Source organism: Glycine max, chromosome 10, assembly GCF_000004515.6.
Source record: "Glycine max cultivar Williams 82 chromosome 10, Glycine_max_v4.0, whole genome shotgun sequence".
Lineage (NCBI taxonomy): Eukaryota > Viridiplantae > Streptophyta > Magnoliopsida > Fabales > Fabaceae > Glycine > Glycine max.
Window position 1 is genome coordinate 25,003,647 of NC_038246.2, and position 72,089 is coordinate 25,075,735.

At 35.6% G+C, this 72,089-nt stretch overlaps 2 protein-coding genes, 2 long non-coding RNA genes and 1 other non-coding gene across 9 annotated transcripts in view; 1 reads left to right on the forward strand and 4 right to left on the reverse strand.

Annotated features, from left to right (window-relative positions):
- The first annotated feature begins 27,303 nt into the window (after positions 1-27,303).
- Positions 27,304-28,144, forward strand: LOC102667771 (14-3-3-like protein). Its single transcript, XM_041006130.1, has one exon. The coding sequence runs from the start codon at positions 27,321-27,323 to the stop codon at positions 27,717-27,719; it is 399 nt and encodes a 132-aa protein (XP_040862064.1). The 5' UTR covers positions 27,304-27,320; the 3' UTR covers positions 27,720-28,144.
- A 15,544-nt stretch (positions 28,145-43,688) lies between these two features.
- LOC121172979 (uncharacterized) lies at positions 43,689-44,161 on the reverse strand. The gene is made up of 3 exons (XR_005886881.1): positions 44,103-44,161; positions 43,908-44,003; positions 43,689-43,825 (listed from the first exon to the last, which is right to left on the reverse strand). It is a non-coding gene; the product is annotated as an uncharacterized lncRNA (long non-coding RNA).
- Positions 44,162-46,452: 2,291 nt separating this feature from the next.
- LOC106794978 (uncharacterized) lies at positions 46,453-66,353 on the reverse strand. Its single transcript, XR_005886834.1, has 5 exons — positions 65,948-66,353; positions 62,492-62,602; positions 47,511-47,574; positions 46,823-46,884; positions 46,453-46,722 (listed from the first exon to the last, which is right to left on the reverse strand). It is a non-coding gene; the product is annotated as an uncharacterized lncRNA (long non-coding RNA).
- On the reverse strand, positions 50,235-50,341 carry LOC112998233 (small nucleolar RNA R71). Its single transcript, XR_003263272.1, has one exon. It is a non-coding gene; the product is annotated as a small nucleolar RNA R71 (small nucleolar RNA).
- Positions 66,354-67,217: 864 nt separating the features above from the next.
- CRK15 (cysteine-rich receptor-like protein kinase) overlaps positions 67,218-72,089 on the reverse strand; it is a 5,326-nt gene continuing 454 nt past the window's right edge. Inside the window, exons 1-7 of one of the 5 annotated variants that reach the window (XM_006588889.4) lie at positions 71,582-72,089; positions 68,755-68,898; positions 68,545-68,666; positions 68,413-68,473; positions 67,895-68,129; positions 67,663-67,816; positions 67,218-67,541 (exon numbers count right to left, since the gene is read on the reverse strand). The exon at positions 71,582-72,089 is cut by the window's right edge and continues 454 nt beyond it. In XM_006588889.4, coding sequence (XP_006588952.1) covers positions 67,242-67,541; positions 67,663-67,816; positions 67,895-68,129; positions 68,413-68,473; positions 68,545-68,666; positions 68,755-68,898; positions 71,582-72,089 — 1,524 coding nt within the window. In that variant the 3' untranslated portion in view covers positions 67,218-67,241. Of the gene's footprint in view, positions 67,542-67,662; positions 67,817-67,894; positions 68,130-68,262; positions 68,474-68,544; positions 68,667-68,754; positions 68,899-71,581 lie in introns of all 5 variants that reach the window. The other 4 variants (XM_006588887.4, XM_014763108.3, XM_006588888.4 and 1 more) reach the window with 4 other exon arrangements.

Consider the following 72,089-nt stretch of genomic DNA (forward strand, 5'->3'; position numbering starts at 1 on the left):
GCCTTATCAAAGCACATCTTGCTTTCCTAATATGACATCTAGGTTATTTTTGCCAATAGAAAATTTAGCAAGTGAGTTTTTCAAATCTTTAATTTCTTCTATATACTTGCTACAACATTTACATGAATTAAATACTATTTTATCATCAGGAATAGTAGAAACATGAACTTTATCATTTGAAATTGAAACTTCAGTTTTAAGATTATATAATTCTTTATTTAATTTTGAAATTTCTTTTTCTAAATCTGAAATTTTTTTCTTAGAAGATGAAACTAATTTTGCAAGTTTGATTGATTCTCTATGCAAATCAGCAAATGCATCTTGTAATTCATCAAAATAAATGGATGAGTTATTATTTGAAGATGTTACCTCTTCATCGCTTTCATAGCTTTTGGGCATTAGACTCATATTTATTACTTCATTTTCTAAATCTTCAGATGATTCCAAATCATTGTCATCCCATGTGATGTAGGCTCTCTTTGCCTTCTTTTCACTAACATTTTTCTTTTCTGACTTCTCCATTTTTTTCTTGAAGATTGGGCAATCAATCCTCAGATGTCCAAGTTGATTGCATTCATAGCATTTTGGAGTAGAGGATGAATCTTCTGCCCTTCTTTTAGGTATAAAATTTGGTCTCCTTTGATTTCCTCTGATTCTCAGGAACTTGTTGAACCTTTTTACAAAAAGGCTAAGATCATCATCTTCATCCAAATCAATTAAATCTTCCTTATCACTTTCTTCTTGGATTGAAGATGAAGCTTTAAGAGCAATTCCCTTCTTCTTCTTATCATTTTGTTCGTGTTGATTTAATCACAACAGTTCCATTTCATGTTCCTGTAACTTTCCAAATAATGTAGCAAGAGACATGTTAGTTAAATCTCATGACTCAGTAATGGTTGTTACCTTGGGTTGCCATTCCCTGTTTAAGCATCTCAAAACTTTATTTATGAGATCTTCATTTGGAAATTTTTTTCCTAAAGATGCAAGATGATTAATTATATGTGTAAACCTCTTCTGCATGTCTTGTATACTTTCATTTGAATTCATTCTAAATAATTCATATTCGTGAGTTAATATATTTATCCTAGATCTTTTTACATCTGTTGTGCCCTCATGTGTTACTTGTAGGGTATCCCACATATCTTTTGCACTTTTACAATTTGATACCCTAAAGTACTCATCCATTCCTAAGGCCGATGTAGTTATATTTTTGGCTTTTAAGTTGTATTGCACTAATCTCTTTTCTTCTTCACTTCATTCTTCCCTAGGCTTTTCTATGGTTGTATTTCCTGCCACCATAGTGGGAATGTAAGGCCCTATTTCAATGACTTCCTAGATATTTAAATCTATAGCCTCTATAAAAATTTGCATGCGGGTTTTCCAATAATGGTAACACACTCCATTAAAAATAGGAGGCCTATTTATTGAATTCCCTTCGGGAAATAAAAAATTTGATGAGGCCATTATTCTTAAAGCTTCTAAACTTTATACAAGAATGAAGCTCTAATACCACTTGTTAGACAAGTGGCCTCAAATATCTTAAGAAGGGGGGTTGAATTAAGATATCACAAACTATTTCCCCAATTTAAAATTTTAACTTTCTTTAATGAAAATTTCAATGCACCCTTATTATGAATTACTATAAGACAATTCAAACTAAACTTCCTTAATGCAAAAGATAAATAATAATAAATAAAGAAGTTCAAGGGAAGAGAAAGTGCAAACTCAGTTTATACTGGTTCAGCCATGCCCTGTGCCTACGTCCAGTCCCCAAGCAACCCACTTGAGATTTCCACTATCTTGTAAAATCCTTTTACAATCTCTAAACCACACAAGGACAACCCTTCCTTTGTGTTCAGATCACTTTACAACAAGAGACCCTTAGTCCCTTAATCACTTTGCTTGAGTAAAAAGAAAGAGAAGAACAATTCTCCCTAGTAAGAGAAAGATAGTATAATGAAGCACTCAAATAATTCCTTATTGAATTGCAAGTGTTTTGGCCAAGGAATTTTTAGAAGATAAGACAATTTGATTTTTTTTGAGAGGATAAGACTTTTTGATCAGTAAAAACTCTGAAGAAATTTGTGTCCCATGTCACCAATTTATAGGCCTTTGATGGTCATTCAAAAGTTAAATGAAAAGATGTGACTGTTGGGATATATTTTCGAAAATTCCTCACTGGTAATTGATTACCATGATGGTGTAATCGATTACATAGTTATTTCTGAAGAGTTATGACTCTTCTCATTTGAAATTTGAATTTTTAAACATTGGTAATCGATTAGCAACTCACTGTAATCGATTACATAATTTGAAATTTAAATTCAAATTTCTTAAGGCTATTTTAAAACATTCAAAACCTCTAGTAATCGATTACAAGCCTTGTGTAATCGATTACATGCTTTCAAAAATATTTAAAACCATTTAAAACCTTTTCAGAAAGCATATTGCCCACTGGTAATCGATTACAGCCTCTGGTAATCGATTTCTAGAGAGTAAATCTCAATTTAAAATGATTTAGATAAAATTCTTTGGCCAAACCTTTTGCTTTTTAAATTTTGAAACTTCTTCCGAAGAATCTAGAGATCAACTTGATCATTTATCTTGAATTTTCTTGAAGTCTTGTCATGAATTAAACTTGAGAAGCACCTTTCTTTGGCATCATCAAAACATCATGATATCTTGCTTCAACAGGCCGACCACTATGAGTTGGAGGCTCGTGTGAGGCGACGAACATTTCGCCCACATGATCAACAAGCACACCCAAGGTGAATTGCATCACCGTTAGACCAACAATACCCTGGACGACCATAACATATCGCCATGAAGGACGAACAACTCGATGACACCCCTTCATTGATCGCATCATGGAGGTCAACCTGCCTTTAGGGTGGAAACCTCTCAACCTGGAGTGCTATGACAGAACTACTAATCCAAAGGAGGACCTAGATGTTTTCCTTACCTAGGCTAATCTCTACACCAATAACGATGCGATCATGTGTTGAGTCTTTCCAATGTCCCTCAAAGGGGCAACATTGACATGGTATGAAAGACTCACTCTCTGGTCCCTTGGCAGCTTTGACACTCTTGTCGAATGCTTTAGTTCCCAGTATGTGATGAGCAGGTTGCATGGCCTAACATCCACAACCTTGGCTAGTTTACGCCAAACAAATGATGAGTCACTCCACAAATTTATGGACAAGTTCAATTGATCACTGTCCAAATCAGGAATCTCAATTCTAAGGTGGCTTTACACTCAATGTTGTTGGACTTGTGACCTGGCATGTTTGCTGATAGTCCATGCAAGAAACCTCCTAGGAGCATAAACAAGCTACGCGAATGAGCCAAAAGGTATACTCATATGGAAGAAATATCGAGGTTCCAATACAAAGTTCAACAGGCTAGACACAAGAGAGAGAAAGGAAAAAGTAGCGCAAGGATCGACTCACACAAATAAGACAAGTGGCACAAACACAACAGACGTCAGCCTTTTTTAAAGCAAATTGAGCCATCATTCTTGAAAAAGCCTTCAACACCGAGATACCTATACAACTACCCTCATACCTCCTCCCAGACCTAGGTTGGACAGAACCAGGCACTATAGGTACCATCACAATCATAGGCACAACACTGAAGATTGTTAGGCCCTCAAAGACAAAATAAAGGAACTCATACAAGTTGAGTACCTAGCCTAGTTCGTGAAAAAGCCTGATGATAATCGAACTGGAGGCAAGTCCGGGGGCACCAGGAAGACCATCAAAAAGTCGAGACATTGATAGAAGGAGGGACCGAACAGAGGATAGATGGTGAACGTCAAGCTCAACAAGAGCAAGATGATGAACCCGCCCAGCAAATTAGAGGTGTAATCAACACCATTAGGGGTGGATTTTCTCATGGAGGGTTGTCTAGCCAATCCCAAAAGCGTTATCTCCATGCCATCAAAGATATTGACGTCAACTGCGTCGACATGCAGTCACCAAGAAGCCTCCCTCCCATAACATTCACCTACAAAGACTTCAAAGGCATCAACACCATTAACCAAGATAACCCCATAGTCGTCTCCATTGTCATCGCCAATTTCATGGGGTCTAGGGTCCTTATTGACTAAGGCAGTTCTAGATATATACTTTATTGGAAGACATTTCAAAGGCTCGAAGTCTCACCTCACATGGTTCAACCCCACTATGGACCACTCCTCGGTTTTGCTAGAGAAAAAGTATAAATTAGAGGTTATGTTGACTTAATGACCACCTTTGGTTAGGGCAAGCTTTCACGGAGTTTCACAGTAAGGTAGTTAATTGTTGATGCAGATACTTCGTATTTCCCTTTGATTGGCAGGAAAACGTTAAATGAGCTTGAAACCGTTGTCCCTACACAACACCTCAAGATGAATTCCCAATCTTGACGGGAGAAATCATAACTATCAAGTCTCCTTATCCTCCCATTAGAGAGTCAAGCAAGGCTCATCCCACCTTTGGTCGTAATGACTGTTAAGTCATGAGCATGGATGAAGAATCCCTAATAAAGACCCTGACTGTCTATGAAGCAATTAAGGGAGATCGAGATGACATGTTCGATGTAGACCCACATGATGACACTATCGACAAAGACTTGAAACCAATCGAAGAATTTGTCAAGCTACAACATGGACCTAAACCCAAACCTGGGCAGTGCATTTAGCTCAGTAGAGACCTCACCAACCATAAATACAAACACAATTAACTAATAATTAGAGTGGTCAATTCCAATATATAAGTGAAAGCAATAGAAATATATAATCAATTAACTAGTAATTAGAGTGACCAATTCCAATGTGGAAGTGAAAGCAATAAAAGATACAATCAATTGAATAACCTCGAAGAACTTTATTAAAAAAAGAAATTATAGTACATTGGTACAACTATATCACAATCTGAGTTCTAAGGGGTGTCATACCCTAATTTCATCCGGGGACCATTGTTTGATGGCATGCAACCTTTGTTTGACCGCTTCGAGGTACTTGGCACCCTTTGTTGCACAATACGTGAAGTTCCGTGACATACCGGAGATCAAAAGGAAGCATTGTTACACAATCCGTGAGATTCCGTAACATGCCGGAAATCAAAAGGAAGCATTGTTACGCAATCCATAAGGTTTCGTAACATTCTGAAAGCCAAAAGAGGAGTAATTACGTGACCCATAAGGTTCTGTAACCTTACGGAAAGAAAACAAGTATCGTTACGAAATTCGTAAAGTTTCGTAACGTTACGAAAAAAGAATCACCAAAAAAAGTAGGGGGTGTACTTAGTAAAAAAGGGGGTGCAAATAACAACCAGGCCTACTTGGGCCTTCCAGGATGTTCCTCCAGAAGGCGGTTGCTTCTGGAGTAAGCAACCTAGCTCGCCTGGGCAAGCTGAGCTCGCCTGGGCAAGCTGAGCTCGCCTGGGTGAGCTGGGTGGCAAGCTCCTCCCCTATTTTCCTATAAATAGGGAGAGGAGTGAAGGAGAAAGGGGTTCAGCCCTTGTGGTATTTCGAGATCACTTAAAATTAGTGAAAAAAATTGTTTCTGTGAAGAAAATCTAAGCTGAGGTGCTTCCGTAACGTTTCTGTGGGTGATTTGGCGAAGATTTTCAACCTTTCTTCATCGTTCGTCGTTCGTTCTTCGTCGTTCTTCGGTCTTCAACCGGTAAGCCCCCGAAATCGAACTTTTCAATTCATTCTATGTACCCTTGGTGGTCCCCATTTGTTTCGTGTACTTTTATTTTTGGTTTCATTTACTTTCTGTACCCCTTTTCTATGGTCGAATTTCATTTTAGTCATTTACTTAAGTCATTTTCTCGCCTAATAAAAAAATAAAATAAATTTCCACCGATCATTTGATTTGTAATATCTATTAATTTCTGTTAAAATGAAATCCGACTGTTCGGTCATGCCGTAACCACGTTGGAAACCAAAAAGAGGTAAAATAATAATATAATAATAAAAAATATCTTTTAGTAAAATAAACCAAAAAAAATCAATCGGACGTTTCTCTTTGGGATTTCTCTTTCTTAATTGAATTGACTAATAACTAAAGTGAAACTAAGGCCAAAATCAACACGCAAAGTCAAGCTCGTCCTCAAAAAATCACTAAAAAGGATTTTAAGGTTCGATACCTCAGTTTTTCCTCACCAAGTAAAAATGGATCATTTTAAGGTCCAACGCCTTAAAAAGACCACCTTCCAAGTAAAAAGAACCGCTTGATTCGCCCTTTAGAAAGAACTACGTAGGTCTGATTTCCTCTTCGATGGAGGGTACGTAGGAGCAAGAGCCCCGCTTTTGTCGACCTCAAAAAATAAAAAAGAAATAAAAGTTTAGATACACAATTTCACACAATTCTAATCTAAGGCTGTTGTCCTTTGGGACAAGTGTGAGAGGTGCTAATACCTTCCTCAAACGTAAATACAACTCCCGAATCTGGAATATTCTTCATGACCGGTTTCCTTCGGTTTTTCCGACGTTTTCCACAAATAAACGTTGGTGGCGACTCCGCGCATTTTCCTCCTTTGGAAGATGCACCCGTGAGCCTCGCCTCGCTCGCCCGCAAAACGGTAGGTTGCGACAAGGGGTTTATCCAACCATGGTCACAAAATAGCTAAACAAAACACAATATTCCATTAGAAATAAAAGGAATCATAAACCTTACAGATTCAAATCCCAATTGTACCCGGTGCGGTTCTTCTCTCAAAAGCTCTTGTTGTTCATAAATAAAATAAAGTATAACCTAAAAGACCTTTTACACTTATAATGTCTAAAATATGTTACAGCGTAAAGGCCAACATGGGTAGTGTTGGGTGAGCATGACCTTCTATAAGGATTTGGGGTGTTGATTCAACATGGGCCATGCTGGATCAGCATGGATGTTGCTTAGTAAAAGACTGCTTAAAACTCCCTTTTTCTTATCTCCTTTAGTGCTTTTGCCTCTTTATTAGCATTTGTGCTCAATTTTTCATAGTTAACACATACCCATGAACTCTACAAAGAAAATAAATTAAAAACAAGACAAATGAGAAAAAAAATTGGGGTCCAAATACAGTCAAGTAATGGTTTATCAATGTTAGTCGATGGATATGACTAACTTTTGTGTAAGAAATTTGTGAAAACTGTATCTAACTCATCCCATTTATGGTTATTTTGTAGTGTTGTAATTACTTTTTGTTAAATATAGGTAATAAGTACGTAGTACTCCCATTTTTTGTATTTAATAATCATTTCCCTTCAATTTCAGGTTAATTAGGCAAGTTTGTGAAGTGCTGATTTTGATCTGCTCGCTAAGCCAATTTGTCGACTTAGCGAGCCATCCATTGAGCGCACAGCTTGCATCCATCCGCTAAGCGAGAAGACGCGCGCTAAGCTGAAATTCACTTATGTGCGCTCAGCGAGCCAGAGTCGTGCTAAGCACGAGAGCACCAACGAGACCACCTATTTAAGCCTGAAATCAAAAATGGAGGGAGAGTTTGGGCATTTCTCGAAGCTTCTGCATGTTTAGAGATTTCTAGAGAGAGAAAGGTCCAAGTTCCAGAGAGTTTTGTTGTGCGAAGACTGACAGAGAACTGAGCTTGAAGAGGAAGCCATCCTGAGAGCATGAGATGAGTTTGTGAGTGATTGTGAGGTTCTAGATGTGGAGGAGACATCCCCACTACTTGTATTTCTTCAATTCTTCATTTTTCTCTTCCCTTTGTTGTAAAGGAAGCTTCCCAGATATGGAGAGCTAAATTCTCTGTTGGTTCTTCCTTGTAGGTACTTGATGTAAATACCTTTATATCTATTTAATGATGTTTTATGTGTTCTATGTGCTATCAGTATGTCATTTTAGTATGCTTTTGCCTTGATCGCGTAGATGCATGCTTTGTTAGGATCATTCAACAATGGGAACTGGTATGATTCTTAGAACTTGATAGGACATGGCTAGTTTATCGTATTATCACGAGGGATCAGGGTACGGTAACCTAGTTGTTTGTATGTTTGTCTTAATGTGGTTATGGTCAAGTTTAGTCCAACAAGAGGGATTTGAGGATGATGCTTGATCATGATTAGGTTAGACTATCACGAGGGATCGGGGTTTAGCATTTCAGGACACACCATATAACACATGAGCATTGTTAAGTAAAGAATATCCTTATAACATCAGGCAACTAATAGGAAGACCAACACGTTGTCTACTTGTCTTTACACATCATTACTCACGTGATTTTCCTTTTTAATAATTAGTTTACATACCTGTTCATAGTCCACACATATATTTTCATACAAGACACCTACTCACGGAATATAGCTTTACCAAGTAGCACAAGTTCCCCAAGAGTTCGATACTCGGTTCTTACCGTTTTATACTACTTGCACGATCCGGTGCACTTGTCAGGTTTGATCAAGTTTTTGGTGCCATTGCCAGGGAACTTCTTTCTATTTGGAAAGTTAGTTCAGTCCTAGATGTCTATTCTTTGTTCTTTGATTAACTGTGAATATTTTCTTTCGATTCATATTTTGTTTTCTTCTTAAACTGGATAACTGTTGTTTCTGTTAGTGTTTTATATACATAGATCTCCCACAGGTGATTTAGTTCCTCTAAACTTGGAGATTAAAGCTACGTTAAGAAGAAATAGAGCCGAGAGGAGAAGAAAATTACTGCAAGACAGGACAATAGCTTCCATTCTAGAGGAATAAGCTCATTTTTGTGATTCTACATCATCTGACTCACCATCATCAAGGGAATCCGCGACATATTTACCAAAAGCCATTATCATGGTTGATGAATGCCAGCAAAGGGTTACCCTTGAGGACTACTCAAGCAGTTCAGTACCACAATTCTTTACCAGTGTCGCACGTCCAAAAGTCCAAGCTCACAACATAAACTACCCTCATTCTTTAATTCATTTAATACAGGGGAACTTATTCCAAGGATTACCAAATGATGACCCCTATGCACATTTGGCAACACTCATTGAAATTTGTAACACTGTGAAGATTGCAGGTGTGCCAGATGAAGCCATTAGACTCAGTCTATTTTCATTTTTCTTGGCAGGAGAAGCCAAGAGGTGGCTCCATTCATTTAAGGGTAAGAGTCTGAAGACCTGGGAAGAAGTTGTTGAGAAATTTCTAAAGAAATACTTCCCCAAGTCAAAGACTGCGGAAGGGAAAGCTGCAAATTCATCATTTTAGCAGTTCCCTAATGAATCCCTAAGTGAAGCATTGGAGAGGTTTAGAGGTTTGTAAAGAAATACTTCCCCAAGTCAAAGACTGCAGAAGGGAAAGCTGCAATTTCATCATTTCAGCAGTTCCCTTATGAATCCCTAAGTGAAGCATTGGAGAGGTTTAGAGGTTTGTTAAGAAAGACCCTCACCCATGGACTCTCTGAGCCAACCCAGCTTAACATATTCATAGATGGGCTGAGGCCACAATCTAAGCAGTTGTTAGATGCTTCTACAGGGGGAAAAATAAAACTGAAAACCCCTGAAGAAGCAATGGAGTTGATTGAAAACATGTCTGCCAGTGATCACGCCATTCTACATGATAGAGTACATCAACCCACTAAGAAGAGTTTACTGGAGTTATCATCACAATACGTTGTGTTGGTACAAAATAAGTTGCTCTCTAGGAAACTAGAGATCCTGATAGAAACCCTGAGTAAGTTGCTAACTAACTTTTCTAATGGTCAACCTTTACAGCCTTCAGTTTTGTAGGTTACAGGTTGTACCATATGTAGTGGTACTCATGAATATGGCCTTTGCACTCCTTTTGAAGAGCGAACGCAAGAGGTTAGCTACATGGGGAATCAACAAAGGCAGGGATACAATCAAGGTGGATTCTCAGGTTTCCAGCAAGGTCCTTAAAACCAACAAGGACAGTGGAGATCACACCCTGGTAATCAATTCAACAAAGACCAGGGTGGACCTTCCAATAGGCTGCCTCAACAAGGGTCTAACATTTTTCAAAGGACAACCAAGCTGAAGGAGACTCTGACTCAATTCATGCAGGTGACCATGTCAAATCACAAAAGCACTGAGTCATCATTGAAGAACCTTGAGATCCAGGTGGGCCAACTAGCCAAACAATTAGCTGAAAAGTCATCCAATAGCTTTGGGGAAAACACAGGAAAGAATCCCAAAGAGGAATGTAATGTTGTGATGACAAGAAAAAAGAAGCGTTTGGTAGTTGAGAATGAGGATAAGGTGGCTTTGGAGAAACAAATTGTTGAAAGGATGGTACTGAGAAAAAGAAAGAGGAGGTAATAGATGTGACAAGTCAGGAGAGTGAAAAACCAATAATGGTCGAGGAGAAAGAAATAAACGACCAAGAAAAAGAAATAGAGGTAGAAAAAGAAAAAGAAAATGAAGAAAAAGTTGAAAAAAATAAAGGGGAAAGAAAAGAGTAGAAGTGAGAAAGCAAGAGAGAAGAAGAAAGAAAAAGCTTCAACTTCAAATGAGGATACGAAAGTACCATATCCTGTGGTACCTTCCAAGAAGGACAAGGACCACCATCTGGCGAGATTCCTTGATATTTTCAGGAAACTAGAAATAACTATGCCTTTTGGGGAAGCTTTGCAACAAATGCCATTCTACTCGAAATTTTTGAAAGATATGTTGAAGAGGAAAAATAGATACATCCACCAGAAGAATATTGTTGTGGAAGGCAACTGCAGTGTTGTAATACAGAGAATTCTTCCACCAAAACATAAGGCCTGGAAGTGTTACTATTCCTTGTTCAATCGGTGAAGTCAATGTGGGAAAGGCTCTCATTGATTTGGAAGCCAGTATCAACCTAATACCGCTCTCCATGTGTAGAAGGTTGGGATAGTTGGAAATCATGCCCATGAGAATGACTTTACAGCTTGCTGACTGATCCATCACAAGACCTTACGGGGTAATTGAGGATGTTCTGATAAGAGTGAAACATATGGTATTTCCAGCTGATTTTGTGGTCATGGATGTGGAGGAAGGCCATGAGGTTCTAGTCATTTTGGGACGTCCCTTTATGTCAACTGCAAGCTGCATAATTGATATGGGAAGAAAGACACTGGAGATGGGTTTTGAATATCAGAAGATCAATTTTGATCTTTTTGAAGAAAACAAGTCGGTGCCAGAGCATAATGTTTTCTTGTAGGTGATGGAGGTTGAAGAAAAAGTCCAGAAGATGAGGACCAATATTTGGTCGCCCATTGAGGTAAAAGGGTCAAGCTAATGACGTTAAAGAAGTGCTTCCTGGGAGGCAACCCAGTTCTAATTTCTGCTATTATGTTTTTTTATGCATTGTATAATGCGGAACATGCTTCATAATCATTACATTAGGGTATATCAGCTTGTTTTTGAATGATAGATATAAGGGCTTTTGTGATGTTTGAAACCCTTATACAATGGCTCGCGCTAAGTGCATCTTTTGTCATGCGCTAAGCGGAGAGTCTCTAGCGCTTAGCGCTCAACCCTTTCATCTCAGGCTGATTTAGTCCGCTAAGCTGGCCAAGGCTGAGCTAAGCCCATTTCAATTCGATCTGAATTGGGCTAAGTGATGGCCTGCTCGCTAAGCGCATCATATTCACTAGCTAAGTGCGAGACGTCGCTGCTAAGCCAATTTCGATGCGGTCTAAATTAGGGTTCATTGAGCTAAGTGCTACTCATGCTAGCTAAGCCCAATTCCTTGCGGCCATAGCAGCGCTAAGTGATCCATCATCAGCTAAGCGCATGCCCCTCTGTATTCAAGATGCATTATATTAGCTAAGTCGACCCAAAGCCAGGCTTAGCGAGAGTTGCAAGTATTATGATCTGCAGAATTTGCTGAGCACCTTTCTGTGTTCTAAGCCCAGTTTTTTTTTTAAAAAAAATAGATTTTGAATTTCAAACTTGGGCTAAGCGCGCAGTTCTGCTAAGCGAACCTCTTTGAGAAACCAAACGTCTCTCTGGCTCGCTTAGCGTTGCGTTTTGCTAAGCGAGAGGATCAAAAATTGCTTAAGTGCGTGTAACATCAGTCACACTCGCCTTTGCCTGAAATTTTTAGAACACTGCCTGCATCCTCTCTCTCACTAAATTCGTGCATTCTTGCATTTATTCTTTCCGCATCTTCTACGCATCTTCAGCAAACAACAATCCAAGTAAGTTCCTCATTCCCTTTGGTGAACCTTAGGGTAGAAAACCATAGAATTTAGCTTTTAATTTTTAGGGTTTTAATGATATTGGATTAGTTAAAAATTAGGACATTATGAATGATTGTACTATGTAGATAGTTTTGACTAGTTTGCATGTTTGATATGCCTTTTAGAGGCTCAAAAATAGAGGAGAAAATGAACTTCGTTTTCTGTGTTTTTCTAAAAAATGCGATGAATTCGCTAAGCGCGCATGCTGCCCTAAGCAAGTTCATCAATATTGCTTGAATATATGCGTTTTCAGACGAACTTGCTAAGCACGCCTGCTGCACTAAGCGAGTTCATCTTTTGTGGATGAACATTCATCTTCCTGATGAGATACCTGTGGCTAAGCGGGGCTGACTCGCTAAGCCCAGGTAACTTAGTCAATTTTTTTTGTTGAAAGCCACGCGCTAAGCCCAGCCTATATGGGCTAAGCTCATTTCATTGCGGCAGCCATTGGGCTAAGCGAGCCTAGCTCGCTAAGCCCACATACTTAGTGAAATTTCTGAAATTCATGGTGCCGCTAAGCGCAACCCTGCTAAGCTTAGCGCATAATCTTTTGCGGCCTTGATTCGGCTAAAGCGCACCCTGTTGTGCTATGCCGAAGTGTTATATTTCTGAGGGCGCGCTAAGCAAGTTGTATCCCGCTAAGCGCCCATCGTCAATTTCAGCAACTTGAATAAATGTAGTCTAAGGTGAATTTTGAGTTTTTTTTCATTACAAATGGCATTGAGAAAAAGGAAAACCAGGGCCAGAGCAGATGACATCCCTTCATCATCTACTCCAACACCTCCATCTACATCAGCAGGACCAGATGCCCAGAGCTCCCAAATCACAACCACTATACTGCAAAGCTTATTCCAGGGATAAGTTATTATTATGCAAAGCCTACAGATGGTAGCTCCTCCAGGGTCCATTATGTCAGTAAAGCAGTTCCTTGAGCAGGTGGCTTGGCCTAGAGCTCAACCCTCGATTATGAGAACTGGTGGAAGCTTTGCATCTCAGGCACCTCAACAGGAGAGATCCGACAAGGCTGCCGCTCCTCCTGAGCCTACACCTACACAGGTTGAACCAGTGGCAGCTGATCCACATTCTCCAGTGGCAGATCCATCATCTCCTGAACTGGAAGCAGCTCCCCCATCTTCACCTATTATTATCATCTCTGAAGACCCTACAGAGTCAACATCTGGAGAAGTTGTTGCTCTCTCTGATTCCCCTGTTTTCCATCTGATAGATGAAGAGGAGACACAAGATCAGTCACAGGATTCTTAAATTCCTGTCCTTCCGTTTATGTTGACAATTATCATAGCTATTATGTTTTAAGTACCTTTCCTTAGATAATTCTGGTTTAAACTTATGTTATAGACTTTTTGTGGAAAGTTCGTATGCATGTTTTGAAGCATACGGAATAGTTTAACTTGATCTTGATGATTATGCAGTGAAACACTTTTATCTTTTTGTGAAATTGGTGTTATAAACTGATTTTGGATTGAATGCATGATTGTGATGAAGATTGTGTTTATTTTCATAAGTTTGACCAAGTGTGTATGTTAGACAAAGAAAGAACAGGAATATGAACTTGCAATTAGAATTGTTAGTCAGTAGACAGGTTGATTGAGAAAGAAAAGCTTGAACCATAACCGGTGAGAGTGTGATCTTAAACTGTGAGTGAACGACTAGCTTTGAGTATTAGTCTTTGCATCAATTTCTGAATTTTAGAATGAAATGTATGAATGTGGACATGATGAAGGCCATGGTTGTATATACAAGCAAATTGACCAAAAAGCTTACCTTGAATTATAATTGTATCCTTTGCACCCTTTGTGAGACAAATTAAAGTTGCAAAATTGAACCCTGAACTTGAATGAATAACTCTAGATGCCTTGTTTAGATTCTAGGAGAGCATATGGTTCAAGGAAATCTACCCCAAAATTTGGGGGAGTTAACTGGGATGTAAAGTAAAAGGTAAAGCACATCAGCACACGTAACAAATAAGTTGTGTTAAAAAAAAGAAAAAAAAAAAGAAGAAAGAAAGAAACCAATCAAAGAAAGTATGTGCTTTTGTAATAAGGTCAAATGCAAATTAAAGTGAAAGGCTAGTGAGTAAGCTAATTGTATTGAAAAGACTACTTGGATAAGTCTAGGATTTGTGCTCTCTTAGAATCTAAGCCTTTGAATCCTAGAAAAACCAATTATTTTTGTAGCCAAGCCTCACTACAAGCCTGTGAAAGTCCTTCTGATTCTATTTATGCATTTCTGACTTTATGGCATGAGATGAAGTGTAAAGACTGGACCTCTTGCTAGTTGTTATTGATGAAAAGCTTAAACACTTGTGCTTGAGTGAAACAATAGCCGTGAGACTGTGGTTTAAGCTACTTTCCTTGATATCTGTCTTATGCCTAACTCCAATTAATTGTACAGGATACATTATATTCTTCTCTTTGAATAATTGCATGCTTTGTGAAAGACAAGAGATGAGGGTATTTTACTTCATTCTATTATCATTCAATCAATAGTTTTTGTTGCATACACCTTTGTACATAGTCACTGCATATTCTTGTCACGTGGGGACCAGTGAGTTGTTCTTTATTTGCTTGAGGACAAGCAAAACTGTAAATTTGGGGAAGTTGTTAGTAGATGAATACGACTAACTTTTGTGTAAGAAATCTATGAAAATTGTATCTAACTCCTCCCATTTATGGTTATTTTGTAGTATTGTAATTACTTTTTGTTAAATATAGGTAATAAGTACTTAGTACTCCCATTTTGTGTATTTAATAATCATTACCTTTCAATTTCAGGTTAATTAGGCAAGTTTATGAAGTGTTGATTTTGATTTGCTCGCTAAGCCAATCTGCCCGCTTAGCGAGCCATCAGCTGAGTACACCACTTGATGCAATCCTACCCCCCAAGGGCATTGGATAGAAGACTCCAAGAAGATTGGGCCAAAAATGCAAGAGAATGCCTTAGGGTTCTCATGAGCCTTAGGGTAGATTTCTGAGCCCATGGGCCAAGGTTGGGTCCAATTATCTTTGTACAAATGATGCAATCCTACCCCCCCAAGGGCATTGGATAGAAGACTCCAAGAAGACTGGGCCAAAAATGCAAGAGAAGGCCTTAGGGTTCTCATGAGCCTTAGGGTAGATTTCGGGCCCATGGGCTAAGTATGAGCCCACTTATCTTGGTACATATTAGATTAAGGTTTCATTAATTTTGGGCCTTGTATTTAGGGCTCCATAATGTAGGTAGGGTACCCTAGAAATATAGGATTTTTCAGCCCTTGTATTTTAGGGCACCTAGATTAGTTTTTTGTATTAGGGGTAGTTTTGTAATTTCACATGCACTAAGTGGATATTTGATGTGTTTGGTTGGAAATAAATTTAATTGAATTGGTAGAAGCCCGATCCAATTAAATTTCAGAGGGGGAGGTGAGCATTTGCTTACTACACCCCATTGCCACATCATATAGTCACACTTTGTGCATGTCCTTCATACTTTTCATGCCTCATGACACCTAAGCACACTTAGTGGAGAATCTTGGAATTGATCTTGGATTAGTGGGCTGAACCATAACTAAAATTCACTAATCATAATTAGTGAAATTTTGGCTCCAAAGTTTGGCTCCACAAATTCAATTTCAAATTCAAGTGAAATTTGAATTTCCCTCGAATTTTGTGTGACACTTAGGCTATAAATAGAGGTCATGCGTGTGCATTTTTTTCAACTTTGATCCTTTGAATATTAAACTTCAGATTTCAAAGCTCATTTAGAGCACAAAATTTCGTGCTCTTCTCTCCCTCTCCCCTCATTCATCTCCTTCTTCCTCCAAGCTCTTATCCATGGCCTCCTATAGTGGTGAGCTTCTTCTAGACTCATCTTCTCCTTGAAGTGGCGTCTCCTCTCTCTCTTCCTTTCTCCATTCCGCTGTCATTCATCTTCCAAGAAACAAAGGAATCCATTGATGAAGAAGATCCTAGGCCTACAAGCTCCAATGAAGCTTGCATCATGTGGTATCAAGAGCATCTTCATCTAGGTGATGTTCTTTTGCTTCCTCTATCTTTTTGTTCGGTGAATTCTCTTTAATTCCTTGTTCTTCATCTTATTCTCCATGTATATCCTCCATTGTCTTGTGGTTTGGTGCTGTTTAGAGTAGATTCAAAAAAAATAAACCGATTAAATCTTAGATCTACACTTGTTCTTGCATTTCTATGGTTCAAATTTTGTAGATCTACTCTTGAATCTTCGTTTTGTGTTGATTTTAGGTTCTATCATTTTTCATTCATAATATTCTTCTGCTGAACCTTAGATCTAAATGTTCTTCCAAAATATTGATTAAAAAAACACAAAAATCTAAGTGTAAATCACTTAATCCATGTTGTCTTAGAGTCATGTTTAGTCATAGTAATTGTCACATTATGCTCTAAGTTTGTGTTGAATTTTTATTTTGTTTATTGAATTCTAGATACATTTGTTCATGTATTCTTGTCATTCTTAGCCTATCTTTTGAATTTTGAGTATAATTCATGCATGTTATTTAGTTCATAACATGTTCTAAATCAATTCCTAGAAGTAGTCTTGTTGTTGAACTCTTTTTTGTTTTCTAAGATTCCTACATGATGCCTATGATGAAGTTGAGTTGTGGTGCTGAGTTGTGGCTGGATTTGTGAATCAAATAAGTCTTAAGCTCTCTTGAATTGTGTTATTCAAGATAATTGAGCATAAGCAAACACAAATTGTAACTATCCAAGCCTTAAGCAACATAAACACTACTCTTGATTTCTAGGTTGAAATCGCTGGTGCTGGCAGCTTGAACATACAAAATTGTATAAATTACTGGGAATTGGTCACTACGAGTTTTGAGCTGAAATTTTTACTGAATTTTCTAGACATCAGGACCAAAATTATAAAAAAAGAACCAAGCGATTTGGATTAAAGGAAAAAATAAGAAAAATCGCACAAGTTGGCAGAAAAATCAGTGTCCAGGAAAAAAAAAGTGAAAGGAAAGTGTGCTTGTTGTTTTGGCTCAAAATTTGTTCTATAATTGGTGCCTATTTTATACCAATCCTAGTTGTGAAATTTCAATTGAAAATTATTGTGAAAACAAGTTCCAAAACTAGAGGTTTCTTCAGTCTTTTTTTTTTATAGTTTTTCTACTCTACTCTAGAGCCATTCTAGGTTTCTCTTTGAGTCCTAGCTTGATTTTTTGTGCTTTTCATTGCTTTAATTGTTGAATAATCCTTGGAAATTTATCTTGTTAAAACTCTATTTTGGTTTAGCTTTCATTTCAATTTTTTTGGTCTTTGGTTATTGCTTGTGAGTTGCAATATAGGGAATTGGAAACGAGGATTGGTGCCATATCTTGAAGAATTTGAGTCAAGAAGCAAGGGGCCAACCACCTTAAGAGCTATTGGACTAAGAAGCACTCCAAATTGAGTGAAACACTAAAGAGAGAATAGCCACCACAATTGAGGACTTTTTTCTTTGTAATTTTGTAATTGGCAATTTTCTTTGCTTTCAAATTTTGTAACAAAAAGGCCTTTCATTGGAAGTAAGTTGGGAGCCTCCACTAGGTCACCCTACTTCCATTTGTGTGTAATAATTTTAGGCAATTTTCCCTTAGGATAGTGAGTGTTTTGTTGGGAACCTTAAATGAGGTCATCCAAACACTCTTAGGATCCGCCTAGTTTTCATTTCTTGCTTACTTTCATAGCTTATTTCCTTTACCCTCCATTGTCAAACCGTCTAGATAGATTTCCTTTTACCAATTAGTTTTTACCTTATATTTCACACCTCTTTTAGTGTTTATTTTGGCTAGTTTCAACCATAGTTTCTTTTACCTTTGTTTTCAAACCCCCAACAAGAAAGAACCATAACTTAGGAACCAACATGAGTCTTCATTCTTCATCTAGTGTTAATGGTGAGGGTTCTACTCCTAAGGACCCCTTGTATAAGATATTAGATGAGTTGAGATCCCTTAAGTTGTGGAAAGAAAAACAAGAGAGAAAAGAAAAAGGTAAAAAAAGAGTGGAAGAAATAAGTCAAGATGAAAAAGAGAAAATAAGAGAGAAAGAAAGAAGAAAAATAATGAAAGAAATGAAAAGAGAAAAACATGCCTCCTTTAGTAGTCATAACTCTTGCAAGAGTTTAAGTGAAGAACTTAGCGACTATTACAGAGGGCGTCATAGCTCACATACTAAACATCACTCCCAAAGAAGAGAAAAGGATAGAAGGCCTCAAGAGGTTAACATTAGCCTCCCATATTTCCATGGAAAAGATAATGTTGAAGCCTACTTAGATTGGGAAATGAAGGTTGAACAACTCTTTGCTTGCCATCATATTAGTGAAGAGAGAAAAGTTCCATTGGCTACCCTTAGCTTTCAAGGGTATGCCCTCTATTGGTGGACTTCCCTTGTTAGGGAACGAAGGATTCATGGGGATCCTCCAGTAGAGTGTTGGAATGATCTTAAGAGTGCCTTTAGGAAGAGACACATTCCCTCCTACTATGAGAGGGAGCTTATGTACAAGCTCCAAAGGCTTAGACAAGGGTGTATGAGTGTTGAAGAATATAGACAACAAATGGAATTACTCCTTTTAAGAGCTGGACTTAGGGAGGAGGAAAGAACAAGCATAGCTAGGTTCCTTAGTGGGCTTAATATGGAAGTGAGGGACAAGGTTGAACTCCTTCCATATAGGGACCTAGATGAGCTAGTCCAACTTTGTATAAGAGTGGAGCAACAACTTAAAAGAAAGCCTTCTTCAAAATCTTATGGCTCTCACTCTTATCCAAGGAAGGACCAAGCCCATGGAATTTTAGGGGCTGCACCTTCAAAACCCAAGGAAGATAAGGGTAAGACCATAGAGAAATACACCCCTAAGACTAGTTCCCAAGAAAGGACTAGCAAGATTAAATGCTTCAAATGTCTTGGGAGAGGTCACATTGCCTCTCAATGCCCCACAAAGAAAACCATGATCATGAGGGGTCAAGACATTTATAGTAGTCAAGAGGAGACTACTTCTTGCCCTTCCTCTAGTGGAAGTGAAGATGAAGTAAGGGGTGAAGAGTCTAGTGAGGAAGTCTACCCCCATAAAGAAGGTGACCTCTTAATGGTTAGAAGGCTCCTTGGAGGTCAATCTTGTGATCTATCTCAATCCCAAAGAGAGAACATCTTTCATACAAGATGCAAAATTTTAGATCAAACTTGTTCTCTCATTGTGGATAGTGGATCTTGTTGCAATTGTTGTAGCACAAGATTAGTTTCCAAGTTGAACCTCACTATCATTCCCCACCCAAAACCTTATAAACTTCAATGGCTCAATGAGCAAGGGGAAATGATAGTTAACCAACAAGTGAAGGTACCTTTCTCCATTAGGACATATAAGGATGAAGTTAATTGTGATATAGTTCCCATGGAGGCAGGACATATTCTTTTAGGAAGGCCATGGCAATTTGATAGGAAGATAATTTACAATGGCCTAACTAATGAAATTACCCTCACCCATCTTGGCACTAAATTTGTGTTGCATCCTCAAACACCTTCACAGGTGGCCAAAGATCAACTAACTATGAAAGATAAGAAGGATGAGGAAGAAAAACTAGAAAAACAAAAGAAAAAGAAGGATAGTAAGGCCTTGTGTTCAAAGGCCAAGGGGAAGGAAAAAGAGGAAAAGGATTCCTCCAAGAAGATTGTTAACAAGGAAAATCATTTTGCAACAAAATGTGATATTAAAATAGCACTCCTTCTTAAACAATCTTTCTACCTTCTCCAATCAAGGGAAACATTCCTTAGCACCGCCATACCTCTTGAGCTTGAGGTCATTCCTCAAGTAAAGGAGTTGTTGGATGAGGGTTTGGTTCGCAAGAGCTTAAATCCTCGTGCTTTGTTGGTGCCTAAAATAGGTATTATTAGGCACCAAATCCCTATGATAGGTGGTATAATGAATGTGTTGAGTGGTGCAACACTCTTTTGTAAAATCACTCATGCACCCAACATCTTCATGATTTGTGTACATAGGGACTCATTAGGTAGGTTTGTTCTTATTTTTTGTTTCAATGCAAACCTAGGTGCTCATATGGGACACCTTAGGTTTGTCGTAATTTTTTTTAGAAATAATCAACATGAAAATAAAGAAAAAGGTATGTATTATTCCATTACTTTCCTTAACTTTTTAAATAGTGATCAAGGGCTTCCCATGGACCCTAAGAGAATAAAGGTCATTCCTGAGTGGCCTACTCCACCAAGTATAAGGGAAATTTGGGGCTTCAATATCTTAACAAACTTTTACAAAAAGTTTGTCCCATATTTTTCTATACTTGTAGCACCACTCATTGAGTTGGTGAGGAACTATATTCTCTCATGGGAAGATGACCAGGAAAGGGGTTTTTAGTCTTTACCATACTCTAACATACCCAACATCACTGATACATATGGTTTCATTCTTTTTACAGGTGATGAGGAAAGAATCCATGAGTTTCAAGAACCTCTGGATTTGAGGTCAAATACTTTTCAAGGGGGAGGGAATGATGCAATCCTACCCCCCAAGGGCATTGTATAGAAGACTCCAAGAAGATTGGGCCAAAAATGCAAGAGAAGGCCTTAGGGTTCTCATGAGCCTTAGGGTAGATTTCAGGCCCATGGGCTAAGTATGAGCCCACTTATCTTGGTACATATTAGATTAAGGTTTCATTAATTTTGGGCCTTGTATTTAGGGCTCCATAATGTAGGTAGGGTACCCTAGAAATATAGGATTTTTCAGCCCTTGTATTTTAGGGCACCTAGATTAGTTTTTTGTATTAGGGGTAGTTTTGTAATTTCACATGCACTAAGTGGATATTTGATGTGTGTGGTTGGAAATAAATTTAATTGAATTGGTAGAAGCCCAATCCAATTAAATTTCAGAGGGGGAGGTAAGCATTTGCTTACTACACCCTATTGCCACATCATATAGTCACACTTTGTGCATGTCCTTCATACTTTTCATGCCTCATGACACCTAAGCACACTTAGTGGAGAATCTTGGAATTGATCTTGGATTAGTAGGCTGAACCATAACTAAAATTCACTAATCATAATTAGTGAAGTTTTGGCTCCAATGTTTGGCTCCACAAATTCAATTACAAATTCAAGTGAAATTTGAATTTCCCTCCAATTTTGTGTGACACTTGGGCTATAAATAGAGGTCATGCGTGTGCATTTTTTTCAACTTTGATCCTTTGAATATTAAACTTCAGATTTCAAAGCTCATTTAGAGCACAAAATTTCGTGCTCTTCTCTCCCTCTCCCCTCATTCATCTCCTTCTTCCTCCAAGCTCTTATCCATGGCCTCCTATGGTGGTGAGCTTTTTCTAGACTCATCTTCTCCTTGAAGTGGCGTCTCCTCTCTTTCTTCCTTTCTCCATTCCGCTTCCATTCATCTTCCAAGAAGCAAAGGAATCCATTGATGAAGAAGATCCTAGGCCTACAAGCTTCAATGGAGCTTGCATCACCACTCTTGCGGCTGAGCGCGAGGAAGAATCTAGAAGAAGGATGAGTTGTACATGCGCGCTAAGCGAGAGCTCATCCCGCTAATCGCACCACTTGCATCCATCCGCTAAGCGAGAAGACGTGCGCTAAGCCAAAATTCACTTATGTGCGCTCAGCGAGCCAGAGTCGTGCTAAGTGCGAGAGCACCAATGAGACCACCTATTTAAGCCTGAAATCAGAAATGGAGGGAGAGTTTGGGCATTTCTCGAAGCTTTTGCATGTTTAGAGATTTCTAGAGAGAGAAAGGTCCAAGTTCCAGAGAGTTTTGAGAGCTTTTGTTGTGCGAAGACTGGCAGAGAACTGAGCTTGAAGAGGAAGCCATCCTGAGAGCATGAGATGAGTTTGTGAGTGATTGTGAGGTTCTAGATGTGGAGGAGACATCCCCACTACTTGTATTTCTTCAATTCTTCATTTTTCTCTTCTCTTTGTTGTAAAGGAAGCTTCCCAGATATGGAGAGCTAAATCCTCTGTTGGTTCTTCCTTGTAGGTACTTGATGTAAATACCTTTATATCTATTTAATGATGTTTTATGTGTTCTCTGTGGTATCAGTACGTCATTTTATTATGCTTTTGCCTTGATCACATAGATGCATGCTTTGTTAGGATCATTCAATAGTGAGAATTGGTCTGATTCTTAGAACTTGATAGGACAGGGCTAGTTTATCGTATTATCACGAGGGATCAGGGTATGGTAACCTAGTTGTTTGTATGTTTGTCTTAATGCGGTTCTGGTCAAGTTTAGTCCAACAAGAGGGATCTGAGGACGATGCTTGATCAGGATTAGGCTAGACTATCATGAAGGATCAGGGTTTAGCATTTCAGGATACACCATAGAACACATAAGCATCGTTAAGTAAAGAATATCCTTATAACATCAGGCACCTAATAGGAAGAACAACATGTTGTCTCCTTATAACATCACGTGATTTTCCTTTTTAATAATTAGTTTACATACCTGTTCATAGTCCACACATATATTTTCATACAAGACACCTATTCACGGAATATAGCTTTACCAAGTAACACAAGTTCCCCAAGAGTTCGATACTCGGTTCTTACCGTTTTATACTACTTGCACGATCCGGTGCACTTGTCAGGTTCGATCAATCAACTACCCCACACTTGAGCATTTTTTAGCCTTAAGAAATTATTCTAAATTAGAAACTAACACAACTTTTATGAAATCATGAAACCGTTTATAGAGTGTTAATTCAAGAGAAATTTATGTGTTTGATATGCTATCAAATGGTGATCTGTATCTATGCATTTGTATTTTCAAATAATGCATCCATAAGACGATCTGTCATAGCATTTCAAGTAGTGAATTTAAGACTTTCATTTAATACTATATGTCTGGGATTCTTTTATGCATAAAATATTTTCCTAGGATCTGTCATAGCCCTACAAAGAATAAATGGAATCTACAGTCTGGAAGATGTTAATCCTCATTAAATGGCACATTTTGTTGTTGCAGACCTACTATGGTGAAAGAAGTGACTTCCCTGCTAAAGTACAAGACATATTATCCTATAAGCATGAACTTTGCATGAAGAAAGGATGTGCATTTAATGAAAGAATTAAATGCTCCAACAGACTCAAGACTTCAAACGAAGAGCAGAGTAAAGAATCCAACCATTGTGAGACAACAGGTACTTGATAATGAAGGCTATATATAAAAGAAGCTTTGAAGGAACAAGACATGAATAATCTTCGTAAACATATTCTTTCATTCTTTTGTGTAAAGATTTTTGTAAATCTTTGTATAGATACTAAGCTCTTAAAACACTTTATATACCTTGGGAGAAAAGACTAAAAGTGTTGAGTGATTTATTTGTCTATAAAATGATCACAAATTTAGTCAGTGCGCAAAACCTCTAACAAATCTTGTTGATTTATTTAAAGCTAGTAGTGGCTTGTTAGGACAAAGAATACTGGGTTTAAAACAAGCTTGGGGAAGAGCTTGCATGTGTGAGAGCAAGAAGTGATAATGAAAAATACTCGTAACTTTGATAAGTTAGTGGAAACTTGGTGGGTTGCCAATGACTAGACGTAGGCTTGGGTTTGAGATGAACCAATATAATTCTTTGTGTTCTTTTTTCTATTACTTTAATTGACAAAGAGTTTGAATTTGTTTTTAGATCTGATATCTTGTTTTTTTTACAAAGAAAATTTTATTTCTCATCATCTGATAAAGTCTTAACCAAACTTCTCTAAGTGTTTTTAGGTTTACCCGCATCAGACAATAAATTTGTTTTTATTCTTAGAGATTTTTTTAAATTTCTAAAAACCCAAAAGACAAAATTCAACCCCCTTCTTGTGTTATATACTTCTACATAGAGAATCCCTTAAATTATTATAGACAGAAAGATGTAGAGTTGATAGGAAGAAACAACCACATTCACAAGATAAATCTCATAGAATTCCATTAGGCTTTCAATGTCAACCAACATGTTCAGTTCCATAAAGACCAACTAATCACTCATCTTACCACTCCTAGTGTTTTAGGAAAAGAGATAAAGTACTCATATCACAACCCAAGAAGTATGCATTCAGTTTATTTATCAATCAACTCAACCTAAGAAAAATTATAGTATGCATGAAAGTGATGCATCACAAGGTGTAATGGGACTAAGCTACAGTGAAAGGTGGTTAGTGAAAAGAAAATGATAAAGAAAGACTTAAGAAACAACCTGTACTCAGTGACAAACTACCCAAGGGGGACAATTGTTATTTTTTGCACTTACACATCCAAAATTGTAGGGACCAAGCTTCTTCTTATGCTTATGAAACAAAACTTTTCAATACATTTGTTTGAAGGCCTTTTTGATTGCCTTATTTTTCCTTTATGGATTTTTTATTATTATTACTAAAGGAGAAGCATCATAGGAGAAATCTTTGGTCCACCCAAACCAATATTCGGTGATGTCCCCCTATTTTTCAAGTCATCAAGTAGCAAGCACTAAACTTTTAACACAATTGGGTAACAAAGAAAATATCAATTTAGCTCAAAGGGAACAACTAGGGAATACAATCACTACTGGAAAAAGCATATTCAACGACGATTTTTTGACACATTCAACGAAAATTTTGAACCGTCTTTGAAGCTAACGTCGTGGAAAGTCAAGACTTTTCACGATGGTTCCTAAAAATTGTCTTAGAAAAACTATCATTCTAAGATGATTTTGACTTGAAAAAAGTCTTAGAAATGTCTTAGAATGTATTTAAAAAAATTTTAAAAATTGGGTTAGAATGTTTTCTTTTTTAAAAATAAAAAATGAAGTTTCTAAAATGATTTTTCTGAAAAATTGTAATAGACTTTTTAAGACAATTCTCAGAATAACTGTCTTAGAATTTTTTTTAAAATAAAAAATAAAAAAATATAGAGGATTCTAAAATGATTTTTGGATAATCGTCTTAAAAAATAAACTAAGACGATTCTCTAAATAATCGCCTTAAAATATCTTTTTTTAAAAAAAATTATAAAAAATTAGAAGACCATTTTACTAATACAAAATAGATTTCTTTTACTTATAAAATGATTGTAATTAAATCCATAAACATTCAAAATTCTATGCCAGTAACATCTTCTAAACTCTGCAATTAAATTATGACAACACATATCAACCCTGCTTACATTACAAAAATTAAACACTAATAAATTAACAACTGAATTCATAAACACTAATAGATTAAACACTAATAACGAGGGAAGCCAATTGTGAATACAAAGGCACAATTATATCACTATCTCACGTATAAGGAGATGCATTAAAAGGAAGTAACAAAACACAAATTTATTGGTAACTCCAAATAAAAGATTTCTGAATATGTAAGCACCTTCGTAATTTAAAGAGAAATAAAATAAAAAATATAAGGAGAGAGATGGAGAAATGAGTAAAAATATATGAGAAATACTATAATAGATCTCATTATTGTTAAAATTATTTTATCTTATTTCTCCTTCATCAAACACTCAATTATTTTGATCCAGCATAACTCAAAATGATTTTACCTTATTTTTAATCGTAAAAATAATTATATATATAAATTTGTGAAACAATATTATATCATAGATTATGCATATATTCAATATTAAAGAAAGGTAGAAAGCCTTGGACAACTGCAAAACTATCAATCAGTAAGCATAGAATAGTTTTATTGCATTTTAGTATCACATGCATTTACTTGCATACATCCATGCTTTACATATATGTGAAATCTTATTTGCCAATAATAATAATAAACTTCTAAGATCACCTTTGTTGATAAATGCTTTATGATCTTGATTCTCCATTGTTGATTACTTGGTCTTGATTTCTCTTACACCGAAATCTTCCTTTCGATCACAGACCCATATCAAATTGAAATCTTTTAACTCTTAAGCTAGAAATAATTTTAAAATGAACACTTATATCGATACTAGTGCCTCCTTCAAAACTTTATATTATTAAGGACCATGAAGATTTTGAATCACTTATCTTTTCTTTGCCTCGGGATTTCTTAGATAAGTCATCCTGTTCATGATTATATATGTTTCTCATTATCTGCTCTTCTATGTCACCTTTTATCATTCCTGTAAAAATGTATATAGATTAAATACAAAAGGAAAAAATAAACGTCTTTAAAGCCTACATGCTATTTCAGAATTCAAACAATTGTTAATTCAAAGTCAAAAAATAAAAAGTTTATTTGTTTATTAAAGTGAAAGTCCGTCCAGAGATTTTAATTTAAGAAAACAAAGGATGACATGTTAGTTCAAGTAAATGTGAAATTACAGGTTTTGTTTCTATATCATTTCCCTGCAATTGTTTATGCTATTGAGTCTTTAATAAACACAATTCAAATGTAATATGGGAATTATATGCTTGTCAAGTGTGAAAATGTCAATTTGATCAAGAACTGTGAAAACTGCTCAAACTGTGCATGTGAGCACAGGGATTCTTGAATGCACTTAGTATGTATGTATCTGAATAATCTGAATTTAGATAAATGAACAATTCTTTCACTATCATTTATATATATTTTTTATTGGAACAATAGAGAAGCTTGAAAAACACTGGATAAAGAATAATTTCTTAGCTATGCAGATTTGTATCAATAACTTCATTTCATACCAATCATGATAGACTCCAATAAGGCCTCTGTCAAAGATAACATCAAGAGTGGGTGGCTTTTGTGCAAGAACTACATTCATCACCCACACAGGATCGGATTTTAAGGCTGCCACGAAACCTCCAAATACATAAGGAATCCCTGCAGCTTTAACTTCAAGAGCAGTTGCAGCACTGATACTTTGTGCTAGATTAGGATCCGTGTTTATCAAAGATAATTAGAACCGAACAAATGGTGGATAAATGCAACTATGGTACACTACTAGAAAAAGTTGATTTTACGACGTTGATTTTAAATTGATAGATAACCGTCTTAGAAAGAAATGCGGTGACATTTTTGTAAATAAATACAATCATTCTAAGACGGTTTTATAAAAACCGCCTTAGAAACTACCATTCTAAAAAGGTTTTGAAAAACCGTCTTAAAATAAGTGTATTTTTCTTTTATAAATAAATAAATATAATAAAATTAGGGTTTGAAAGTGTTGGAGTAAGAAGAGATCATCGCGCAGCCACGCTACTTCTGGACCTTGTCCTCCATACTCTCCCTTGTGAATGCTTGCAAGAGCGCGGCCCATTGGATCCCCTGGACGATGCCGAAGTAGCGGCAACAAGGACCAAGTCACCGTCATCCGTGACTACCGCTCAAAAATCGAGGCCGAGCTCTCCAACATCTACAACGGAATCCTCAAGCTCCTCGACACTCGCCTCATCCCCTCTGCCACCTCCAATGACTCCAAGGTCTTCTACCTCAAGATGAAGGGAGACTACCACAGGTACCTAGCCGAGTTCAAGACCGGTGCCGACCACAAGGAAGCCGCTGAGAGCTCCGCCTACAAAGCCGCTCAGGTTTGCTTTTGTTTCCTTTCGGTTTTTTCGATTTTATTTTTTATTTTCGAAGTGCATTATTTGTTTAGGATGAGAAGTAGCCTTGAAGGTGCAGGCCATTATTGAACTTGGGAGATATTCACTTAGGAAAATGTTGAAAGTTACCAAATGGTTTTCATGAACTCTGGTTTCAAAATGCCGCTAGTTACCCTCCTTCGCATTAGTCTTCTTCTCTTTCTCACACATTTCTACAAAGCATTTGTTTTTTTTCTTTTCTTTTTCATTTATCGTTTTGTGAAACTTGGTTCATATCTTCATTTTCCCCTTTCATTTCTGTTTCTTCGTTGCACACATTCTCTTTTACTGTTTCTACTGAAATTGCACATTTCTTTTGCTTCAGCTTTTGTGAGAAGGCTGTTAGTGGTAAGAAAGGATTTGTTCTTGGAAGATGTTGGCGATTCTCCAAAGTCCGAAAACGTGGAATGCGCGAGTAATGTGGATGATGAAGAATCTATTGTTCCGTTAGGGATTGGATTTTCGGACACAGCTTTTGAGAATTGTGGTATGGCTTATTAATCTTACTTTGTAGAACGCCATTTACAATCTTCATGCAACTCTTGTTCTCATTGAAAGTACACTAAAACGGCATTGCAATAAACTTGTTGGCTTATTAAGTTATATTTGTATATTCTTTTTTTGTTGAATTCTCAATTTTTTTATATTATTTACAGCTTAGGTGATCCGATTGAGCTGTAATTAGTTGTTATATTGTTATTAGCTTAAACATTGGGGAAAATCTTTCAGAAGCTCCCTCACCAAACTATATACTCTGCCTCTTATCTGCTCTGCTAACTTCAATTGGAAAACAGGCGGGAATTTCTTCAGAAGCTGCTACTGCGGCTGCTTTGAAGGTTGGAAAGAGGCCTGAGAATGCAGGAAAGCTTATTGGGGTAAGATCAAAATGTGCATAATGCCTACGAAAAAGATCAAAATCAATACATAATAATTGTACAAAAAATTTAATCCATTTTGGTTCTGGAATGAGATGGATCTTTGTTAAATTTATGAAAACATCATACAAATGGAGTTCTCATTTTACCAATATGATCATATTTTAATTTTTTTCTAAGCAACCTGACCTTCAAAGCAAGGTCTAGGTTTTGGCTCTTAAGGGAAAGTGTGCAAATTATGTCATATCCACTAGTTTATGATGTCATTTAAGTATCCGGTTGCTTGCATAGTAGCACACTGTTAATTTTCATCCATTTAGTTTATGGAAAATGATAATTAGTACGGAAGATGTATGTACGAATCCATATGAATTTTAAATAAGGTAAGTTTATTGAATTCAGCTAATACTCTCTCTCTCTCTCTCTCGCTTGAATTGTTATCCATCACTTTGATTTGTTAATATTAAATTTGATAAAATTTGCACCGCTACATTTCTTACTAAATAACACCTCTCTTAGTTTATACATGGTTATCTTGTCCTACTTGTTCATCTTTTTTGATTGGTGGGTTTATGTGTTAAGGACCTGGAAGGATGGGAATGAAAACTTAGCTAGATTTGTCTATAGTGCTTAGTGTGCATCCACCTAGTATTCAGGCTGGAAATGCTTTGTATTGTGTATTATGTGCTTTTACCCTGCTATTATTATGGGCTAAGTTTCTTCTCTTTTTCCTTTCTTTTCTAGTTGGCACAACTAGCTTGAATTATATAATTTAAAGTAAATTTTTATTCTTCTTTTGCGGAAGGAGGGGTTTTTGGAATATATTCAGAAAAGGATCACTTCACATCCTGCAAATTTTCTTTTTCTATCTGCATAAATGTTATCATTGTTTCTGCCAATTTTACTTTTTTTGTACTTAAAAGCTTCATATAATTGTGAAATTTTAGTATTAAATTATTCTCTTACGTTTTAATTATATATAATTCCTAGAACCTATACTATAAAGTAAAAAAATACTGACTTAGTTTATATACCATAGTAAAAAATACATGCAAATATGCAATAAAAGAGTGGAAGTAGAAAAAACATTATGCATTTTCATACTTTGAGGACAAGTGGATATTATGAAATCGGATGTTGGGCCCCAAAGGTGTTTTGATTATTAGTATTATTACAAAGTTTTGTTTTGATTATAAGTATTATTATAAGTGGATATTATGAAATCGGATGTTCGGCCCCAAACATTATGCATTTTCATATTTTTTTCATTTATTTTTGTTCTTAGAATAAAAACAAAAAAACATATTTTAATTTTAAATTAAATTTAAAAAGAAATATTTAAGATATATGTTGTGAATTAGAAGTATATTTCTTATAAAGTTTTCAATTACCAGCTATTCATTTATTATTTGATTTATTATTTTCACATTATATATATACTTCACGAAATTGATCATGATAAATCTGATAGAAAAACTCTTACTATTTTGTTTGTAGTCAAGAAAGCGTGTTTCCTTTTTTGCAGTTACTTGCCTTCATGACATGCATGAGTTTGTACAATCCCAACTCATACTTGCAGTAAGTATTTAGTTTCTATCCTTTTCTTGTTGTTTGTACTTTTTTTTTAATCTTTTTTCTCAAACAACATATGAATGATAAAGATTAAAATTTAATTAAGAATCACATAATAAGTTTTAAAGTTATGTATATATATTTTTTTAATTTTCATCTTTCACTATATTTAATATTAGGTGCTAGGGGTGGCTGTTTCAATCTAACCATGAAGGGCTATATTTAATATTGGGTGAAATAATTTTTTGCCTTTTTTTTATTTTCACGGTTAGCGATAATACTAGTATACAATTAAATTCATTTCAGTAGAGTTCTGTTATATAGAGTGGTTGTATAATTAAAAACATTACACTGCTTCTCTTCTTTATGATAATATGCTGCCTTACAATCCAAATGATTACCCGCCACTTCCAGAACTTCATTCTAATGATGATGACACCGAGATAATTATATTAAGGCAAGTTATATAGCTATCTTTCTTCAAACATGCTTAAATTTTAGTTAGTTAACATATTATTTGTGAGATGGAATCTTGGTTCCAATCATAACATAATCAACTAAAACATGAATATAATATACTAAGGTCGACTTAATTGGCCATGGAAGTTTAAATTATTTGTACCAAAATTATCTTAAATTAAAATTTCGTTGTTGTCACTAAACGTATAAAAAAAACATAAATAATAATATCAAAGTACACCTCAATTTTTAATTTCAAATCATTATATATATTATTTTTAATAAGCAATAAGTGATTATATTGGTTTCATATTTCTAGGAATTAAATTTTGAAAGTATATAAAATTTTCATCCGATGAAATATTTCAATTTAATTCTACCTCTTGAATTCAATTGGGTATGTCTAATTTTTAGGTGGCTATTGAATTTTAGGCAAGATGGGCTCATGGAGCTCTTTGGCATGCTTCGTTGTGGCACATGCATGAGGTATGCTTCCCGAAGTGTGGTTGATAGGTAGCACTAAGACGCTTTTAGTAACTTCTCTCCATCTTTTACACGGAATAGTTGCATGAAAACTTTTTTCACTCCTCCAACATGAAGAATTCTAGCTCCTAGGCTTAATTTTCCTTTCATTGTATCAGTTATTTTTTGCCCAAGTTTTACTGCATGCAACTTTATTTTGTGACTAATTATGATTTAAAAGATTAAATTAATTTATCTCTAAATGTGATTAGAAGTGTGTTTATATACCATGTTCATTGAGTCCAGTTGCAAAGATGTTAGTCTTTCTTCCAAGCTTGTTCATCTTGATAAGAACTGAATTTACTCTACTTGAAAAACTTATGCTTATTCTGTGGTTGAAGAAAATTTTGCTGCTTGCTTTTATTAGAAAAAAATATAAGCATAATTTTTAAAAATATATTATTAAATATATATATATATATATATATATATATATATATATATATATATATATATATTAAAAAAAATACATTCTAAGATTCTTTGGAAAACCATCTTAAAATGTCTATATTCTAAGACGATTTTCTAAAAACCGTCTTTGAATCATAATTTTAATTTATTTTATTTTTTTTAAAAAAAAAGAAATACAGTCTACAATCTAACATTCTAAGACGGTTCTTTAAAAACCATCTTAGAATCATAATTTCTTTTTTATTTTATTTTTAAAAAAAATTATATTCTAAGACGGTTCTTGAGAAACCGTCTTAAAAAAGCTATATATTATAAAATGATTATTTTTCCTGAAAACCGTCTTAGAATATATAGTTTTTCTAAGACAGTTTCTAAAAAACCGTCGTAGAAAATTCTAAGACATCGGCTACAAAGACGGTTCAAAACCGTCACGAAAAGTGCCTAAGAACCGATGTAGAATCACCTTTTTGTAGTAGTGGTACCAATACAACACCATTAAAATTAAGATCAACTAAACTACAAACTTGGCAGTATATTTCATTCAATTACTTCCTTCTCACCAAGTATATAGCCGGTGAAATGGTTTAGGTGACAAGAACTTTGAGATATGTAAATTATCAGGTTGCACATGAAAATTCTAGTATCAAAATGTTGTCCTTGTCCCTATACAAACAAGAAAAAAAATTATAATAAATCTTAAACTTGCATGGTACATCCAAGCCCAACTTTCTTGGCTTCAATTTGTGTTTCTGTTTCTCTCCTACTCCGTTGCTCATATGTCTTCCTCTTTGTTCATGTTTGACTATGCTACTAATATAAATCTCCCTCTTTCATACTAAAGAGTTCATACTTACATGTTAGGAGGCTCAACTTGTTACGTTTTACCTCAAAGGATGCTTCGTAGGTAATGGCTAAGATGTCTCATATTTGTTTAGCACTTCTGAAGCTATTTACTTAGGAATGTTCATCTTGTGATAGAGAGCATAATAAAGCATTCCTTGCACGTGAATTGATAAGAAATCTGGAGTTATGATCATCCATCCATTTTTTCCTAGGGATCTCATTCTTTTGAGAATCTAAAGTGTAGAAGCAAAGCCTTTGTCTTTGATGTTTTGATGATGATCGTGATGATTTGATGAAAATGCGCTTCTCAAGTTTAATTCAAGACAATGATTCAAGAATACAAGATACAACATCAAGAAGATCTCTAGTATTTTAGGAAGGGAATTCCTAATTGAAATAGCAAAAGGTTTGTCCAAGAAATTTAAGTTAAAAAGTTTTTTTCAAGAGATTTACTCTCTGGTAATCGATTACCAGTGGCCAAAAATGGTTTACAACAGCTATTAAAATTTGAATTCAAATTTTAGACTGTGTAATCGATTACACAATATTGGTAATCGATTACCAGCAGTTAATAAACGTTTTAATTCAAATTTTAAAACATGTAATCGATTACACAAATCCTGTAATCGATTACCAGAGGAGATTTTCAGAAAATTATTTCTAAGAGTCACATCTTTTCAAATGGTTTTTACATGGCCACAAAAGGTCTATTTATATGTGACTTGGAACACGAATTTGCTCAGAGTTTTTCATAACAAAATGTCTTATTCTCTCAAAGAGCAAAAACATTTTATCCTCTTAAGAATTTCTTGGCCAATACACTTGCAATTCGATAAGGAATTAATTGAGTGCTCAGATTGTACAATCTATCTCTTTCAAGAGAGATTTATTCTTCTCTTCTATCTAAATTCTCAAAGGGGATTGAGAGACCGAAGGTCTCTTGTTGTAAAGAAATCTGAACACAAAGAAAGGATTGTCCTTGTGTGTTCAGAACTTGTAAAGTGATTTTACAAGATAGTGAAACTCTCAAGCGGGTTGCTTGGGGACTGGACGTAGGCAAAAGGGTGTAGCCGAACCAGTATAAATCTGAGTTTGCACTTTCTCTTTCCTTAAACTCGTTTATTTATTATTGCTTTACATTTATATTCAGATTGTTCTATTTGAATCATTATTTAAGAGTTCATTTTTTTGGGAACTTGTAACTTGCATTGAAATTGTAATAGAATTTTAATTGGGAAAATAATTTGCAATATCTTAATTCAACCCCCCTTCTTAAGATATCTGAGGCCACTTGTCTAACATAAAGGAATGTGATTACCCTTTTCTTCAACATCCCACATATCAATGTGAGAAGATTCAAAGAAGGCAATCATTATTTCCTTCCCGTATTCATAGTTGGCTCCCTTGAACATGGGAGACTTGTTCACAGCAAATCCTTCTTCCATCATTTTCAAGAATTTTGTTTCCTCTACATTGTCAAGAGCTCAACCTAAAGGCTAAGCTTTGATACCAATTGAATTACCTGAAACACACTAGAAGGGGGGGGGGGGGTTGAATAGTGTGATGGATAAAACTTAGTCTTTCGAAAATTTTGAAAGTTTTTCTCAAACAGATATCAATGGATGATGAGGTTCGTCCAAGGGGTTCAAAATCACTTTGTGTTTAAAAACCAGTTCACAAAGCTTGGACATAGTAGTGTAGACGTAACTTATACAAAGAAAATAGTTATATAGAAGCAGTAAAGAAAACTTGAAGGGTTTCACTGTTAATGGATTGACAAGTGTACCAATGCATCCCAAGTAGTAAAGTTAAAATGAAAGCTCGAGTATCGTATCCATAGGGACGTTGTTTGTACTTAGGTAGATGAATATTTGATTAATAAAAAGACTTGAAAAGGTTGTAACAAACAGTAAATTAAATTGCTGAAAATTAAATCAAATAAGAAAAAGAATTAAACATGAATTTAAATTAATTAATTAATTAAAGACAAAAAAATATGAGAAAATCCAATAATATTGTAGAAGGAAATTCAGAAGATGAGAATGTAGGGAACTTAGCCTACCAGAGCTACTCTTTGATGTAATGTTAATTAGTTTTCTCTATTTATAATTATTTCAATTTACACCTGCCTCTACTAGTATATTCTAACTTTGGTCCTCCACACGAAAGAGTCTAATTTATCTATTTCTCTCCTAAATCCCTTTGCAGAGCTAAAATAGTAAATTACATTAAGAATAGAGATGTATAACAGGCTAAACAAATATCAACTTATCCCTAGTGATAATTTTATTTAGATACTATTTCTCAATTCTATTAGAAAATAACATTTCCCAACGCTACCCCTAAAACTTACCATGCAAATGGGTGATCAAGCCAAAAGTAATAATATTAAGCACAAGAAAGGATAATGCAAATGTAATATTATAAATAGATAGGAAGAGAAATTACATCAAGAGTAGTTGGTTGCCAAGTTCCCAATAAAGGGGGTTTAGCATCTCATTTTCATGGAGGCTTTACAATTGCAAGAGGAAAATATTTAGTAAAGGGGATAAGATAAGAAAGGGAATGGAGGGAATGAATGACTTTCATTGTTTACTTCTCCTTCTTCTAGCTTTTTCCTTCTATAAGGAATTGTATTCTATTGGAATTTTTGTGTGTCTTTTCCTTCTTCTTTTATAGGTGTAGTTAGTTGGTTTCTTACACTAAGTCTGCCTTTACTTTCCTCAATTAATCATGCTTTCCTTAATTATTATGTTTTCAATAATTAGTCTTATTTCCTTAATTAGCCCTGCTTTCCTCAATTAGTCTTTCTTTCCTCAATTAGCTCTGATTTCCTTAATTATTCCTGCTTTTATGGGCTTTATTTTATTCACTAAGCTTCATAAATACATCACTTTTAATATTCTCTATACAAAAACTTAAATGATGTTAATTTAACAATTATTTGCTCAAAAAGGAAAAATTATAAGAGAAAAATTACAAATTCCTCTATAATTTAACCCCTAAAATATACTCATAATTAGCAGTTATCATCCACTAATCAAATCTTTGATTACAACCAAGTATTCTCTATGCCATTTCTGGCTACAACGACTACTCTCTAGGCCACTCTTGGCACTACCCTTAATCTCCCCCTGAGATTAAGACCCAAGAATTCTTTGTCACTAAGCCACTCTTGGCTTTAACAAACAATGGATGTTTGATAGAAAATGTATTCTAATCACTCAAAGACTGTTCACTTAAATTTATTTAACCTAATAAAACTGACAGCATTACAACACTTTGTCCGTTTAACTTAGATTATTCTTTTGTGATTCAACAATTTTAACACGAACAACTTCAATCTTTATATTGACTTCAGAGCTTTGATCCATTGAGAGATCCCAGCTTGTCATTGTCTAATAGATTGGGCGCTTTACACGAGATCATTACTATGCAGAGATAGTGTGAGGGTCACAAACACTTTCTGCAACATATCTTTAGAGAAGTACAACTTGTCAATATCGCGTTGTGCTCAGAGCTGACTTTCAACATACAAATCAAATATAATGTTAACAACATAAGACAAAGGGAATTAAGAATTGCAGCAAAAGACAATTCAAATCTTCCCTTTTGTTTGCTATACATGAATTGCTTACTAGACCTATGGACATTACTTTTTGATGATTACTTTCAGTACTTGAGGATTGAGTAACTACTCCATTACCTTTTTATTGTGAGCCAAGTGCTGAAGCACTTGTCTTCTTAGGACTGGACACTAAGGTAGTATCATAAAATAACTGACAGTTTAGCTACATTTAGAGCCTTTTTACTCATGTTTTTTTTATTGTATCCCATAGAGATAGATAAACTTGTAGCTTAAGCATGAAAGGTTAACATATAAAATTTATACTTTGTTAACATCAAAACCTTAGGAATTTAATTATTTGGTATAGTCCAATATGACTTAGAGGCAACCAGACTTAACAATATGAAATAATCAATTAACTAGAATTCAATGGTAATAAAACTTAAATTAGTATGGATTTAATATACAACATTTTTGTGTCTAAAGATTGAATCCAAGTATGTATATATTGTAATCCATTTTTCCTTTCTATCTAGCATATTTAGCATATGTCTTAGACAGATTTAGATTTTATGTCTAAAATGAACTCTACCTTAATCAGACATCATAAAATTCCAACATATCAATAGTGATGCAATCCTACTCCCCAAGGGCATTGGATAGAAGACTCCAAGAATATTGGGCTAGAGATGCAAGAGAAAGCCCTAAGGTTCTCATAAGCCTTAGGGTAGATTTTGGGCCCATGGGCTAAGTATGAGCCTACTTATCGTTGTACATATTAGATTAGGATTTCATTATTTTTGGGCCTTGTATTTAGGGCTCCATAATGTAGGTAGGGTACCCTAGAAATGTAGGATTTTTCAGCCCTTGTATTTTAGGGCACCTAGACTAGTTTTTGTATTAGGGATAGTTTTGTAATTTCATATGATTAAGTGAATATTTGATGTGTGTGTTGAGAAATAAATTTAATTGAATTGGGAGAAGCCCAATCCAATTAAATTTTAGAGGGGAAGGTGAGCATTTGCTTGCTACACCTCATTGCCATATCATATAGTCACACTTTGTGCATGTCCTTCATGCTTTACATGCCTCATGACACCTAAGCACACTTAGTGGAGAATCTTGGACTTGATCTTGGATTAGTGGACTGAACCATAGCTAAAATTCACTAATCATAATTAGTGAAATTTTGGCTCCAAAATTTGGCTCCACAAATTCAATTTCAAATTCAAGTGAAATTTGAATAGAAATTCAAATTTCCCTCTAATTTTGTGTGACACTTAGGCTATAAATAGAGGTTATGTGTGTGCATTTTTTCAACTTTGATCATTTGAAAATTAAACTTCATATTTCAGAGCTCTTTTAGAGCACAAAATTTCGTGCTCTTCTCTTCCTCTCCCTTCATTCATCTCCTTCTTCCTCCAAGCTCTTATCCATGGCCTCCTATGGTGGTGAGTTTCTTCTAGACTCATCTTCTCCTTGAAGTGGCGTCTTCTCTCTCTCTTCCTTCTCCATTCTGCTGCCATTCATCTTCCAAGAAGCAAATGAATCCATTGATGAAGAAGATCCTAGGCCTACAAGCTCCAATGGAGCTTACATCAAATAGTCACAAAAGGAAAGTTTAAAGTAATGATATATTAATAATCATAAGCCCAAATCAATGGTTCCCTCTTAACAACTACATTATTGACATCACCACTTCTTCTTGGGCACTTAAAAATAATCCAATTTTACTAATATTGAGTATCGAGTATAACTTGATTGATCAACTTGAGCATTAATCTTAATACTTGATACTCCATTAATGTAGAGGTATAGAAATCCAGGCTTGACAAGCAAATGATGTATTTTACTACTAGTTATATTCAAACGAAATCATGCAAACTCGTATGATGGTTAGTTTTTGCTTTTGATAAGTATATCACTATATAACTTTCAACAACTTATTTAAAAATAAAGAATCCTAGAATTACTCTTTTTTCTATGTCCTCATACCGATACTCTATATGCGATACTCTTTATGTTAAGTCCTAACATAGTGCATTTTTTTACTAATTATATGTTTACCTTTAACTAAGCACTTCAAATATGCTCCAACAACAATGGAAGCCTCAGACGGCCATTGTGAAAGAGGGGCCACGCGAAGCAAACAACACCGGCAACACGGTGGTGGACAGCAAGCGATGAAGCAATGGAAAGTGGGCAGTGAAGTCGCAACGACACAGGGAATCGAGGCACAGGCACATGGATTCGAGAGACGGTTTTGAGAGAGTGAAGGTTAACAGAACTTCAAGTGGGCTCAAGAGACAGAGATAGGGGGGTTTTAAAAATCAAAATCTCAACATCAGTTTCTAATAAAAGTGATGTTGACTGAGCACTCACAACATTGATTTTTAAAAAACTGATGTTGAAATGAGAATCTTAACATCGATTTTTAAAAAACCAATGTTAAATGAGTATTCACAACATTGTTTTATAAAAATTGATGTTAAATACACCCTATTAAAATCGGTTTTTCTAAAACTGATGTTAACGATGACATTTTATTTACAAAAATGTCACTGTGCATTTTGTAACATCAGTTTTCATTAAAATCGATGTTAACAGGGAGATGCTAAAAACCTATTTTTGCAGTAGTAATACAATATTGCATTAGAAATAAAAGATATCGAAAATCCTTATAGATTCAAACCCCAATTGTTTCTAGTGCAGTTCTCCTCTCAAAAGCTCTTATTGTTCTTAAATAAATAAAGCATAACCTAAAAGACCTTTTACACTTCTATTTATAATGTTTAAAACATGTTGTAGTATAAAGGTCAACATCAGCTATGTTGGGTCAGCATGAGTCGTGCTAGGTGAGCATTACCTTCTACGAGGATATAGGGCACTGATTCAATAGGGGCCACGCTAGATCAACATGGTCGCAAGTTCAATATTGGGCGTGCTGGATTTGCATGGATCATGCTCAATAAAAAATGCTCAAAATTTCCATTTTCTTATCTCTTTTTGTGATCTTGTCTCTTTGTTGACTTTCGTGCTTAATTTTTCACACTTAGCACATACCCATATGAGCTCTACAAACAAAATAAAATAAAAACAAGACAAAATGGAACCTACCCACTTCAGTGCCAGCAGCAACAACAGAAACTGCAATTGTCGCTCACGGTGGATCTCCACCAACTTCACTCGATACCATCGCCACCTCTGCAAGCCTTATGGTTCTCCTCCCATTTCCAATATCGTTTATCCAATGATTTCCAAACTACCCATGCACCCTTCGATCCTCCTTTATCATTTTCCCTTGGATCTCCACCATCCATTCAAATCCAAAGCACTATTTTCCTACAACACAATATGGATACCTGAGCCCAACAATTCCCTGTTAGCCTCGTACCATCTTGATTAATCCATTCCCACTTCTCCATACTACCCTTTGTCTCTCTAATAGTGTCTTGTCACCTGCTGCCATCTAACCACTTTCCTCAGAGCAATCTCCATCCTCCATTTAAAAAGAATATCACACTTTTTTCTCAAGGGTCCATTTATAGAGGAAAAGAAAATGAATTGAAATAAAAAATTTGAATTAAAGTAAAGTGTAAATGTGTGGGTCCCATATTAATTTAATGCTTTTTTTTCTTTTCACCTCTTTCTTTTCAAATGAATGGGATCCAAGGTTACATGTTCCTACTAGCCCCACCAACCCATCCTTCATTCCTTACATTTCCTCTGTTACCAAAATATCTCAACCGTCCAATTGTTTTCATCACGAAGCACTCATTATACACGAACCACATGCTTCTTCAAGCACCACGCCTTTTGCAACACAACCTTCTTTCTTTTCACCTACACCTAGGATTTTCTTTGCCAACCAATCACAACCATCCAAACTTCAAACCATCAATATTCCTTTTCTTTTTCAAGTGCAAAACCATTCCAGCCACTTAGGGATGACCCAAGGATAAAGGGTGTTTCTAAGTGCACCCAGCAACATTGCTGGTGCACCCGACACTTTTAGAAAATGCAAATTTTGCCCCTTCATTTTTTCTCTTTAAATTGGCAGCGCTTTGGGTTTTCTTTTATGTTTCAAGCTTTGTTTCTTTCATTGTGGTCCGGTTTCTATCGTTAGTGGTGGTTTTTGCAAGTGTTGCAAGAGGTAGCGGTTCGATGAAGGTGAAACTCTTACCGGTGGTGTTTTTATTTTGGCGGAGGTACACATTTTATGGCTTTTCTGGGTATATGGTATTCTAGTAGATCTGTTAAATTCGTAAATTGTTACATATGGAATAAGTTCTTCTGTAAGCTGCTTACGAAAGAACTTCTTTCGTATTTGGTATTTTACATTTATGGAAGAAGTTCTTCCATAAAAATTTTATGGAAGAACTTCTTCCGTAAGCTTTTTACGGAAGAACTTATTTCGTATTTAGTAATTTACATTTACGGAAGAACTTCTTCCGTATTTAATAATTTACATTTACGGAAGAAGTTCTTTCGTAAATAGTTTACGGAAGAAGTTCTTCCGTAAGGTTCGTACGGAAGAACTTCTTCCATAAGAAGCTTAGACACTAAACACTTCAGCCCTACATTATAAACCCTAATTCCATTACCCTAAACACTACCACCTACGCACTACATAAACTAAACACAAGATACTAAACCCTAAGCACTACATATCTATAGTTTCCAAACCAACCAATATCAAACACACATATATATTAAACCCTAACATCTAAACTATCCCCTAACCTAAACCCTAATCAGTAAACTAACCCTAAGCTCAACCCTGACAACTAAAAAAATCCAACCCAACTAAACTGACCCCAAGCCTCAACCCTAACCAATACATATGTACCATTTTTAAAACTCAATAGCATACCACCGTATATATATATATATATATATATATATATATATATATAATATATATATATATATATATATATATTAGAACCTAACAAGTAAACTAAACCATAACCTATATCCTAACAAATACAATACACCCTAACCACTAACCCTACCTATACATATCTACCATTTCTAAAACTCTCAATAATATACCAACATATATATTAAACCCTAACGACTAAACTAAACTATTAGCCTAACCATAACCACTAAAACAAACCCTAAACCCTAAACCAAACCCCAGCCTCAACCCATGGGCACTAGAATAAACCCTAACCACTAACCATACCCCTTTACATATCTACAATTTCTAAAACTACCTACCAACAACATAACACAACATATATTAAACCCTAAACCCACACCAAACCCTAATGTCACCCCTAAGCCCTAAACTAAACTCTAACCACCAACCCTAACTACATATGATCGTAAATATTAAATCCTAAAAACTAAACTAAATCCAAAGCTCAACCCTAGGCACTAGCATCAACCGTAACCTCTACCCCCTAAGCCCTATGCCTTAACCACATACAGTTAGCCCTTGGCCCTTAACTAAACCCTAGCCACTAAACCTAATAACTATTTTGATGAAAATATATTAAAACATCAACAACAAAAATGTGACCTAATATATACTATTAAACTTTAAAAAAATTTCATAGCACCATGCAATCATACATTTTTTTTGTTTAAAAAACACAACATTAATATAAAACCAACAAATACAACTCAATTTTAAAAAAATAACATGACTCTAACAGAAGAACTTCATCCGTAAGAAGAAGTTCTTTCTTACGGAAGAACTTCTTCCGTAAGAACTTTACACATTCAGTAACGCATACGGAAGAAGTTGTTTCATATGCACAAAAAACCATTCCTATTCCATTTTTCCCTACTACGCAAGAGCTAAATCGTCTTACCTACAACCATCTTCGTCTAACCTACAACATCAAAGGCCATTAAAGGGGAGGGGAGATATGTCGTACTAACCTCGATGACAGAAAGGTAGCAATGGAGCTCGAAAACGACACAAAAATGGCACCACTGAAGAAGAAGATGCGCGGAGAAGAAGGAGACCAGAAATCGAAAACGATAGAAGAAGACAAAAGGCTGGGTGGGTGCACATTTTTTATTTTAAATTTAAGACAAGGGCAATTTTGCCCATTCAGTTAATTGTTGGGTACACCAGCAATAGTGTTGGGTGAACCTAGCAACACCCAAGGATAAAATAACTAAAGGTTAAGCTTTAGGCCTATCAATATTTGTTATTAGTTTTTTAAAGTATAAAAGACCACAAATATTAATTAAAAGGTCTCACATATTACTTTATTCTTTGAAATATATATTTTTCAATTTTTACTTTAGACATCACTTTTTGTTCGACAGGTCCTGCAACCACTCGCTAACAAACCAATTTTATTTTCCAAAACTACTACACCTCCACGTTATTCATTTTCTACTTCCATCCAACAAAGAAATTTTATTATCCACACCATTATGAACATATCCCGTGTGAATCTTCAATTATTTTCCAATCTTGAGAACAAAGTTAAATGTGGACCCATGGGTAATGATAAGATGAGTCCAAAGAGGCTCAAAAGAATATGATTAAGTGACTCAAAGAATATATAGGATGAAGTTAGATATTTATAAATTATAGTTTTATTTTATTTATCTTTAGAATAGCATAATGTTGAAACTTAGATAAATATTATTTATGGATTAATATTATCTAGGACTATATAAATGTATTTCCTTTTATCTATTATGATCCATCAATGAAGAATATCAATTTTATATTTATCTTTTTTAACTCTTTTAGTGGTAGAATGTTATGAGTAAAATAGAGTAGCCTTTGCTTCCCAACAGTAGCAAAGTGACGGCGTTGGGAAAATTCAAAGGCACATACCCTTTAATAGCTTTCCCACCACTTTTATCTCATTTTAAAGATGAAATATTATTTTGTGGCCTCACTTGTTTTTAAAAAATTTCACTCACTCCACTTTCATATCTATCATACATATTTTATTCTCACTTTCAATCTCTTTTGACTTTCCCTCCTCCCCTTTCACTTTCACAGTGTATAGATCATCTGCAATTTGCAGTGAACAACTTATTGGGTAATATAACAGTTAAACTATACACCTAATCACATTAGATCTTTTTTTAATTAAACACACCACATTTATTTTATTTCACTCACACTATTAGAAAATACACTTTCAACATCGGTTATTTACGGCATTCTACATCGATTTTAAAATCGATGTTGAAAGTACCGATATTGAATGTATTATTGTTAACATCAATTTTTCAAAACCAATGTTAACAAAAAAACAATAACATCGGTTTTCTAAATAATCGATGTTATATACAAAGAAGTACAACAAAATAAGTGTATGCATGATGAACGTTGACATCGGTTTTTAAAGAAAACCGATGTCAATGTTCATCATGCATACACATATTTTGTTGTAGTTAGTTATATATAACATCGGTTATTTATAAATAACCAATGTTAACCTATGTACATTAACATCGGTTATTTATAAATAATCGATGTTAAGGTGCATGTTGACATCGGTTTTTGTAAATAGCCAATGTTATTTGCTTTATTAACATTGGTTTTTGTTAATAACCGATGTTGTTTTCAAGTTTTTTTTTATATAAGCTTTATGTTTTTACAATAAACCCAAAATTGTACCTGTAAAATGCAATTTCAGACCCAATTCACAGCAAATAAACATTTTATTCTGCTTTCAAGCAGTTTTAATCACACAATAAACATTGAATTATTGATTTATCATAAACAACTATCAACAAATGAATTCAATGTTCAAATTACATAGGAAATGTCAAAAATGTTAAACCAAAGTAAACTAAGCTAAACTTAATGTCCCTAAATGCTAGCTCTGATCTCTAACTCAGAGATAATACTGTGCCCACCGGATCCGCAGCGCCTTTAATCTCTCTGGCTCCAATGGTCAAGCATCGTTAAAATACTGCATGATAAAATAAATGATAATAAGTTAATAATGTAATACAAATTATAAAAAAAATCGAATTTGTTTGAAATAAACGTACCACTTCCCAGTTATTCCTGAAACTTTCTAAAATGATGGTGGACATCCAGTGCATGACATAATAGTCACACTCAATACTTCCTTTTTGTCTATTAAACTAAATACATAATGAAATTTGGATATTAATTAAACAATTAGTGTACAGACACATAAGAAGTATATATAAGTGGAAGTTTTATATATGTAAATGACGTACCTTGACGACAATCCACCTAGCAGGAGCCTTTGATTTAGTCTGTGGAGCATCATCAAGACCTTTTAAAGCACTATTCCAGACGAGTAACAATTAAAAAGTGGTGTTGTTGAGGTATTTGAATGCAAATGCATTGAAAAGAACACTGGCTTGTTAATTATTCCCTTAAGGTAGTTGTCTAGCCTATTATGCAATGAACAAAACCAGACAACTAGGTGTTCCTTGGGCACAATGACCACCATCTGCCAGTGTTCGCTGTAGTAGGGATGAATATGGGCCAGTATATTAGTAAACATTAATTAAATTCAGTTATTTTGTGTGACTTACCCATTCAGGTAGGCCCCAAGATAGACATCGCATTTTGAACTCTGCATCCAACTCTTTATGTAACTTTCAGTCTCAAACTGTGATTGCCCAGACCTCTGAATGGACTATGGCTCGAGGAATCCATAGATATCCGAATTCCCCGCTCGCATACTTGTTTCAATCAGATGCCTATTTATGTTAAGTCAAAGTTAAATATTTATGAATTGAAAGCAATAACTTAGGTAATTAAAAGTAATCTAAAATGACTTATAGAATTCATAACTGTAACACTAATATGTTGAGACATTGACCACCGTGTGTGATTTCGGAGAGGCCTTCGTGCTTTATGTAGAGTGGGAAGTCTGAATTAAAGACCCCGAACACGGTGGCATCCCATGTAACATGGTAAGGCCTCAAGAAAAGCTAAGGGATGGTCAATGTCATCAGATAAAGTGGATCATCTACCTCCGGATCCGGCTTTTGAGGTGGTTTTGTCGGAGACACAACTGCCTGTTCATGAAACAAAGTTAAATGGCCTAATTTGAGGCACGCTGAATGAATTAATTCAAAAAGAAGAAACATATAGTAAAAGTAAAGTACCTGTTGTGATAAAGACTTGACCAGATGTGTCGGCCAAGCAAGGAAGGTATGAATTGCCTACCCCACTAAGGAAACCTCATCAGTGGGTACAGGAACTGGAGCATCTGCATCTTTAACCTCCTCCACACCCACCTTTACTTGGCCAGGCAACAAAGGAGTGTTATGAACAATAGTGGATCCCTCATAAACTCTCCCCAAGGCAATCAGGCAGTTAGGATTTGCTTTGATGTACAAGCCGCACCTATTTGAGTCACCTGTCTCAGGATCGTTTCCTAAGGGATCAACACAACTCCCCTTTGTGCTTACATGAGGACCTGAGGGACCAACCAGAGGCTTAGGAGGTAGTGCAAGTCCCTGAGATTGCATATGAGACTGAATCTGGGACTGCATCTGACTGAACGATGCCATGAGTTGTCGAGTCACTTTTTCTGTGATCGACTCCTCTAACTGGTCCCTGATTTGCTGGGTCAGTTGTTGCAATTCTTCAGGAGGCAAGGAGGATGAGCTGTGAGACGTTCGTGGAGCCGATCCGAAGTATTGCTTGATGGTGACCCCGGCTCCAGCAGCACGGACACGTCCAGGGTGCTCTGGACGTCCAATAGCAGTGGTGAGAACATCCTAACGTCCATGGGGGACGAAGGATCCCTGTGTCGCCTGCTCCTCAAAGGAATCCTGCATAGAAAAGACACGGTTGTACATGGCATTTAGAAAATATTGAAATATAATTCTAATGGTTGGTTTAAAATGACTTACGATCTTCTCAGCGATTTCCTTTGCGGCCTCAGTCGTCATCTCCCCTGTTTTCTTGGTACGGGCCATCTTCCACTTCACGTGGCGTCTAATGGGGGATGGAGGGTCGATGACGTCATCAATGCTTCCTGAATGTGCAGCTTCCTCCAGCTTTTTCTTCGTCTTCTCAGCGAGGAGCTTCTGCTCTAAATATTCATAACCCCCATGAGACAAAACGTGGGGGGCGGTGTTCTGTTTCTGGATGGCCTGTGCCTTTTTCCGCACATCCTGCAAAAATAAAACAATAATCTTTCAAATTGCTAGAATGAATTATAATAAGTTAATGTTTTCTGAAAAACACCTTAAATGGCAAGGTACATACCTCCCAAGAAGGGTCTCTGCGAGTCTGGCAGAATTGGACCCATTTTTCCTTGCTTATGCCATATTTTTCACAGACAGTGTCATCTACACCGTCCTGATCGGCTGCAATGGCCCATTTCCTCGTGAGGTCTGATTTAAACTGCCTCCATCTCTCGCCAACAGTCTTAAGTAACTTTTTTTTCGTCCTACTGTCAGAAGCCTCTAGGATTTCAAAATCCGCCTGATAATAAAAAATAAGGTTTATTTGTTACAATAATGTGTTTTTTGGCTATTAATTAAAGAACATCAAATAAGAAAAGAAAAATCCTGAATATCCTCCCAAATCAAGTCCTTCTGAGCAGTAGGGACCTCCTTCCAGTTCTCAAACGTCACGTCCACCTTATCACGCACCACAATCCCCAAATATGTTCTTAATTTCTTCTTGTGGGGACCGTCGGTCTTGCCAGTAACAAGATCAACGTGGACCACTAGTCTCTCAGCACTAGCTGGTCTAGTAGACAAGGAGCGTAGACGTGAGGCTTTTTGTGTCTGCTTCATGCCAGACTGCGAAGCTGAAGTGTCGGAAGGAGGAGGAGGCGAGGCTGGTGGAGAAGCCATGATCCTTTATCTGATAGGGAATTTGTTCCAGTTGAAAATAAAGGCTGTCAAGAGATTGCACAAACTTAAAATATGGCAAATTTAGAAACATAAAACTGAAGTTGGCCTACCAAATGATGAGATCAAAGATGATGCAGCTAGTGAATTATAAATCAACAGTAAGGAGAGAGCACTGAAACATAGAAGGAAAAATTATCAAATGAAGAAGTTAGTGCCACAGATAAGGGCAACGAAGGGAGAACTGAAACACACAAGGAAAAATTATGAAATGAAGAAGTTAGTGCCACAAATGAGGGTAATGCAGAGAATAGCATGAAAAGCAACTATAATGAAGTCAGTAAATTTGAAGATAAGGAAAAAGAAGAAACCATACAGAATTCAAAAATGAAAACCGAGGATGGTTCAGAGAATAATGTCAAGAACAAAGATGTTGAAGATAGTGTGTGTGATGTAGGTAAGTTCATTGTCAATTTGTAAGAAGGGGTGTGTGATGTTGAAGAACAAACCATACAGAAACCAATTTGTAGGTAAGTGCATTGTCAATTGTAAGATGGGGTGTGTGATGGTGAAATAGAAGTTGTAATTTTGGTAAGATCTTCCTTCCTAACTTCAAATGATGCAGTGAGGCATATATATATATATATATATATATATATATATATATATATATATATATATATATATATATATATAAATGTTGATTCTGTATAGTGTGTATTTGAAATTTGATTGATTTGTTTGCACATGCTATGTATAACACTATAAAATGGGATAAATACATTGGTCTTCAGATTTCACCTCAATAAACAAAGCTGATGCTTCGCGTGGATATTGAATTTTGAACCACTTCTGCAACTACTTCCTGCAACAAACAACACAGATTAATAAACCTTACAAAAAACAATTGTATGACTTATGTAAATGAATCTATCAAAAATCAAATATATAAATAAAAAATTACATTAGACAATGTTAATTAATTCTCCTTCATCATGATCATTGATGTGCCATTATTTTCTCCTATTTCTTAAACCTTTGTGCACAATTTTAATTACTGAATAGTCTTAATTGTCAATTTAATTAGGCAGTTTTATTATTTGGGCTCATTTAGCTAATTTGATGTTTTTAATCTAATTTCAGGAATTAATGAAGCATTGAGCTTAATCCGGATTTTGGTTGTGAACTTAAAGAGGGCAAATAAAGCAATGTTTACCTTAGTTAATTTCTAATTAGGAGATTGCAATTTTCTTATTATGATGTTCAGTGTTTATTTCGTTTTGGGCCAAAATAATGTAATAGGGCAGTTACTCTGAGTGACCCTTATAAATAGCAGCCTTGGGATTCGTGTAAGGGGGATTCCATTATTCAGAGCATAGGGTTTTAGGGTTTTATGTTTTTAGCTTTGGATTATAGTTCACGTTAAGGCATTTTGCATTTTTCGGCTTTCAATTGCAATTTCGTTTTTTTTTTGTTCCTTCTTCTGCTTTCATTTACGTTTTATGCTTTTAGTTTCATTTATGTTTTCTGCTTTTGTTGAAATTATGGAAGGCTAAATTTCTAATGTTGTTTCCTTCTGAGGATGAAGCTAAACTCTCTTCGAGGTTCTGTTTATAATGTAGCTTACTGGCAGTTTTCCCTTCACCAATTAACTCACATTCGTTAATGTTAATCTATGCACGCTTCGTGTTCGATTAATTGCCTCTGAGCTTAACTTACATTCATGCTTAATGAACGAAGGGTTAATTGGTGTATGTGTTGCTTAATCACATATTGACAACCCTAAATTGATTTTCGCTTAATAAATTAAAATAGGGTTGGATTAAGTGGTTAACTGTTAGGGACAAATTCTTCATAACCTAGGACAAGAGAATGGTTTCTGAATCAGAGGAAACAACACTTTTTTAATACTATTAATTTTGTATTCCAGTTACAAAACAAACAACCCCCCCCCCCCCCCCCCAATTGTTACTATTATTATGAAGCATATTATGAACATTTGGTTAGCCATTGCTCGTTGGGAAACGACCTAGGATCACTTCCTAGTTACTGCATTCTAATGTTTATCTGATTCAGATACGGCCTCGATCAAATTTGGCGCCGTTGCTGAGGAGCAGTGTCCAAAGGTTCATAATAGCTAGTGATTCGTGTTTTATGTTTAGTTGTTTTACGTTTAATTCTTTCATGTTAGTGTTGTTTAGTGTCGTGTTATTTTGTTTAGTGTGGTGTTTTGTTTTAGTTTTTCTGTTCAACGCTTCCCCTGTTTCAGTTTTTGTGTTTTGTTGTGAATAGTGTTTTGCGATGGATTTAGCGACCACTTTTGTTGACCTGGAAAATAGAGTAGTAGTGCAAATCCCTTAGCGACTGAATTAGTGACTACTGCTGACAATTTAATTGGCGATTTTTGTTTTGATAGTTAGAGTTGTTATTTTTGGCTGAATTTTGGTGTGGTAGGTTCTTTTGACTCATATTTTGTGTGAAAAATACCAGGAACACTTGGTGTGGCCAGATTTGAGAGATTCAAAAAAATTTGAGAACTTTTGTTTATCAAAACTTCAAACGGCCATAACTTTTGCTCCGGGTATCAGAATGACTATTATTATATATGTATTTGGGGTAAAAAAAAATTTCCCAAACCATGGCAGCCCGCCATAGGCTGGCTGAGGTCTCTAGCTAGCCACAATCGCCTATTTACTAGTTTTTTTTTATTTTTCAAGTTTTATTGTTTTATTTTTCTAAACTTTCCTTAGGTAGTTTCCATAGTTAGACTTTGAATTTTTTTTTTTTTGAAAATTTGTGTGCTATCTTTTCATGATTTTAGGGTGTTGCTCACAAAATTTCAAGTCATTTGGATATCATTTGATGGTAGCTATAGTTCAAACCTACAATGTTTCTTGCATAAGAAGGCAACTATTTGTGTATGCTGAATGTAGTGTATGACTAGAGGCAATCCATCTGACTTACAACCCTTTGATCCTGAGTTAGATAGGACATTTCATAGATTAGTTAGGCATCATTTTATACCTTTTGAGCATCCTAAGCATTATGTTACTAGTGAGTCTATGCATTCTGTTATTGGTGATTTTGAACATCCTGATTTTGAGCATTATAATTTTGAACATTCTGATTTTGAACATTCTGAGAACATGGCACAACCTCCACCCCGTGAGAGGACTCTAAGGGAAATGGCTGCACCTGATTTCACCTACGAAAGCTTGTGCATCCAATACCCTGATGAGGATGTCCCATATGTTCTTAAAACTGGACTGATCCATTTGCTTCCAAAGTTTCATGGCCTTGCAAGTGAAGACCCACACAAACATCTGAAAGAATTCCATATTGTCTGCTCCACCTTGAAACCCCCAGATGTCCAGGAGGATCACATATTTCTAAAGGCTTTTCCTCATTCTTTAGAGGGAGTGCCAAAGGACTGGCTATATTACCTTGCTCCAAGGTCCATCACGAGCTGGGATGACCTCAAGAGAGTATTCTTAGAAAAAAATTTTCCCTACTTCCAGGACCACGACCATTAGAAAGGATATTTTAGGCATTAGGCAACTTAGTGGAGAGAGCCTATATGAATACTGGGAGAGATTTAAAAAACTATGCGCCAGTTGCCCTCACCACTAGATTTCTAAGCAGCTTCTTCTCGAATATTTTTATGAAGGACTCAGTAACATGGAGAGAAGTATGATAGATGCTGCCAGTGGTGGAGCCCTTGGAGACATGACCCCTGCTGAAGCCAGAAATTTAGTTGAGAATATGGTTTCCAACTCCCAACAGTTTAGAGCCAGAAATGATGCCATAGTCATTAGAGGAGTGCATGAAGTAGCCACAAACTCATCTGCATCATTTGAAACTAAGAAGCTTGAAGGTAAACTAGATGTCTTGGTTAACCTGGTAACCCAACTGGCCATGAATCAAAAATCTGCACCTGTCGCCAGACTTTGTGGTTTATGCTCCTCTGCCGACCACCACACAGACCTTTGCCCTTCTGTGCAACAATCTGAAGCAATTGAACAGCCTGAAGCTTATGCTGCAAACATCTACAATAGACCTCCTCAACCTCAGCAACAAAATCAGCCACAACAGAACAATTATGACCTCTCCAGCAACAGGTACAATCCCAGGTGGAGGAATCATCCCAACCTTAGATGGTCGAATCCTTCACAACAGCAGCAACAACAACAACAGCCTTATTTTCCGAATGCTGTTGGCCCAAGGAGACCATACGTTCCTCCACCAATCCAGTAGTAACAACAACAACAAAACCAACAGCCCCAGAAACAGCAAACAGTTGAGGCTCCTCCGCAACCTTCCCTTGAAGAACTTGTGAGGCAAATGACTATGCAAAACATGCAGTTTCAACAAGAGACCAGAGTCTCCATTCAGAGCTTAACTAATCAGATGGGACAATTGGCTACACAGTTAAATCAACAACAGTCCCAGAATTCTGACAGGTTACCTTCTCAATATGTCCAGAATCCCAAAAATATGAGTGTCATTACATTGAGGTCGGGAAAGCAGTGTCAAGGACCTCAACCAGCAACATCTTCCTCATCCGCAAATGAACCTGCCCAACTTCACTCTACTCCAGAAAAAGATGATGACAAAAATTTAAAGAGTAAGTTACCTAACAATTTCTATGCAGGTGAATCTTCCACTCGATACTATGAAACACCCATCTAACGATCTTTCTGTATTCCGTGCTGAAATAATTGACCATATTGTTGATGAATACATGACTGATCTTCATTCTAATCTGCATGCCTGTCACTCTTCATGCATTGAATCTGAAATTATATTTGATCATATGTTTGAATTTGATGCTGAGAGTGAATCTGAATTTGATATTGATTACATGTCTGGTGATGTTTTACCTCTTGAAATTGATTTTCTAGAGTCAGATAGAACTAACCATGTTTCAGGAAGTACACATACCTCTGACTTTCTTTATGAGGTACAGGCTGAGAAACCATCTCTTTCTACCATTATCTAGCCGCCCACACCAGAATTGAAGCCTCTACCATCAAATTTAAAATATGCTTACTTGGATTATAGCAAAAGTTTTCCAGTAATTATATCTGCCTCCCTTGCTGATGAGCAAGAAGAGAAGTTGTTATCAGTTCTCAAGAAGCATAAGAAGGCTATAGGCTGGACCCTGGCGGACATTCCTGGTATTAGCCCATCCACATGTATACATCAGATAAATTTAGAGGATGGGGCTAAACCAGTAAGACAGCCACAGAGAAGACTCAACCCGGTGATTCTTGATGTAGTGAAGAAGGAGGTAACCAAGCTTTTGCAAGCTGTAATCATTTATCCTATCTCCGACAGCCAATGGGTGAGTCCCGTCCAGGTAGTCCTGAAGAAAATCGGCCTCACTGTGATAAAAAATGAGAAGGAGGAGTTGATTCTTACTCGAGTGCAGAACAGTTGGAGAGTCTGCATCGACTATAGGAGACTGAACCAGGTTACCAAAAAGGACCATTTTCCCCTGCCATTCATTGACCAGATGCTTGAACGCCTGGCAGGTAAATCTCACTACTATTTCCTTGATGGTTTTTCTAGTTATATGAAAATCACTATTGCTCCTAAGGATCAGGAAAAGATCACATTCACCTGCCCCTTCGGCACTTTTGCCTATAGGAGGATGCCTTTCAGCCTGTGCAATGCCCCTGGTACCTTCCAACGGTGCATGATCAGTATTTTCAGTGATTTTTTAGAAAATTGCATAGAGGTGTTTATGGATGATTTCACCGTATATGGATCCTTTTTTTATGTTTGTTTGGATAGTCTGGAAAAGGTTTTGAATAGATGCATTGAAACTAATCTTGTTCTAAATTTTTAAAAATGTCATTTTATGGTTGAGCAAGGTATAGTTTTAGGCCACATTATTTCCAATAAGGGCATTGAAGTAGATCCTGCAAAAATTTCTGTTATTTCACAATTACCTTACCCCTCTTGCGTGCGAGAAGTGCGATCTTTTCTTGGTCATGCAGGATTCTACAAGCGCTTTATAAGAGATTTTAGCAAAGTAGCCCTTCCACTATCTAACTTGTTACAAAAGGAGGTGGAGTTTGACTTTAATGATAAATGCAAAAAGGCTTTTGATTGCCTCAAAAGAACACTGACTACCACCCCCATCATCCAGGCACCCGACTGGACAGCCCCTTTAGAGCTTATGTGTGATGCATCAAATTATGCATTGGGGGATGTCCTTGCTCAGAAAATTGATAAATTGCCCAGGGTGATATATTATGCTTCTAGGACTTTAGATGCTGCCCAAGCGAATTATACTACTACTGAGAAAGAGCTACTAGCCATAGTTTTTGCTCTTGAAAAATTTCGTTCTTATTTGCTTGGTACTCGCATTATTGTTTATACTGGCCATGCAGCTCTAAAGTACTTGTTGAAGAAGGCTGATTCAAAGCCTATGTTGATCCGATGGATGCTCTGGCTCCAAGAGTTTGACTTGGAGATCCATGATAGGAGCGGAGCACAAAATTTAGTTGCTGATCATTTGAGTCAAACCGAACGTGTGTCTGATGAGGATTCACCCATTCGGGATGATTTCCCAGATGATCATTTGTATATACTGTATAGTATTTCTGATTCTCTTTCTACTCCCTGGTTTGCTAACATTGTCAATTATTTAGTTGCTTCTGTTTTTCCTCCCTTAGCATCTAAAGCTCAAAAAGATCAAATTAAAAGTTATGCTAAGCATTTTATTTGGGATGACCCCTACTTGTGAAAATTGTGCAGTGATCAGGTCATTAGATGATGCATTCCAGATCATGAGACTGACTCAGTCTTGCGGTTCTATTATTCTTCCGCACCAGGAGGTCATCTGGGTGTTCAAAGGACAACTCGCAAAGTGCTTGACTATGGATTTTATTGGCCCACCATCTTTAAAGATGCGTGGAAGATCTGTAGCACTTGTGAGCAGTGTCAGAGAGCAGGAAGTGCACTTACATGGTGACATCAAATGTCTCAGCAACCTATGCTATTCTGTGAGGTGTTTGATGTCTGGGGCATAGATTTCATGGGCCCTTTTCCTATCTCTTTTGGTTATGTTTACATTCTCCTTGCAGTTGATTATGTTTCAAAATGGGTGGAAGCCAAGCCCACTAGAACTAATGATGTTAAGGTTGTTGTAGATTTTGTCAGATCTAATCTGTTTTGCAGGTTTAGAGTACCTAAAGCAATCGTTAGTGATCAAGGAACCCATTTTTGCAACAAATCAATGCATGCCTTGTTAAAAAGTACGGGTTTGTACACAGGGTATCCACACCATACCACCCCCAAACCAATGGACAGGCATAAATTTCTAACAGGGAGATCAAGAGAATTTTAGAGAAGATTGTGCAGCCAAGCAGGAAAGATTGGAGTACCAGGCTTGATGATGCTTTTTGGGCACATCAGACTGCCTACAAAGCACCCATAGGAATGTCTCCTTATCGGGTTGTCTTTGGAAAGACATGTCATCTTCCAGTGGAGATTGAGCACAAAGCATACTGGGCAGTGAAGACTTGCAACTTCTCTATGGATCAAGCTGGTGAGGAAAGAAAGTTGCAACTGAGTGAGTTAGATTAGATCCTCCTAGAAGCCTACAAGAATGCCAAGTTCTACAAAGAAAAGACCAAGAAGTTCCATGATAGCATGATAATTAAGAAGGACTTCATGGTTGGGCAAAAAGTGTTATTGTATAATTCTAGGCTTGGACTCATGAGTGGTAAGTTGAGGTCTAAGTGGATTGGTCCTTTTGTTGTTACTAATGTTTTTCCTTATGGTACAGTTGAGATCAAAAGCGACTCCACAAACAAGAGCTTCAAGGTCAATGTGTTGTTTAAGTATGGGGGGAGTGTTCTTTGGTTTTGCTAGTTTTTGTTGGTTTTGTTAATTTTGTTAAGTTATGTTAAATTTGTTAATTTTGTTAGTTTTGTTGGGTTTCTAGTTTAATATTTTAGGTCAATTCTGTTTGCATGTACAACTTTGCATATTTTTCTTTGAATTATAGGATATGTTCAAGTAATGGGTAATTATTTCGAAAATAAAAGTCTCTTGACATTTTGTGATTTGAAATCCTTGTTTTTCCTCTACATGTCATTATAGTTTTGAAAGCTTAATTTGAAAGTGATAAGTTTACCTTTGTGAGAATTTGAGCCATCCATCATCATAATCATTTTGTGTGTTTTGCCCCATTAATTTCTTGCACAATAGCCTTGGCTTGATTCTTGTTGATGCTTCCTAATTCACATGCATATTTGGAAATGATTTAGGCAATTTTTGTTCTTATTAGCCTCTAGCCAAATGGACTTACCTTGAATTAATCCCTTTGATAGCCCTTTGAGCCTATGTTCCCTTTCTTTGTTTTGAAGCTCATTACAAGCCTTAAGTGAAAAACCATGATCTCACCTTAACCTTAAGGAATTTTGGAGCTTTAGAATTGTTTTGGGAATAAGTGTGGGGGGTTTTGTTTCATTGGATAACATGTTTTGTTGGGTATGCTTCATGATGTATTTTGGGCCATACTTGATGTACATTGTATACTGGTTAAATGTTGGACATGCTGAATGATATGCTATTTCTCAAATGCTATAGAGAAACAAAAAAAAGAAAAAAAAAGAAAGAAGAATAATGAGACTCTTGGTTCTACTCTTTATGTTTAAATTTTATCTTTAGGTTTTCTTATTTTTTTCTTAATATGCACTTATTCCTCATTGCTCCTCTATTCCTTTGGGATTTAGCTACTTATTCCATATTTTTCCCTACCTTGTCCTTGGCCCCATTACAACCTTAAAAGACCTTTTGATCCTCATGTGCTTGTGTTTATGGGTTGATTGTCAATTTTAGAATCTTGCCAAGTTTATGTGGTGTTGGTTTTCATGGGTGCTTTGAGGGTAAATAGTAGCCTAGACACTTGAGAGATAGAGTGTATATCTTGTGAGGCTTTATCACTTTTCATTCTTGAGCTGATTAACTATTTTGCCATGATTGGGTTGCTTGGATGATTTTCATGAATGTTTTGACTCTTTGGATCTCTTCATGTTAGATGTTAGATGTTACCCATTCCTTGATGTTCATTGAGAAATATGTAAATGTTTTTGTTTGTCTCTCTTTGATATCCTTTGATTTTGTTCTTTGTTTCATTTTGCCCAGGAGTGCAAAAGGCTAAGTATGGGGGATTTTGATGTGCCATTATTTTCTCCTATTTCTTAAACCTTTATGCACTATTTTAATTACTGATTAGTCTTAATTATCAAATTAATTAGGCAGTTTTATTATTTGGGCTCATTCAGCTAATTTGATGTTTTTAATCTAATTTCAGGAATTAATGAAGCATTGAGCTTAATCCGGATTTTGGTTGTGGACTTAAAGAGGACAAATAAAACAACGTTTACCTTAGTTAATTTCTAATTAGGAGATTGCAATTTTATTTTTATGATGTTCAGTGTTTATTTCGTTTTGGGCCAGAATAATGTAATAGGGCCTAGTGACTCTGAGTGACCCTTATAAATAGCAGCCTTGGAATTCGTGTAAGGGGAATTCCATTATTCAGAGCATAGGGTTTTAGGGTTTTACGTTTTTAGCTTTGGATTACTGTTCATGTTAAGACATTTTGCATTTTTCTGCTTTCAATTGCAATTTCATTTTTTTTGTTCCTTTTTATGCTTTTAGCTTCATTTATGCTTTTAGTTTCATTTACATTTTCTGCTTTTGTTGAAATTATGGAAGGCTAAATTTCTGATGTTGTTTCCTTCTATAGACAAAGCTAAACTCTCTTCGAGGTTCTGTTTATAATGTAGCCTCCTGGCAGTTTTCCCTTCACCAATTAACTCACATTCGTTAATGTTAATCTATGCACGCTTCGTGTTCGATTAATTTCCTCTGAGCTTAACTTACGTTCATGCTGAATGAACGAAGGGTTAATTGGTGTATGTGTTGCTTAATCACATATTGACAACCCTAAATTGATTTTTGCTTAGCAAATTAAAATAGGGTTGGATTAAGTGGTTAACTGTTAGGGACGAATTCTTCATAACCTAGGACAAGAGAATGACTTCTGAATAAGAGGAAACAACACGTTTTTAATACTATTAATTTCGTATTCCAGTTTGCTTGTTCTTTAATTCACAAAACAAACAACCCCCCCCCCCCTCCCCCAATTGTTACTGTTAATACGAAGCATATTATGAACATTTGGTTAGTCATTGCTCGTTGGGAAACGACCTAGGATCACTTCCTAGTTACTGCATTCTAATGTTTATTTGATTTGGGTACAACCTCGATCATACGATTAGCATGAACGTCGTCAACTTCTTCTTCTCCGACAATGTTAGGAGTGATTTGTGTGGACAAAGGACTAACATAGGTGTCCATGTATGAATCATCATCTTCTACATTAACACCAATTGTTTTTCCCTGTAGAACCACAGACCACCTTTCATCACAAGGGTCTTGCATGTAAAATACTTGTCTAGCTTGTTCTGCCATGATGAAAGGGTCATTGTGGTAACCAAGTTTCTGTAGGTCTACCAACATAAATCCTATATCATCGGTGCGCACACCAGTGTTGCTATCAACCCATTTACATTTGAAAACACAAACAGTAAATTTCACATAGTTAAGCTCCCAAATTTCATCAATGAACCCAAAGTAAGGGATGGAAGCTACACAGGGATTGGAATCATGCACACTTGCAAAGTATTGAGATTCAGCTCTTAGGGTGACCCCGTTGTTTTGCATTGTACTTTTGTCATCTTGTGCTTTTGTGTAAAATGAATACATGTTTATGTCGTATGCTTGCCAAGTTATAACATTGCTGTTAGGCCCATCTACTAGCTTTCTTAAAGTTTCTGAAGCATTTTCATCTGCAAAGATTGTATCTTTAAACTAATCGCAGAAAGTCTTGTTATGCTTTTTCAACACCCAATTCTTTGACATTTTTGGATTATTCTGTTTGACATAAGCTTCATGCTTAAGTATGCATGGCAAAACTTCATTATTGTTGTTCAAGACATACAAGTGAGCTTGTAACAAATTTTCTAGACTTGGAGTGATGACATGCAGTCCTCTTGAACCCTTACCACCCACTCTTTCATCATGCTGAGACTCAGGAAGGCCAATAGGTTTAGCCTTCTCAATGTATTCTGAGAAAAATTCAATGGCTTCTTCTGCAATGTACCTCTCAACAATAGATGCTTCTGGACGATATAGATTCTTTGTGTATCCTTTTAAGATCTTCATGTATCGCTCAACCGGGTACATCCACCGCAAATAAACAGGACCACAATATTTGATTTCTCTGACCAGATGCACAATCAAGTGAATCATGATGTCAAAGAAGGCAGGGGGAAAATACATCTCCAACTGGCACAGTATAATTGCGGCCTGATTTTCCAGCTCATCAAACTTGATAGGATCAACGACTTTGCTACATATGGCATGGAAGAAAAAGCACAGGCAAGTTATGGCTAACCTGACTTTGTTTGGCAAGATGTCTCGTATAGCCACGGCTAACAATTGTTGCATCAACACGTGACAATCGTAATACTTTAACCCTACAAGCTTAAGCTCTTTCAACTGCACAAGGCTCTTAATATTTGAAGAGTATCCTTGTGGAACCTTCACCCGACGAAGACACTGACAAAAACTTATCTTCTCCTTTTTGGACAAAGTATGACAAGCTGGGGGCAAGTAAATTTTCTTCCCATCAGACCTTGGATGCAACTGTGATTGTATCCCCATCTCAGCTAGATCCTGATGGGTATTCAAGCCATCCTTCGTCTTGCCCTGAATGTTAAGGAGCGTCCCAATCACACTGTCACATGCATTTTTCTCGACATGCATAACATCAATACAATGTCTAACGTCTAGATCAAATCAGTACGAAAGATCAAAGAAAATGGACCTCTTCTTCCATATGCAAGTCTGACTTTTATCCTTCTTTTGGGTCTTTTCAAATACAGTATTCAAGTGTTGAACCCGCTGGTATACCTGCTCACCAGTCAATGGTATCGGTGCAATATCGTGCTCTTGACTTCCATTAAAAGCTTTTTTCAGTCGTCTGTAAGGATTATTGGGTGGTAGAAAATGGTGATGCCTACTGTAGACTGTTTTTCTTCCATGTTTTAGTTGTATGTAGCTTGTTTTTTCTTCACAGATGGGGCATGCATGATGACCCTTAACACTGTAACCGCTGAGATTCCCATATGCTGGAAAGTCATTAATGGTACAAAAAAGCATTGCACGCATTTCAAACGTCTCCTTGCCAAATGCATCAAACACTAAAACCCCCTCGTCCCACAACTTTCTCAGGTCTTCAACCAACAGACTTAGATAAACATCAATGTCATTTCCTGGTTGTCTTGGGCCCCATATCATCATAGACAACATCATGTATTTTCACTTCATGCACAACCAAGGAGGCAAATTGTAAATTACTAGCAGAACTGGCCATGAACTGTGTTGTGTGCTTAAGGTGCCATATGGATTCATTCCATCACTGGCTAGTCCAAGTCTAAGATTTCTTGGCTCTTTCCCGAAATCCGGATACAAACCATCAATCTTCTTCCACTACGAGCAATCAACCGGATGACGGACCATTCCATCAGAAATCCTTCCATTTGCATGCCATGTAAGGTCTTTTGCGTCGTCCTCGTTAGCAAAAAGATGCTTAAACCTTGGAATGATTGGAAGATACCACAAAACCTTCGCTGGCGGGCCCTTGTTTGAGTTTTCATCAAAACTGCTTTCCTCTCCATCCTTCACTTTGTACTGTGAAGTCCCACAGATAGGGCATTTGGAGATTTCTTGGAATTCATGCATGTACAGTATGCAATCATTGGTGCAAGCATGAATCTTCTAATACTTCATACCCATCGGACACAGTATCTTTTTCGCCTTATAGTAAGTTTTAGGCAGCATGTTGTCCTCTAGAAGCAGATTGTGCACTACCTCAAGCAGTGAGGTGAAACTTTTGTCACTCCACCCATACCTGGCCTTCACATTAACCAGACTTAACATCGCAGACAACAGGGTTAAGGAATTCTTGCACCCTGTATACAAAGGCTTCTTTGAATCACTCTGCAATCCTTAATATACAGGGGCGTGTGCTTGCTGAAAAGACTCTTGTCCAAGGTCACAAATCATGTCCTCCAAGCGATCTCCCATTTCTACGTCAAACGGTTCAGATTGGGACCCACTCTGCATGTCAGTCACTTCACCATGCCATATCCACGTCGTGTAATTCTTCTTGATCCCATCACACAATAGATGCTCTTGTATGTCATCCAGTAGTTTTCGTCTTCCGTTCAAACAATTGATGCAAGGACAATAATATTTTCCTTCTTCATTCAGTCGACCTCTTTCTGAAGCAAATTGCAAGAACTGCTCAACGCCATCCTCATATTCTGGGCTCATGCAACTTTGACTCATCCAACTTCGATCCATCTAAGCAATTCCATGCATGAAAATCTCACTTTTTTATTTATAGGTGTGGCCCTATCCCATTTAGGAAGACTGTCTTTTATGTTAGCTTCAAACGTCAGGGTTAGCATTATTTTGAACAATTTGACTAAATTTCGATAGCATTTCGCATTGGTCTTCAAGTACATGACATGACATCGATGAAATTAATTTCCTGATAATCAAGTATGCACTCAGAGAACAACTTGAAATGCATTGTACCAAAATTTCATCAAATTAATCAAAATAATAATAGCCTTAACGAATGAATCTAACATAAAAATACCAGTCTCCCCAAACTGTCCAAACGGACAACTCAAGACTAAATACAATGACTAATGCAAACTAGCTGCAAGAATCATTGCATCCAGTCTCAAACGGGAATCTAAGGTTCACTCAGCATGAACAACAGTTGTTTATATAGAAAATTGCATTGATGACGTACAAGAACATACAAAAGCTAAATTTCAATTACAGACAAATATCAACATCAACAGTTCTTTATGTAACTAATTTCAAATTCTGGGTTTGGAGGGTGCTTATGCTTTATTATTGTAGTTGGGTATGTGTGTGTGTGTGTGTGTGTGTGTGTGTGTGTCTTTGTGTGTGATGAGGAGACATATTAATCACAACTTGTAAGAGATGCAGTTGATGGGGTAATGTAGAAGAGGGTTGATACATGGCAGTATGTGATTGAATGTTAACACGTTTTTAATGGTAGACAAGTTAGATCCCTAGATGTACAAAAACCAGATTCCTTTACTAAAATGATGCAGATTCTATCTTGGGATCTAATTTTTTTGGGATCTGCTTTTGCACAAGTTCCCACGATGTTTCATGGTGGAAACTATGGACAAGTTTATTATGGATGAAAAAAATTCAATATCCATGGGTGCTAAACTTGTATATAAAACATTCCAAACGAAGGGAGTTAGCTAGACCAGTAATCACAAGGTTTGCAACTGTTTTTCTCACTCTACAATGTATATCATAGCAAAAGAATGCTCTTCGATCTAGGTTTGCTTCAGCAGTAGGCAACTAGTAGTGATGCTAGTAAAAATTGAGGGCAAACTAGTGATCAGTGTTGTTTTGTGTGATTCAAGATTTTGGAAATCTATCCACTATTGCTTTAAGTGTGTCACTCCAAACCTGTCATGCTATATATCTATGAAGTTGTGTATAGAGGTAAAGAAGAAATAGCTGCAAATTGCAAGAATCAAGAGTCACGATATAAGAAAGTGTGGAAGATAATTGATACTCATTGGGATTTGCAATTACATAGCAATCTTCATGATGCTTCATTGTATCTTAATCCCAAGTACGCAATTTCAATTTAGGGGAGGACATAAATTTGGAAATTGACTTGAAGCATAAGATTGCAAACATGGTTTTAAATTTGGTTCGCAACCGCAATTGCAGATGCAATATTATAATTTTTAAGGTTTCTATAAACTTAATTAGACTAAAATAACTAAATGTTCATCAACAATTGTTCTTCATTGCTATTTGTAATACAACTACAAGTCTAACTTTAAAACCCTAATTAGAAACTGTCAACTACTAAGGTTTCTTCTTACAACCTTAAATCATGCAAGAGAGAATGTTTTCCCTTGTCTCAAAATATGGGTGAGTAGTAGTGACTCACTTTGTACACCTTTTGGGTTTCTCTTCATTTATGGAATCTATGGAGAGAGAGTGAACCTTGGACAGCTCATGGAATCCATGTGGAGATTCACATGTGACTTTACTGTAAGGGCCTTCTTTCTTTATTTATGGAATATCTGTGTGTGTGTGTGTGTGTGTGGTTGTGTGTGTGTGTGTGTGTGTGTGTTTGTGTGTGTGTGTGAAGAGAACAAGGTGGATTTCAATGATAACAGGTCAGTAGACCCAGAGAGATACACTTTCAACCTAACAGGAACAGAGCCTATTAGTTTGGAAGACAAAAGGAAGGTTGGTCACCATGCTTCAATTACTTGAAACACTATTGGAACTTTATGTCAGTAGCCCCAAGCTATTCATCATTACGACGAAATGAAACTTTAAGGGAGGAGTATTGACAGATACTCATTAGATGTTAGATAAGTTAGTCAAACAAATACAGGAATTTATGTAACAAAGAATGGTATTGAGCTTGCAATTGATTATTTCTTACTTACTTTTCAAATTATTCAATAAAAACTACTTTCATGGCATTGCAAGCTATCCTGTACTCAGGAACAAGTGGTGCTTAAAAATCAAACAGTTCAACAACTATACAAGTAATGCATACAAAAACAATTTCAAAGTAGTTTTCGAATCAAAGATATAAATACCTGAGTTCGAGGCTTCAGCACAATTGACTTTCCAGCAATGACCGTAGGACCACTTTTTGAAACAGCAATGACCACAGGATCAACAATGGCTAAAATTACTCCTAATGGAATCTGAAAATAGTATGGCAACATAATTTAGTGTTTAGAAAATTAAAAAAATGCTAAATGACATTATAAATAATATTCTGAATTCCACCAATATAACTTTTAAGCCACTTAATTTTTAGAATCTTTTTTATCTCTCGAGACCTACCCTATCATTTTGTTAGATAGCTAAAACTAAGCAACCACGCACATACAAAGATGGAGCAAAAACTAATTTGTTGTATTTCAGTTATGCATCATATTTAAAGTGTTACAATGAGAGTTTAAATACAAAGGCTATAAAAGTTTCTTAGCGGGCAGAGCAGAAAGCAATCAAATGGCTGCCAAGGCTACAAGCAATTTGATTGTATCATGTCTTGCAAATAGACCAAATTTATAAAAAAAAATCAACACCATGTTGCTAAAATTAACCTTTTACCACCAATCTAACTATTTTATTTATGTAGAATGGAAGCAACAAACATGGCATATAGATCCATCAACCAGAATGTGCTAGCAAATGCACCTTGCTTGGTCGGAATTCTAGTGGATAAAGGCTTAAGTGGCTCTAACCGTCTGGCGGGAAATCAAGTATCTCATAATGTAGCAGTGATGTTCTTTGGAGGACCAGATGAGAGAGAAGCATTGTGCTATGGATGGAGAATGGTGGAACATCACAAGATTAGCCTTACCGTAATGCGTTTTGTCCAAAGTGATCAAGTACAAGTAGAGCCATTGAGACACCAACATGATGGTATTGATTTGGATGAACCAAGGGTGTTGACAGTGCAAATAGTTAGGAATATTCAGAAGCAGCATCATGAGAAGCTTATACATGAGTTTAGGATGAGGTGTGGGGATGATGATGCAGTTGATTATGTTGAGAAGGTGGTCAGCAATGGTGAGGACACAGTGGCAGCAATAAGAACAATGGATGACATTCATGACCTTTTCATAGTTGGGAGAGGTCAAGGGGTGATATCACCACTCACTACAGGACTCACTGATTGGAGTGAGTGTCTTGAGATAGGGGCAATTAGGGATATGCTAGCAACTGTATAAGGTCCCAATTGAGTATGAAATTAACAAAGTGGTCTAGGGGGGTTACTTTCTGGATATATGTGGCTTTGCATAACTGTATAAGGTCCCAATTGTGTATGAAATTAATCTCTATTTCCAAAAAGTATCAGAATATCTATGTCTACCTAGTTAGCTGGATGTATAGACTAGAGTACAGAATGACTTGTGTTTATGATGCAGGCTAAGAATTTTCTAGCATGTACGAGGGAATTCGAGCCATGTTACTCAATTTAATTGAAAAAACTCTAGCTACCACACGATTTATGTTTTCTTAGTAGACTTAGATAATGTTATAATTGAAAATGACCTACTGGTACACAATTTAAAATGTTCTAACCAACATAAATAAAACCAATTTTATTAATGATTATGGTACTGTGTGTGTGTGTGTGTGTGTGTGTGTGTGTGTGTGTGTGTGTGTGTGTGTGTGTGTGTGTGTGTGTGTGTGTGTGTGTGTGTGTGTGTGTGTGTGTGTGTGTGTGTGTGTGTGTGTGTGTGTGTGTGAAGAGCATCAGCAAAACTGGTTGCAAGTCGGATGAAGGCGAGTTTATGAAGGGATTGCACATGTTGACCTCACTGAGGAGTGATAATGTAGTGAGGTTGAGATGGAGAATGCTTTCTGATTTATGATATTGTTCCTAATGGAAACCTTTCACGCTTCCTTGATGTTAAGGAAGGAGATGGAGAAGTCCTTGAATGGTCAACTAGAGTTTCTATTGTGAAAGGGATTGCTAAAGGTTACCATTTTGTTCTATCCTATCCTTATTAAATTACCTTCTTATAATGTAATTAAAAGTACTTACTTATGCTTTCTGTTTGAGGTTTATATACTAAACCATTTTTTTGTTGATCAGGTATGGCATATTTGCATGCATACAAAGCAAACAAGCCCGTTTTGGTTCACCAAAACATCTCAACTGACTATGTTAGTAGCCATTATTCGGGGCAGTGTTGTAAAAACCTAGTGGCTTACTTTTCCTTTCTTTTTTCCTGAGTTTTTTTCTTGTTTTATCTAGGTGCTTAATTTGGTTGACATCTAATCAGAGTTTTACTCACAACTATGATAATGGTTAGGCACCACACCGTTTTAGAAAGCCTAAAAGGCTTATCTGTTTGTCTATCATTATGCTTTCAAGTTTCAGTATGATTTATATTATTGCTTTTTATACTAGAATTATAATCATGGAGCTGATTAGTTTCAAAATTTCACTAATGACCAACTGCAGACCCTCTAGAGGATGAAGGATCCAACTATCCACAAGACCTTGTTCTGGTACCTCGAGGTACTGATGATGATAGTGTTGTTGTAGGGTCACACATTAGGGGTAGCAGATTGCGAGCTTCGGCTGCTGGGGATGAGGAGGTGGATCTACTTCTACCCGGTACAACAAGGTATGGTTTCTTTAATATTATGTATCATTTTCAAAATCACAGTGGTCCAACTATCCTATTTTCATGTTTGAACCTTGCAACTCCAAATTCTTTATCACTTATATGTTCATAAATATAAACAAATTTGGGATGTTATCACACTTCTACTTTTAAGGACAATTGTGGTGTGTGATTGAGATATCACCTGGTCATTGCCAAAGGATGCATGGATGCTCCTGTTTGAAAATTAATTCCCGTTAGGCTATCTCAATCACCCGTGAAAAGTGATTTTTCAATGCTGGAAGTTGATTGATAAATTTCAAGGTGGAGAAAATATATGTACTCTGCCACAAATTAAAATATTTGCAATTCTTAAACTTTCTTAACGATCCCTCGGTGCTCGAATCTTTATGAACCCTAAACATCTGTCATACTTGTTGCACATTGATAGACTTTATATGGCTATTTGTCTTGGAAGAGATAGATCTTATCCCTTTCTTTTCTCCTAACAGTCTAGGCATTTCACTTTACTATAGAAAATATTTTAGGCTGAGGGTTTTTCCTACTTTGCAACTTGTTATGCAGACTACAAATCCAGCTATGTGTGTTTGTTTTAGTATTAACAAGTCTCAAACGCTAGTTGAATCATAATAACACGAATGGGTAAGAAAAACTAACTGGTTTTGAAACAAAATTAACTATAACGACTTAGTATCGTCTTAGTCTAATTTAAACCTCCAAATTGACAGTAACACGAACGGGTAACAAAACCTATTGTTTGGAAAAATAATGATATTGCCTAGTCTCAGCTTAGTCAAATATCAATAATATTAGTTAGTCTAACTAAGCTTTTGAAACATGACAACAGAGACAGACCACTGAACAATGGATTTTCATCATTAACAGAGAACAGAGACATACCTTCGATGGCTTCCCTGGGAGTCTTAAAGCCAACCACAATGGACTTCCAAAATCGATTCCCACCCTTTCCGGGACTCTTTCCTTTCCTAGCTTTCTTCGAGCTGTGAAAGTGACCAAATGTTAAAACGAGGAACGCATAATGTTAAAATGAAAGAACGTACCTCAATCGATAAGTGGTAGAGACGAACTCCACAACGTGGTTGCAGTGATGGAAGCGCAGGGCAATTTGCGGCAAAGACGAACTCAGGCAGAATGAGAAAGAAGAAGAACGATAGGGTTCAAGCACGCGGGATGTGCAATTTCAGGTTTTTAATTTATAATCAAAACAACATCGATTTTTTAAGTATAATCGATGTAAACCTCAACTAGGTAACATCGGTTTTCTTAAAACCGATGTCAACATCAACTCGTTAACATCGGTTTTGAATAACCGATGTTAATCTCGAGTAGTTAACATCGGTTTTGGAAAAATCGATGTTAACTAACTCTACTTATTTACAAAAATGTCACCGAGCTTTTGTTAACATTGGTTTTATGAATAACCGATGTTAATCGTGCGATGTTAAATCTAAAAATTGTAGTAGTGTCATTTTATTATTTTTTTTCATTTTTTTAATTTTCTTTTTGAATTAAAGATGAGCATAATCAAGGTCATCAAACTCGAGAGTTTACCTAAACTCGTGAGAATTTCATAGACTCGACTCGTGAACTCAACTCGTAGACTCACAAGAATCCACTTCATATAAAAATAATAACAAAATATATATAAATAACATACCAATTAAACATTTCAACAATATAATAAAGCAAAATAATAAATCATAAATTACACAATACTTAGTAATGCATCACTACTAGATAATAACTTGTGGTTGTTATAATAGTGGTAGATCATTCACATCGAGGGTTTGATGTACTTAGAGAACAAATGTTTGATGTTATCAAAGTTGAGATTTTTTATATTCAAGAATAGTACACTAAATAAAGGTATGTTGAACACTAAACAGATAAAGAACAACCTAAAATAACTTATATTTTGGTCTAACTTTTTTAACTTGTTGACTCGGTAGTAAACTTGAGAGTCTACCGAATTTACTTAGAATTTATAGAATCTACTCAAAGTCTACTAAAAAAATAGTTTACACAATAGTCAACTCATAAAAAATAAATGGACTTGTAAACTTTAAGAGTTAGCAAATTAACTCAAGAGTTTGATAACCATAAGCATAACTATAAATGAGAGTTCAATCATTAGAAACACAAGTAAATAATGCTATAAAATAGAATTAACTTATTATCGAGGATAAAATATACTTGTAGACATCTTATTTACAGAAAAATGTTGCATAGGTATTTTTTTATCCTTTATATCTCGAAAGAAAAATGGTGGTTCTTGTGGAGATGGCAACTCATCAAGTGTGTGACCATCGAGATAAAAAATAACTTTTGTCATAGTAGGCCTAATATTTTTATTTTCTTGAACGCATAGTAAACCAATATGAATGCACTTAATGACTTCAAATTGAGAATAATTTTCTTCCAAATTTGGGTCCAATATGCTCAGTGGTGCTTGATCCTTCCATTGTCGCCAAACCTGTAACAACATAAGGATCAAAATTAAATATTTTAATTTTATGTTTCACAGCATTTAAATCAATTTAATTTGGTTTACATTTTGTGTAAGAGCGAATTTTTTTAAGAAATATTATACTTACATAACTCATGAGGCTATCTACAATATCGGGCAATTGGTGAGAATTTATATTCTTTCTCCCCGTGATAATCTCTATAATCATAACTCCGAAACTAAAAACATCAGATTTTTCAGAAAATTGTCCAAATATTGCATATTCTGGAGACATATAACCACTGTAAGAAAAAAAATATTAATTAGTTAAAACATATAATGTGAAGAACTAATAAGAAAGATTTTTTTTTTAAACTTACAATGTTCCAACGATTCTTTGAGTTTTCCCAAGATCCTGATTTAGTTCAATAATTCTAGCCATACCAAAATCTGATATCTTAGGATTCATATTTTCATCTAATAGAATATTACTTGGTTTAAGATCACGATGTATAACTTTAAGGCGAGAATGTTCATGTAAATAAAGAATTCCTCGTGCAGTTCCTTCTATAATTTTATAACGCTGTGACCAGCTCAACTTCTTTTGTTGAGGATCTGCAATATTAGGTTAAATGAATTAAGATAGAACGAAACATATATTTGTAAAGATATAATGTATTGAAAAGAATGCAAAATACATTAATCATCAATTTGATATTATTCAAGAGTTTAAAGTCAAGAATCAAACCAAATAAAAAGTTATCAAGGCTCCCGTTGGACATGTACTCATAAATAAGAATCTTCTCTTGCACTTCTAGACAAAAACCTATTAACTCCACAAGATTTCTATGCTGTAGTTTTGCTATTGATAAAATCTCATTTTTGAATTCAACCGAACCTTGTGATGAATTTGTCGATAATCTTTTCACAGCTATACGTCGTCCATTAGGAAGAATTCCCTAAGAATATAAATGATTATTAAAATGGAAAAGCATAACCATAAAATAAATAAATTATCACATGTTCTAACCTTGTAAACTTCTCCAAATCCACCTTTACCAATCTTATTTTCATGTGAAAAGTTATTTGTTGCAGCTGCAATTATATCCAAATCAAATTGCAAACCCTCTATAGTGACACTTTCCTGACCAACTAAACAAATGTTTGAATTGTTAAAATAAGTTTGCAAATTTAAACTTACATGGATTAAAGAATTTTTTATTACAATAAGAATACGTACAATTTTCTCTTAGAAGAATCTTGTAATTTCTCTTTCTTGCTTTTCTTCGTATCAAATGATAGCTAAAGAAGCTTAGCATCACCGGAACAACAACAACAAGGAGGACAATTATAACAATTGTTCGTAGTGAACCCTTTTCATTTTCTACATAAGAATTAACATACTTTTCAGAAACCGTTGACAATTGTTAAATATTGACAATTATTAAAAAAATGTTATTTACTAACTTACAAAAGTATGGAACACTGCTTTTAAGTTATTGTCTAAAAAAATAAATTATCATTTGTATAGCACTATAGCTTTTAAAGATATGTATCAATATGGTACGTATGATACGATGTATACTATTAACATTTGGTACATTGATATATGGTATTGGATTAAAAATATTTTTTTGTCCTCTAAAATACATTGAATTTGATTTTAGTTCTTTGAATTTTTTTCTTTCCTTTTCATTCCAGAATTCTAGAAATATTAGGGAGTGTTTGGTTTAATTATTTTCTGTTTTCATTTTTACTGAAAATAGAAAATGGTGATAAAAATTTATTTGGTTGGATTTCTGTTTTCATTTTTAGTAAAAATATTTTTCCAAACGAACCAAAAACTGAAAACAATAAAATCTCATTTTGAGTGTTTTCAATTGAAACCAGGAACCTCATTTTTGGTAAAATGAAAAGTAGTGATAAAGAATGTAATTTTAAGCAAATCTAAGAATATATTTCCTGTCGAAAAAGCATTTTTATTATTTTTATTTTTCAAAAACAGAAAACAAAAAGTCAAACCAAACATATTTTCAGAATTCTAATCTTTTAAAAATAAAAACATTTTTAAGAAAATAAAAACAAGAAATAGAAACAAGAAAATAAAAAATATAAACCAAACACACCCTTATATTTTAGTTCTTTACTTAACGCTATTAAGATGTTGGAGATAATTTGGTGAGCTAATTAGATAGGGGAATTAGATAGGGATGATGAGTTAAATCAATTGTATAAGCTCCAAACAGAATAGATCTATCAGAGGAATATTGGCTTCTCTAACCTTCTATTTTTATTACTTTTTACTTGTTTTTTAATTTTTAATCAGCTAATTTTTTATTTATTTAATTAGTTAATGACATGTCAAATTATTTTTAAATCACCGACTGGGATGACTATGGTCACATTTAACTGTAAAAACAAACAAAGTTAAGAAAAAACTAAAATGAAATTTCTTAAATTCTCGGGATCAAATGCAAAAAAAAAATGAGAACTATAAAATTAACTAAATAATTGAAGGAAGAAGGGAAGGGAGATAAGTCGTGAGTTTGAATATCTTTGAGTTACATTCTAACAAGAATTAACCATTAACATTTATTTATAAAAAAATGCAAAACAATTTTTGTTCAAAGGGTAAATTAAATTCAAATCTGTTATACTTTTGGAAAAAACATATTTAGCCTATGGTATTCTCTCATATTTTATACTAACGAAATTATTTGTTAATATAATCTTGCAATGTCTATACTAAATTTAATTTTCATTAGAAAAAATTATACTAATTAATTAACGAAGGTAAATTCATACTAAATCGTTAATTGATGGGTTTTTTAATTCTGTATATGAAAATGTGCACTTACTTTAATACGTTAGTTAGAATAAGAGAAATGAATTAAATGTATATATCTACCTTAGTCTCACACGCAACATGTTATATTACTAGGGCAAACTCAAGAGGAAAATGTTGATCTTCCAAAGTCAAATTATAAACTGGATAATTAAACATCAACTGTCAAAATTTTTATATAACTACTTAAAAAGTAAATTTTTCAGAGAATCATCTAATTTTTTAACATTAAAACTCAATCTTTTATTTATATTTATACAGTCTAGATCTAATTATCTTAATTTTTTAAAGACGATCAAAATTGTTATGCAAAAAGAAGTAAAATAAAAAAAATGATCAAAATTAACAGTATTCTCGATTGATGGCGATGCCTAACCAAAAATATTGACGCGCGCGTGTTAGATAATCACCTAGTGAACAAGATCCCACACTGGATCATAAGAATAGTGTTAACAGATGATTGGAAAAAATAAATGAGAAAAGTTGACATTTATATTTCTCATCAATTTAATATTTAAACTAAAAAATAAAAGAAAATACTAAATGTAGTACGTACTACTCTCATTTTCTATGGTTTCAGGAATTGATAGCAAATAAATGAATGGATATATAATTTCATTCAAAATTATTTTGTCTCTCATATTTCTATCCATTGAGGAGCAAGAAGAATTTTACGTAAATCTCTCACTCTTTTTACCAAACAAGTGAAAATATTTATTTCATCTCTTTTTCTCAGTTAATGAAAATCCAGTCCTCCATAAATTACCTTAGTTCTTAAAACTTTTAAGCAGCAAATTAGTACCTTATTTTTTTTATCAATCTGTTTTTTTTCTTTATATAATTTGTTACTAAATCAATCACTCAAGGATTTATTTGCAATATTTATTGTAATCTATTTTAATTATTTGTAAAAATATAATAATACTTAATTTAAATCTTTAAACTACTAATTTAACCATAAAACATTTAAAAAATATTTTAAATATTCACCTAACTAGCACTTAAATTAGTTAATGGCCGAGATTGAGTGTTTTTCTTATCTTCAGTCCTAATTATGCTGAGACAACTAAACATGTGAAGTATTAGCTTATGAGAAAAAAAATTATACACATATTTATATAATTCAATTATAAATGATAAATTTATTCATTTTTAAAATAATTTAATTATGATTGAATTGATATTATAAAATTATTATTTTAGATAGAGATTAAACTCTTACCTGATTTTGATTCTGGTGTACCATGAGGAAAGTCTCTGTAGAACTGTCCTATCCCAAACATCAAAGTGCAGCTTGGAAATAGAACCATTCCACCTCTCCTTCCGAGACAACACAAAGGAATATCTCTCATAATATCACCCAAACACTTACTGCAATCTTCGCTTGATAGATCTGGCGTGCACTGAACAAGAGTATGCACTCTTTGAGACCCAAAAACGGTAGCGTTTTTCGTTGCAAACTTCTTGGTGCCAGCTTTCACAGCCTCACCCACTGCATCACTCAACGTTTTGGATAGCAACCAATACCCATAGATTCCTTCTGTTGAATTCGTATTCACGTTGAAATCCACGAAGTTGAACCTAGGCCATTCTTCCACGGCGGAGAAAAAACAACGGTTGGAATAACGAACCATACATTCGTGGTACCAAATTAAGGCCTCTTTGGAGTTGAGACACCGTACGGTTATTTGTTGGGTTGCAGTTTTAATACATTCTTGGCACGTGTGGTT

Coding starts and splice junctions, on each gene's coding strand:
- LOC102667771 (XM_041006130.1), top strand. CDS start 27,321: ATGCTTGCAAGAGCGCGGCCCATTGGATCCCCTGGACGATGCCGAAGT.